Below are 72089 nucleotides of genomic sequence, written 5' to 3' on the forward strand. Positions count from 1 at the left end.
CCACTCTGACCCCCAAAACAACAACATACTGTGAGGGGAAGTTTCATGTTTCATAGGCTAAGTGAATCCAATAACACAATACCATGCATTGGCTAGTAGTCCTACGTCACCTACAACCTTACAAACAACAGGCAAGAAATTTCCAAGTTCAGGAAATAAATGACATACATTATCTAAAAGGTTAGTTACCATTGCAACTGACATGGATAACATGGCAATCATCAAAAGAGTGATATGTGCACAAATGGCCAGTCGAGGTCACCAGTGTGAGAATTAATTGAATGGTGAGGGTTATAAATGAACAAATACTTTTTCCTTTAAGAGTAGAATAGAAAGATGTATGTTGTACAGTAGTTTGTCTTTGGAACCAAGGAGGACAGATATGTTATATGTACTAAATGGTCGGCCAAGTGTCAGTTGTATGAAAAGTAAACAATTGTCAAATCCTTTGTTCTCACTATATCTGTTTTGAGTTTTGAAATCATCATCATTGCTTATTTACAAGGCGCTACAAAACTGTAGTGCTAGAAAGTCAGTATAACAAACCAGTCAAAGAAACAAATCACAAATAAAAACAATATCAGGACATATGAGGATGATTGAGACATTAAACAGAGGGTAAAGAGGATCGTGTTCATTGTATAAGTTAATTTTATCTACTGTGCATGTTCTTTTACAATGTAGGCTGACATTTAACTCCTGCACAACATGATCCAGAGAAGCTAACATGGGTTCTCTATGTTAGATAGCTCTATGATAAATTCATCTGTACTTTAATAAATTAATGTTCTAAAGGTCTCTAGTGTCTCATTTGCATAAGGCCAGGGAAAAAAGTTTAGAAGGTCATCCCTGATCCAACATATAGAAAGGCATCATAATCTCTTTTTGGAGGAACACATAAGACCTGACAAACAAGATGGCAGTTCCACCAACATAAATGAACGTATTAATGTAGCCCTGCTGTCCTTGCTGATGGTGATGAGGTTGATGATAATGTACATTTTGATCATTCTGGGACTGAAGCCGCACCTGTTGACAGTTGAGTACAGACAATAAGTTCTCAATCGTCATCAAGTATAATAAATCCATGGGAAATGTCAAAGCTACATCTATGGCCGTTAACCATAATGGCTTTTGGTAGTATTGTAGAAAAATAAAAACCAACAACAGGAAACATCCTAGACTATAGTTTCTAAATGTTCCTTTAGCAAAAAGATGACTACAGTTAATGTATGTCTTTCACTGTTCATAATACATAATTGTTGCACAATTACCAAGACACTGCAATGCATATCAGCAAGGTCAAGGAACATCTGTACCCATGTAAAAAAAAATCTAATTTTGCAAGAAATACTCACCACACATTTAAAAGGTGGAACAATTTGTCCCAACATCAGCTCATATGTGATGTTCCAACTACATGGAATTCTACAAGGGCTATGATTGAAAGAGCAGAGACGTCATCAATGACAATGTTAGGTTACATCCACAAATTGTAGGGAATTAATTTTCCACTAATTACAAATGCAACTAATTGAGTACATTTGTAATGAGGTAATCAACTTTATTAACATGGATTATTGTTGCATAGTGACATTTTACACACTCTTTTTGCTAGAGTATTGTTAGGCTCTACACATCAAGATAATGGGTTTGATCACTGCCGTGGGCTGCTTCCCTCTCCAAACCAATGATCAAGCATGAACAGGGTGATCATCATAATCATCATCATCAGCATCCTCATTATCATCATCATCATCCTCCTCCTCCTCCTCCTGAAGGTCAGATTAGTGTTTTATGAGAAACACAGATAGAGGGTGGGAAATTATCAGCCATGGCACACAGTATACTAATATGCATTAAACCTGAGAGCGTACAAAATGATCAAGAGAAGATGTGATTATCTAATATTAATCCTGCTACATCCACACTACAAGTAGCAACATGAGGACTTTATTGCCAGGTCAGGAAGGTAGTCTGTGCATTTGCATTGCCAAGAGATGCTTAGACAAAGTATTCCATGGTGCATAGAGAAAGAGAATGATAGACCAATCATAATAGCAAATGTGCTGTTAGGATTTTAGGATCTGCTTTTTTATTCTGATATTCTGCATTCTTTTGGGTCCCTGTTTGATTTCAGCTTTATACGGTATCTGTGATATCCCAGTACTGTCATACCGCACCCCTACAGTTACAGTTGTATTCAAATATCCAAACCTGATTCTCAGAGACATTTCCACTTCATGCATGCCTGCCAGGTGGTTATTCTGTAAGCCAGTGTACTTTATATTGTTGTTTCAAGCTTTGAGTTTACCTGCACTTCTGTGACATTGGCTCCTGTCATATTGTGGCTCTCCTATATTTTGTTCCATATCCGGGACAGTTTTCTATGCACCATTGTTTTCTGTGTTGCACTCTCCAACGTTTAAGGGCTCTGCTAACGTGCCATCATGTGTCTTGAACATAGTAAACTTCCTCACGATTTCACCTACTTCCAATTGTTCATTTAACACATTGGACCTGATCCCTTAAGGAACATAAACACCAATACGTGCCATATTCTGCGCAAAGATTACATTGCACATACTCAGAAAAGGCCAGTGAACCCAATTCATCTTCAAACATACAGGACACTTCCGACAGCCTGCAGTTTTAGAGGCAGAAAGGGTTAAGGATGGGGGTGTATGCATGTAGTCAATATACAGCAAGGGCGTCCAGCATCCTATTCAGGCTTTGGGCATCTCTAAAGTAAGTGTTTTTCAGTCGTACTATTTGCACCAGATAGAGGGCAAGTGTAAGTGCCTAGTATATCGATGACAGTCGCGTATGCATGCTAGAATATGTGTTTGCAATCAAGAGCAACTGTAAAAATGAACAGTAGACATTAATAACATCTCAATAAATGTATTTTCAAAGGGGGGGGACTTTTTTTTTTTAATTGTTTTTCTTTAGTGACTATATTATTAACAGATGACAATTATCGACTTTTTTCCTGTGCATTTTACTAGAACTTTATATTGTACTTATGTATTGTTCGTATCCTGTAGTGTGTATTGTCTGTCTCATTACGGCAAGTGCTGTATATGCAAAGCGTACCCACATCCACATTCAACAAGACGCGTTTCTTTAGATCCGCGTACGTGTGTATGCCTGAATTGCGTGCATTTCTTAATAAAATAATGTTTGTTTTGCGTGCCTTCATTAATCAGGTCCTCAGTGAACATGCGTGAATGACATTTACCAGACCAAAACTGCCTCCAAGGTTAGGACACAACCAATTACAACCAAATCGTAAATATGTTATTTTAAGGGGAATTTTATAGAACTTTTTTGAAAAACAGGATGAAGAGTCACCAATTCTGCAATTTATGGACACAAAATGGAGTAGTAGTTTCACCTGACTGAGATTCACTTGAAAACTTGCAAAATATATTCCACCAATGGCTAGAAAATCTTCTTTGCCCTTAGTCAAGTGTATTATGTGAACGTGTATTCAGTCCTGCTGGTGGAATAATGATAGAAAATCGCAGTTGGTTTTGACCTCAGAATGTGGAATGCTCACACTCACCAACGATAAGTCATTTTGAAAATATTTCTTGTGCAAACATATTTGTGTGGAGCTTCGGAATCGTTTCTTCTACCTCCTAGAACATCACTTCCGCTCCAACCCCTCAGTCCATCTTACAGGTCAGTCCAGAGTGAGTAACATCTAGATTGCTGTAACTGCAATCCCACAAATGGTTGTACAAAGTCAATTACCAAAAGCGGAAAGTGATTGTTCAGCTGTGTAAGTGCATGGCAGTTATATTTATTTTCAGTTAAATGATTTGGATAATATTTCTTTAAATAAACGGAATTAACTCAAAGGATGTTACTTTGAAAAATGATTTCTTGTAAGTTGTTTCTTTTAATAAATTTTTTATGTATAGCGTTTCATAATTTGCCAAAATATTTGGAATTATAAGTTTTATTGTGCACACCTTGATCTATTGTACATTATTTTTAATTCGAGTTGTCTTGTCTATGAGGATGAGACTAACCTAGGTTAGTTATTTCCAAGCTATTATTCACCTTCATGACTCCAGGAAAACATGGGTAGTTACTGAGCATGCCTTTATATATTTCCCAGCATATCTATGTAGAAACACTCACATCTTATACTAGCTGATATTCTCTCTATGCACGGTGGCTTAGTGGTTAGCACTTCTGCCTCACAGCACTGGGGTCAGGAGTTCAATTCCCGACCATGCCCTTATCTGTGTGGAGTTTGCATGTTCTCCCTGTGTCTGTGTGGGTTTCCTCCCATACTCCAAAAAAATACTAGTAGGTCAATTGGCTTGCGTGGGTTTCCTCCGGGTGCTCCGATGTCCTCCCACAATCCAAAAACATACTGGCAGGTTAATTGGCTGCTAACAAATTGACCATAGTCTGTGTTTTTGTCTGTGTATGTTAGGGAATGTAGACTGTAAACTCAATGGGGCAGGGACTGATGTGAGTGTGTTCTCTGTACAACGTTGCGGAATTAGTGGCGCTATATAAATAGATGATGATGATGATCCTCTTTAATAAATAGAGTAGACTTCCTGCCACTTAGATTTCATGACCTCATTGCTGGAAAAGCAAGAGATATTCAGACTCATCCAGTGGTCGAAGTGGGCTGGTATACGGTGGTATGCCATGCCGCCACTTCTCCTGCTGTTTTTATTGTCAAATCCTATTCACTTACATTATCCATATCACCACTTCTAAATTTCCACTTCTACTACTGGACCATCAGTACACCTGTGAATGGAGTGTGTGTATGGTTCTTCATTATGGACTACATTGAACCTAAAAAATAGGAAATTTTGGGGGGATTTTTCTTAAAACTTACTAACTACGACTAACTACTTTAGATCAAGACTTCAAGATAATGTATAGAAAGAGGGTCAGTATGTTATTTGGGGTCTAATGAAAAATATATTAAAAAGTTGAAGAGTATGTGTTTTTTAAAATTTTCTTTGTATTAATTTAGTTTTTTTTCATTGTAACTAACTATCTGGCCAACTATAGCCCCCCAGCTATTGTTAAACTACAAGTATGAACATTCTTGGAGGGAACCCTGGACATTGAATTCACCACCTGGGAAGGGGTGAGAGATGGCTGCCAGCACCATGCAGGGGGATATTAGACTGCCTTGTCTTCCACCACCAACCTACCCGTTGGTTCTAGGGGCAGTGGACAGTGTCTCTAGTACCAGGATGAGGGACTTCACTCTGCCTCATTTCCACCTCCAGCATTACGGGTGGGGGAGTCCTCTTTCAAGACCATGGGTAGTTTTTCTATTTCCCTGGCACCATTATTAGCTAGATCCATAATGCACCAGGTGGGGCCATAAAAAGCCCTCCAGCTCATGAAAATTAGAGACGTAGCACTATGGTGATGGGGCCAAATATTTTTATTTAAATTATTCTTATTTTAACTTATATTTAAAATCATTGACCAGTGCCAGCAGTTGGACAGTGGGAACATCACTTAGTAGAAGACTCTGCTTTAGTGGACTTACAAAGCAACCACTGATTTCTCGCCATTTCTTCTGCTCTTTACTGAATGCCACTCGGTTTAAGTTTACTAGTCATTACTAGACATCACTGTCCATCGCCGCTATTTGCAGGGTTGTCTTTTGTTTAGTAAACTATCTCTGCAGTAGCAATCAGAGAAGCAGTACAAACCCTAATAATACTTCGGACCTGAGTCATTAAGGAAAGTAAGGCAAAAAAAGGAGTAAATTTGATCCTGGACATACCATGTTACAATGTAAGGGGTGCAAATTAGTTTATTATTTTTGCAGATAAGTTAAATACTGGCTGTTTTTTCATGTAGCACACAAATCCTTGATAGCTTTATTTATACACTGAAATTTAAAGTTGATTTAGGACATGCCCTACCCCAACTATAAATCTGGCCCCACATTTTAAATTTACCTCCCCCTCCAATGCAACATGGTTTTGCCCAGGTGCAAAGTTACTCCTTTGCTCTCCTTAATGACTCAGGCCTGATCAAATTCAACACAATGAATTGATTTCTAAATCATTATTTACGTGAACTTAGTAAGAACTGACAACTGTTCTATGCCCCATAATATTTGTTTGGTTAAATAAAGCTTTGTTCACTATAATCCATTGCCACTTCTACACCTGCTCTGCTCCTTTAAATCCCAAGAAATGTATACACGCTATTTAATCCACATATTTATTATCAGCTAAAATATTTTGTTATATGATTGTGTACAGTAGAAAGGAAGAATAAAATATACCCGCTGGGATGCCTAGAATATGTAAAAAAAAATGTTATATTCTTTGCTATAAAAATATTTTAGGTCACACAGGGAAAAACCGGGACAGAACAAACTTAAAAGTTTAAATTTATGGTCTATGAATGTTGAAGTAGTGTAAAGAGTTACAGCAAAATAAATCTTCTCTGTGCTCTGGAAAATAGAATACACCAGAACAGTATTTTAGTCTATTCTTTCCTCTGCATAGTAGAGATTTTGTAATAGTATTATATAAGTGGTAGAGGCTAAAACATTTCAATATATATATTTCCATACGATTTTAATTTACAAACAAAATTAAATAAAACAGTAGGCAATTATTAACAAAATAATGTCCTAGTTTTGTAACTTGGAAGACAGAACAATGAAAGGAGAAATTGCAGAACTTGGATAAAAAAAATAAATGCTGTTATGTTTAGTTAATTATTATTTGTTTTTTTTTAACAGCTATTTATATAGCTCAGCACTTTACAATGTTAATATTAAAGGGAAAAGAACTAAAGCACTGAATGTATAAGAAACGTACTGAGTTTGCATCCCATTGTTCAATCTTTGTGACCTTGGATGTCACCTTGTCTACCATTGTCACAGTCAACAAATGTAGGTTGCAAGTTTAATTCAACAAGAAAAATGTGCCTTAATAGTTATGTGTGTAGTGACAAGATTACGGCCCTGTCCACAAGAGTTTTGTCTTGTTGCTTTCCAAAACCGCTGAAAGAAATAAGCAAAAATCATGTGTGGATTTAGATGAGTCCTGAATGTAATAATAAAACATATGTATTTAATTCCTTAGAAAACATTTACACTAAGACTGTCATTAACACTTAAACGGTACTTTGTCACACATCGGGGTCTTAGCCGCACTTACCACATCCACCGCTGTCATATCACAGCTACCTGGTTTGCTCCTGGGTACCTGCAGCATTCCTGTTCATCCCATCTTCATTTGTAAACAAACACATACTGCTTGTCCTGCTGCATGGGCGTGGCCATCTTGGATGCAGTCAGGTGATCATTCCAGACCAAACAGATTCAGCAGCTGTGATCACATGAACTGTGCAGCCAATAGTTGTTTGGAACACCCTATTTAAACCTGCTGCTCAGATCTGTTCATTTCCAGAACAACATTTCTCTTCTGAGGATAGTTCTTGGCTCCAGGTTCCAGTTGTTCTTGCACTGTTCCTGAGTTCTTTGCATTTACAAAGTGATCATCTTCTGTAAACATCCTGCATTACCAGCTAATCATCACTTTGCAAGTATCCTGTATTTTCAAGTGCACATCTTTCTTCAAATACCTGTAATTCCAAAGTGCATATTTTTCTACAAGTATCCTGCATTACCCGGAGTTCATCATTCTGCAAGTACTCTGCACTTCCAAGCTGAAGCTGTTCACTTTCCTGCAATATACTGCATTTATCAATACCTCACCTACCTTACCAGTGTTTATTCTGCAGTACCTGTGGCTTTACTGGTATCACCAATTCTGTTGGTTCTGGGTCTCTAGGGCTTAATTCCAGTTCCGTGTTTCTGTGTATAGGTTCCAGGTCTGTGGCTGTTGCGCAGTCCTGAGTTCGCCATTCCATGTCACAGTTCTGCGTTCAGAGTTCCTGTCTTCAGTTCAAGTTCATTCTGTCCTGAGTTTCCACGTGTATACATTCTGAGTTCTTAATAGTGGTTCCTGTCCCGTGTGCCTGGTTACATGTGCCAGGATTGAGTACCCACAAACAGCTCCAGACTATTATTATTCCGGATTTGAGTTCGAGAACTGCTTGTACTAATCAGAGTACTATAGATGAGTAAAGAGATCATCAAGGCCTCTGGGTTCCTTTTTACTCCTGCTTCAGCCAGACCCAGGAGTCCCAAATAGGATCGAGAAATATATATATTTCTATAAATATTAGCAGTTGAAGTGGAAATATAGAAGTGGTTGGATGGAAATTTTGAAGTGACGGTAAAAGTAATGGGAGTGTAAGTGAATCGGATTTCATCATCATCAACATTTATTTATATAGCGCCAGCAAGTTTGGTAGTGCTTTACAATTGGGAACAAACATTAATAAAACAATACTGGGTAATACATACAGACAGAGAGGTAAGAGAACCCTGCTCGCAAGCTTACACTCTATGGGACAATGGGAGTTTGAAACACAAGGGCATGTGCTACATCATATTGCACACTGGACCAGCTAGAATGCAAAGGTAAAAGTATTGAGTGGGCTGTGTGTGTAGCAATGCTGGTCAGAGGGTTGCTGTCTTGTGTTAGCTGTGTAGAGGGTGGGAATAGGGTAACCTAGGGAGATTAGGATGGTGTTTGAGGAATTTACAATAAAGGTAGTAGGAGAAATGGTGGTATGGCATACCACCGTATATACATCCACTTAGACCATGTATATATCACTAAAAAATCCTACAATTAAGATATTTAAGAAATTATAGCCTATATAATAAGGCAATCTAGCTATGCATACAAAGGGTTTAAAAGTCATCAGTTGGATCAGATTTTGAGTATCAAGTGCTTGTTTCAGAGGTAGGCTTCCTTATTAGAAATGCCAATTGTGGTGTTAAGTTATGAAAAATAGCTAGACACAAAATAGCCCATTTTACTAACATTGACTTTACAAAAGGTGTAAAGTTTCTACTAAGCCACAGAAACCAATTAGATTATTACTTGCTTTGTCTAACTTGTTCTAAACAGTTTAAAGCAAATTTCAAGAAATAATGCATTGTCTTCTTAATTTTGAGATTGGAATTAGAGATTTCCAACCTGATCCAACAGTTGAAGCATTACAAGACATATAGGGGGAGATTCAATTTTCTGGAATGTCTGTGAGACACTTCACGGTAGAGATTTGACAGAAATCTCGACCCCTTTTTTTCGGTGCACTCCATAGAGGTATGAGGGAAATTTAGTGGAGATTTCTACCGTAATTGCCGGCAATGTGTGTGGCGCGATGTCGGCACATCACCGGCAATTGAATATCCCCCATAATCTGCAATATCTATTGATCCACAATACCTTTCAGAATTTAACAATATCAATGTTCATAGACCTACCTGTCCAGTATAGATTTATCTACAAGGATGTAACAGCATAAATATTAGAGGACCTAAACTTCACAATCCGTATTATTCAAAAGGATTCAACATTGATATATTTCCAATAACCAATGATTCACAATATCCACAAGAATCCAACAGCATGATTGTAACAGACCTATACTCCACCATTATCCACACTATCTAAAAGGAACCAACACTTTGAGACCTATTTTCACATTGAACTCCTTGGGGTAAATGTACTAAACTGCGGGTTTGAAAAAGTGGAGAAGTTGTCTATAGCAACTAATCAGATTCTAGTTATCATTTATTTAGTACATTCTACAAAATGACAGCGAAAATCTGATTGGTTGCTATAGGTAACATCTTTACTTTTTAAAACCCGCAGTTTACTAAATATACCCCCTTGACTTGTAACCATAGATGGTCATGTCTTAATGCTTATCTGGTCAAACTTAGATTATTTTCTAAAAGTAGCTCTGTCTTCACTCTCTGATTTACACCTCTACTCTGTGATGGAGCATACTTCCTATACTAAAGAACACTGTTATGTAACTCACATTCAGTGAATCTGTTGTAAGTATTCCATGTTATTTGAACATGAGACAACGAGAACATTAAATAAACAAAAGCTAGAAAATAATAGGCTACCTGAAGCAACCATTTTAACCTTGAGGGTTATTCTTTTGTAATGGAATGTTCACAGAGAGTAGATTTCATTAAGTTATTGTTGTTTTTCGACAATCTTGTACTTTTCCATTACCTGGTTTAATAGCTGATGTTCACTGAAATGGATTTCCTTTGGATAGGTTCTAAATATTTTATAAGCTTGTTTTAATTGATGTCATGTTCAATAGTCTCTTTAAGAGGTTTATAGAGTGTATTGGCATTTTTTGCTCGGAGTCAAAAAGTTTCAGAACTTTGTCCACTATTTACGTGACCTTTTCTTACAGCTGCTTTCGCTTTCATTTATATTAGATGGAGACAAAATAAAGTGCTTCACTTCAACTGTAATAAAGACTCAACTTTTTGAAATTATTCACTGTACTTCAAACTGTTCTTCACTATTTTGTCCTGGGGAGAGAAGAAAGTTGAATGTTACAAACCATCACATAGGAGACATATTTATCAGTGCTGTAAACATAGGAGATCATGACTCAAATATATTGCGCACATTGACATGAAACAGAAGATAAAGATTGACCTTGCCAAATGAGCTTACAATCTAAGAGGTGTGGGAAACACTTAATACATAAGGCAGTGAAATAAGACTTGCAGCTGCTGGTGGGGAAAATACGTGTAGCTATTATAAAACAGCAGCATTAACAGGCGTTAATACTAAAGCAGTCATTGGTGACCAACATTTCTGTGCAGCAGTGGGGAGTCATTGGCGACACAACGAGAAACAGCAGAAGATACAAAATACATGAACCGGTCAATGTAGAAATCTGGCAACCATAACTGTACTTTATCTTAACTGAGCTTACTTCCTCTACTGTAGAGAAGGATTTTGCTTTTGTGCTACAAACCTGCACAGGTGGTTATCTATAAGATAGCTGTGTGCCTGGTGTTTCCCATTAGTATCATGGTCGCTGCTGCAAATAGAGACAGGACAGGTGTTCCCCATGTTTGGTGGCAGCTGCTATTACCAAGGAGGCAGTGGAGATCACAAAAGGAGTAACGGAGTTGGCAAAACATTTACAACAATGTTGAACTCATAGAATCCAGCAGCTGACCTGAGATGGTACTCCTGGGTTCACAAAGACCTTGAATTTTTTTTGGAAGAAATATAATTGACATATGTGAGGATACCGGGTTTAGCGTAACCTTCTGGGCTGCACAGCTGGCCTACCCGGTACCTATCCAAGGTTCAAAATCAAATAACACAAATAAGTTTATTTAACAAAATGGTGGCACAAAACAGCAACAACAGATGTAAATAATAATAACTTGCAACAAATATCACTTCAGTCTGGCATAGACAACATACAGGGTATATTAAAAACACCTCACCATTATCCTTGTTACTTTCAGGGACTGCTCCTTTAAGACTACCAGCAAATGTAGTGGCCCAAAGTAACTGTCACTCTGCTTTCGGCAGACACACAGCTCCCCAAGACCTGGAAAGGTAGATCAGGGCACGGCAGTACTCCAGTGACCAATTGTCCCTATCCTTTCAAGGGCAGAGATTAATATATCTTAATGCCAGCCTGACCTCAGCTATCACTCTTAAGTGAATGCCAATTTGCTGTCCTCTAGAGCTCTCTTTTAAACCCAGAAATGTCCTCATCGGCAATTCCAGGACCAGCCTGATTGGTCCTTTCCTTTCTTTACCTTTTCACAGGTAAACATACAGACCAAGAGATAGCAGATGAATCATTCCTGATTTAATTAGGAACAGTATTGCTATGGGAAAAGATCACCCTCCAGACACACTTCAATTTAAATACAGAATGCCTTCCTCTGTAATTAAACATAGAGCTCTGTCTGTGGATCCATTTTCTATGCTAGCACACATATATCAAAGCTAAAGGAAGAGAGGAGACCACCTGGTGTGATGTCCATTCATACAGGACTGGTGGACAATAAACCTTTTCGGCTAGACTGAAACAATGGACTAGTCTGCATGTTAATGATGCCAACTGGCAGTTACTTCAAAACAGAATATACACAAACTTAAATATGACTGACAAATATGGTCGAATCAGAGGGCTAGAAAAAGTATATGTTTGATAGTCCGCAGTCACATCATTACCTCCCAACATAATTTACCTAATTTTCCAGAGTTTATAGTCTCCTGCTTTTTCTCACAGAATTCTGCTTATCCTCGTTCTTCCCTGAGTTTGCCTTTCCTTTCCATATCAACATGGCGGGGTCGTGCCAGGATTTCCTCCACCAACAGGTATGCTTGTTTTATTCTAAACTGTCCCTCCCAAATACGACTTACTCGAGTAGAATTTGGGAGGGTCAGATACATTTTCAGTCTGTTAGCCAGGTTTGTAGGGGATGAATGGATTTGACCATCCTCCATCTAAATTGTGTCATGGCTCAGGACACTCACTATAGGCAAATGTCCATACAGAATGCAACGCACACATGTCTTCTCCACATGTCCTATGGCATGACACTATGGACATTCCACACTTATACGGAACTTGGCACACAAAACTTGAATTCCGCCTCTACCACCCCAGATGCCGCCCTCGTTCATTCAGAACTGGACCTAAAAGGGCAATAAAATCACACTCTGCTGTGCTTGAAGGGTTAATAAATACAAGCAAATTATTAGATTGAAACCCAATTGATAAGAAATTATCTATCACCTCTTCATCTGGACATCTGGATGGAACTGCTGCTTCCCACACCCACCAAAGTTTGAGGGACAACATTATGTCTCCTGGATATCGAACCTGAGGTTACTCCTAAATTTGCACTGTTCCTAGACCCAGTTCAATCTAGACCCCCTGGATCTTGCATTAGGCCTTTGTTATGTGTTCTTATTTGTACTGTGGCTGTCATTACGGCAGATTGTGGAATGGAAAATAGGAATCCAGAACAATTTATTTGTCCAGTGGCAATTATTGTAAGGGAAGGAGCTTGCACAGTCACAGTATTCAGGGGGAGTTTAAAGAGACTTTCCTTTTCACTTAAGTGTTGCAGTTTACTTTTTATTCACCAAGTCACTCTTTGATACAGGATTGATTGTGAATGGGCTTAGTGCAAGTGTGTCATTACTAGAAGACAGGACACAGGTACTGCCATAACCACACACATTGTACAATTCAGATATACTAGGTACAGGCAGAGGTGTGGTGCGAAAGACAGATTAGATATATCTTGCTGCACTAGTCTATTATTAGTTATTATATAAGGACTATTAGGCACATAGAAATAGTTGTGTTGGTTGATTAGCTGCTCCCATGTTAGCTTTTGACAACTCTTCAGGTGCTATTTGTTTTCGTAACTGTCCTGAAAAGTCAACTTTATTCGTTTGACAACCAAAATAATTTTCTTATGAAAGATCAATAGTTAAGACAATATTACACATATAGTTTCTAATCTAATTGCATTTATGTGAAGTAAAAAGGAATGTTGGTGCAAAACTGACACGATGGGAGCGGTACTAATATATGGCACTGATATGCCCAACACAGTTTAGACCGACTAAATAATGGCGATGAGGATAAAAGCGACAAGGTGGAAATATCTACTTACCGTATAATAGACTTTTAGTATATCCGTCAGTTATAATGACCCCCACAAGTTAAAAGCGACGTTCCCGAACTTCTATAGTCAGAAGTGACGTCACTTGTAATGGTCTGACTAAAAACTGCGCTTTTAAAGCGGCAATGGACGGACACACCACCTGTATAAAGTAGAGCAGGCGGTTATAGTGACTACCACCGGACACGATGTGCATGCACGCAACTTGCATCCATCTGACAGCTGCATGTGCCTTGCACATGTGGTTGGAGTGGCGAATCAGAAGAATTAATGAGCAAGTGCAGTACTTAAGGGTGTAAACATGTCCCATTGAGCTGTGTCTTATTTAGAGTTACAAAAATAAGTTTATTAGCTGTGAGATGGAAATTTGGCACCAAAACTGGGTGTAAGTTTGGGAGTTGATGATGGTGATTGTCATATCTTTGCTCCGGACACTTCTATCTGCTACATTAAAGGTTACACATATCTTAATATGCATGCAGCTCAAGATACAGATGGAAAGGCAAATGCATCTTTTGCGCAAACACAAATAGGGGATCTTTACATTTAACTCTAGATCAGGCCAATACTCAACATTTTTCATATTGAAATTACAACAATTTGGTACTAAATACCCCTTTATGGTTCTTCCTAACAGTATGTGTGGAAAAGATTCTACCGTCAGTAGGTTATTCAACGCTGTTTTAAGTTTAGAATTATATGCTGGTAATGTGCTTTTTACTTTTTTTCCACCTGTTTCCATTCCATTAACCTGTCAACCTGCCGGCTAGTTGTGTTTCCATCGGTTGGACGTTGTTTTGAAAATCTCTTTTAAATGAGTAGGAGGGATGTTGATACTTGTGCCGTACTATGTGCCATCAGTCTGTTTGTCAGACCTTGCTGGCAGATCCCTTTAGTGACAGCTAATAGGATCATAGCTACATGGCGTTTTTTTCGGTGTACTCACATCCATGGCTACCTCTACGGGTAATTATTGCTGTTCTCTTTCTATTGACTCATAAGTCACTGAAGATCCTCTTGTTGAGTAATCCATTAACTGTATGGGGTCTGAGCAACCTTCCATGCTTTGCTGCACTCATTCTGATAGCTCAGACCAGAATTGAGGTTCATGTTGTATACACTGTTGTTGTGAATTATGCTATGAAAACTGTTTAACTTGCATCTGAGATGTTGGATAAGACTCGGCTAGAGCGCATGTCCCCTTTGACAAGGGGGGATCTTTATCTATATAAATACAATTACTTTTAACTTGCTGCATCTCCTTGTTTTAACTTTAATGTCTTTGCCTTCAAAGGTAATTCCAACTTGTGTTTTTCCAACAGGGCTCCAGAAGTTCCAGGTGGCTTCCCTTACATATGCTCTATTAGGTGGGAGCGGGGACCCACAAGGTCCTGCTGCATACGCTTCTTCTTTGGACGATTCCATCTGTTTTGGTGTTGTTCCTTTTTCTGGTCCTGCAACATTTTATCTCTGCTTGTCTCCACTTTGTTTCTTTACATTTTGTTTTTCAATACTTATATTCCCTTATATTTCACTATATTAAGCAATGATTTTGTTTATTTTTCCACGCGGCCTCTAACATATGCCATATTACCTTCAGCTTATTTTTCTTCCTAATTGATCTTGCAGTTTCACATGATTTTGTTGTTCAGAAATGATTAGTCTGATTACCCCATGCAAGTACTTCAGCAGGGTCCCTGAAATGATGTGACCTTATTTGAGCAGTTTACTGGCTGATATCAGCCAGGCAACTGGATCAGTCATTGGCAATTAATTCAGAGGTACAGTCCTTCTGCAAAGCAGACTGGAATCTCGATGCTCCATCTACTTGTCCTTCAGTTTCTTGCCCACTTTGGAGGGCAGGGAACGCTTTATAGCCCATTGCTAGTTGATGAGGTAGGGAGGTGCCCCATGACTTTCTTCCAACAGCAGGCTGCAGCTGGTTCTTAAGTCTTATTTCAACCTTGACCCGTTGGCATATGGAGATGTCAGGGAGTGATGTAGTAGTTTCTCCCTTCAGGCACAGGCCATAGTCCCGGACTACTCATACCTATGAGTTCAGTGTTAATCAAAGCTGGAACAAAAGTGTTCAGACAAGGTGCGACTGTACATCAGCAAATGCCCAGGCCTCCAGGCTCTATACTGCCCTCTGGAGAGTGCTGCCCGAAGCAGGTGGCCTAAATGGTGACTACAGACATGTACAGGACATATGCTGTACAAGTAGGAGCCAAATATCATGTTTAAGAGGGCAGCCAACAATTACAAGCAGGTCGATTAAAAATAAAATGATGCTGTTTTATATTACAAGCATATGTATAAAATGTCATCTTTTGCAAACCCATTAAGCATTGTATATTTTTATATCAATACATAATATACCTTTATGTTTTAACCTATGTCTCTATACAGGCAGAGCCTAAGGAGAGATGCAGCATGTCTTAAGTAGGATTGTCAAGTCACCTATTTAAAACTGGACATATATGAGTTATACTTATTGCATGGATGCATTGCAATTAGTAGATGAATTGCGTACACACAACTCTAAGATACGTATATTTATATGCATCCAGTGCCACAAATGATGTTAGGCTCAATTAAAACAATTTAAAATAAATAAACAATTCATTCTTTAAAATATATGGAAATTAGTTTGAGCTGTCAAGTAAAACATGGCATATGTCACTATTGCTTTGATTATTAGTCTACACACTCAATGCTGAGACTACCCACGGTGCAAGCTAGACATTTAAATGCTTCCTCTTCCGAGAGACTAAGTAGATTACAAGGCAAAGGATTCTTCCAGTGCTGCTAGTTTTATTATCTAACATTTGTCACTGGTGACATGTACCAGTAAATCCTAAACTGAATGTCTTCATAGGCTCAGGAGCAAGACAAGCAAAAAGCCATAAGGAATGGAAATTAAAAGTAACTTTTTATTATTAATTTTTACAGTTCGTAATAGATTTTCGCTTTTTTTTTAAAAAAAACTTCCTTCAAAAATGCTGATGTGAGTTATCTGAAATAAAATACATTTGGATTAGTGTTTAGTGACCTACTATTTTTTTTATATGTATTTAATGGCTGCCTGGAGAGGTGATATTGAGTCTTAAGTGATGATGCTGTAGTTTAATAGTTACTTCTGAAAGTATCTTTTTGTAAACTTTGAAAATGATAATAAAAATGAATATATTTTTTTCTTTTCAAGATAGCTTTTTTTATTAGTCAATGTTATTGCATGATAAAAGTTGCCACACTCAAAATACATGATAAGCTCATAATACTATAAGCCCCTAAATAGTACAGTAAATATAGGGACAATTAATGAGCATATTACGCTTGGACTTAAAGTGCATCTGTCATTTGCTGATGAAAATACACAAATTACTAGTTCAACCCAAATTAAATCTAAATACAATTTAAAGAAGAACTAACCCCAAAAATGTAAATGCATTTTAATAAGGATAACTAACTGAAGCCACTTACCTCTTGCTTACTGTAAGAACCAGCGGGTTTCGAGAAATTATGCATTTACATTCCATGGCCTCTCCTAAAATTTTGTCACAAGCAGTTCTTCTTCTTGCTCATTATAATAGTTAGTAAGGGTCATGTATGAATCGGAAGAGTGCAAAACTGAAGTGCAGGTGCTCTTATATTCAGGCCCGGCGCTCCCATTAGGCAAGGTTAGGCAATTGCCTAGGGCGCCGGGCTCTGTAGGGCGCCATAAAATTTAAAAAAAATTAATATGGTCGTTTAAAACTGTGCGGCAGCCGCCGCACAGCTTCCGAGAAACGGGGAGGGGGGAAGGGGCTATGAATCTTGCCTGCATGAAGCTGCTCCTCTCTGCTCTATCTCCTCCCCTGAGCTTACTGACCGTCGGGCGTGACATCATCATCACGGCCCGACAGTGTCTGTGAGTAGAGGGGAGAAGACAGGGCAGAGAGGAGCAGCTTAATGCAGGTAAGATAAAGAAAGACGTGGGGAGGGGAGGGAAGCGCCAACTTTAATAGGGTACCCGCGGCGGGGGGCGCCGATTTTTAAAGGGGGGGGCGCCGATTTTCACAGTGTGCCTAGGGCGCCAAGGACCCTAGCATCGGCGCTGCTTATATTAAGTAATGAGCCTGCTTCTGCAAAAATACACTCAGCGTCCTTGATAGTTTGTTGATGTCTGGGAACGAGCATGAGAGGGAGTGGGAGAGGCACCTAGAACCTCCTTCAGAGGAAAATTTTTGGGAAACTCTCAGGACTGGCTCTAGCTCAATTGCCACCTTGATTAAGGAGAAAGCTAACAAAGTCGCTAACATCTACCTTAATATATCTCCGACTTGTTGGCAGAGTTGTGGCCAAATAGGAATGTTTATTAATACTTGGTGGGCCTAGCCAAAGGTGTCTTTGTTCTGAGAAAAAGTCAGGGTCCTCCTCTCCTTTCTTCTTCCATGTCCACACCAGAAAGACCCTAGGTCCTTTTTCCTTTACCACCTCCTCCAAGAGGCGGACAACCACTCAGCAAAGCTGACTTCTCATATCCTCACCACGGGTGGGGTACAGAAAATCGATGTCAAATACCCCAACACCATTTACCACGACATGAAGATTCCGAAGGGCTCCTTACCGACGATCAACAATGATGACTACTGTTGAAATCAACTTGAACCAATCACGAACAAATAATAAGCCAATTCCCCTTCATGACGTCATTCATCATGGCAACGGTATTATCACTGCTGTTATTCGTGTATTGTAAGTATGCGCCTATATACAAAGTAGAAGGCTTTGTAAACTGCATTGTACACAGCGATAATTCCGCAAACACATGTTATACTAATGACCTACACCCAAATTCAACAGCACAGGTAAGGTCCATGACTTGATGAATGCCGAAATACGTGCATTTTAAGGTGAATGCACGTTGCACTGAGAATAAGGCCCCTCTCTGTTCAAAGTCTCCACAAGCACATGGCAATCAGCGCTTGCAAAGCATTATGTTAGCCAACATCAACTCCTGTGACAATGTGGCTATGAAGATAATTACATTTTATGCAAATGTAATTAGGCCATTTACAAATTATATATTATTCAGGGCTGGAACATATTCCCTTTAGATGGGGAGTGAGGGGGTAATGATATTTGGGTGTTAATTAACCCTGCCCCTACAATTTTCTGTCTTTAGGTTGGTTTCTCTTTAGTATATGCCGGAGAGAAGCTTCTTTTTAACAATACACCCTTCGTTACTAAAGCATCGCCCATTCTGCCCTCCATCTACTATAAGAATTTATTAAATGTAACTTGGATTTGGTTACTATGATGGTGAATCTATGAGACAGGTCTCTATGAAATCATGCTAGTCTGCCTAGACTGTACGGTTAGCCTAAAATATATGAGTGAGAGGGCATACTGCTCCCCTTGTATGTAGTGTACTGGGCAAGGGTCTTTCTTTCACCGTTACACAGAGATTTAAGAGGGGGTGGCATTAGCCAGCTTTATAGTTCTGTGACTGATTATATTAAATGTGGTTTAAATGAGAGAAGTTAGATTTGAAATACTGCTGCTATATTTTAGAAAAAGCAAGAAATTCATTTTTTAAAAAAACTTTGTTAATTGATTTTCTGACTAGCGAAGAAACCCGGGAAATTGGCTATTAAGCATGTGTGAAACCATAACCAGCCCCATCCTCAAAGTTTTTTGATTACACATCACTCTTAACATTACATGACAAATTACATCAGTAGTAAGGACATTGATCACATAGAGCATTTTAAATATTATTATATCACTGGTCAGTAACATCATGAAACATCAGTGATTATAAAAGCAATCATAACTAAAATAATAACCCATACAAGATCATGATAACAGCCTATAGCAACCAATCAGATTCTAGTTGTCATTTATTTAGTACATTCTACAAAGTGATAGCTAGAACCTGATTGGTTGCTATAGGCAACATCTCTACTTTTTCAAACCCGCCGGAAACTCGCAGCTTGATACATGTACCCCCATGTGTAAGTTCAGTACAGTGGGGGTGTAGACGCAAGTCAACCACGCCCCTTAGAGATGTGTCCGTTTATGACTCACATGTATCTTTTAGATACAACTTGACCTCTCCCAGTGGATTGAATCATCTACTCATAAGGATGGCCACTGCCTTGATCTTGTTTTCTCTAGACTATGCTCAGTTTCTAATTTTATTAATACACCCTTCCCCCTCTCGGATCATCACCTTATCAGCTACACTCTCACCCCCACTGCTCTAAACTCTCTACTGTCTAACTCAACCAAGCCTCCTCATACTCGTAGAAATCTTAATTCTATTAATCTTCAACAATTTTCCACCTCTCTCCAACACCTTCTCTCCCCTATCTCTACATTCTCATCCCCTGAGATGGCAGTACCTCATTTTCACCTAACCTTAGCAACGGCCCTTGATCAAGTGGCTCCAGCGACACTACATACTACACGTCGACTTCGATGTCAACCGTGGCACACTAAAGCAACACGAAATCTTCAAAAACTGTCCTGTAAAGCAAAACGTCACTGGCGTAAATCTCGAAGCTCTAATGACTTCTTCACATATACTTCTGTCTACCACTCCTATTGAAATGCTCTGGACACTGCAAAACAAACATACTTTCAATCTCTTATCTATGCTCAGGCTTCTAACCCCAAACGCCTTTTCAATACATTTAATCATCTTCTCAATCCTCCCACCCCGAATCCTCCATCTACTATCAGTGCTCAGGATCTTGCTTCCTACTTCAAGGACAAGATTGACAAGATCAGACTAGAAATGGTATCCTCTTCCTCAACAAGCCATCAGCTCAATTCCTTCCCACTACCCTCTGACACCCTCTCTTCATTTGACCCCACAAATGAAGAGGAAATTTCTACGCTCTTCTTATCTTCCTACTCTACCTCCTGTCCTCTTGATCCTATTCCCTCGCAAATTGGTAGATCCCTGTCTTCTGTGCTCATTTCACCTCTAACTCAAATCTGTAATCTCTCACTCTCTACTGGCATCTTTACATCACTATACAAGCATGCAGTGATTACTCCTATTCTAAAAAAATAAAACTCCGACCCAAACTCTCTCTCAAATTAACGTCCCATCTCTCAGCTCCCTTGCCCCTCCAAGCTTCTAGAGAGACTTGCCTACACTTGCCTCACACGCTTTCTTTGCGCAAACAACCTGTTGGATCCTCTTCAGTCTGGCTTTCGTTCTCAACACTCCACAGAGACTGCGCTGACCAAGGTTGTTAATGATCTGATCACTGCTAAGACTGAACGCCATTACTCTCTCCTAATTCTCCTGGATCTCTCGGCTGCATTTGACACCGTTGACCACTCTCTTCTCATACAAACGCTGCAATCGCTAGTTCTTCAAGACACAGTTCTATCCTGGTTCTCATCCTACCTCTCTAATCGCTCTTTCACTGTTAATTTCTCTGGAGCCACCTCTGCTCCGCTTCCCCTATCAGTTGGAGTACCACAAGGCTCGGTGCTAGGTCTTCTGCTGTTCTCTATCTATACCGCTTCTCTTGGAAATCTAATAAGTTCCTTTGGCTTTCAGTATCATCTCTATGCGGATGATATCCAAATCTATCTAGCCTCTCCTGATCTCTCGACATCTGTGTTGTCCCGTGTAACCGACTGTCTTTCTGCCATATCATCTTGGATGTCCTCTCGTCAACTCAAACTTAATCTTTCTAAAACAGAGTTAATAATATTCCCACCCGCCAACAAGAGCATACCTGACATTTCTATCTCTGTTGATAACATGACCATAAATCCCACCCCACAAGCTCGCTGCCTAGGTGTAATCCTTGATTCACGCCTATCCTTTGTTCCCCACATTGACTCTATATCTAAATCATGTTACATACATCTAAAGAACATTTCCAGAATCCGCACATATCTCACACAAGACACTGCTAAAACCTTAATTCATGCACTAATCATCTCCCGCATTGACTATTGCAATTCCCTCCTTACTGGTCTTCCCAAAAACAGACTCAAACCCCTAAAATCTATTTTGCATGCTGCGGCAAGACTGATTTTCCTTGCAAATTGCTATTCCTCTGTTGAATCACTATGTATGTCTCTACACTGGCTGCCTGTCTTCTACCGAATCCAATGTAAAATACTTTTACTAACCTACAAGGCCATCAACAAAGCTGCACCAACATACATCTCCTCTCTTGTCTCAAAATATCTCCCAACTCGGCAACTTCGTTCTGCAAAAGATCTGCGTCTCTCATCCACCCTCATTACATCCTCCCATTCCCGGTTACAGGACTTTTTTCGGGCTGCACCCACTCTATGGAACTCTCTCCCTCACACAATAAGACTCTCCTCTGGTCTACAAAATTTCAAGCGTTCTCTGAAAACCTACCTATTCAGACAAGCTTATAATATTCCTCAACCACCCTCTTAACCTCATTACCTTTAGCCTGTTACACAATTTCACAGAAGACAACTACCCCCGGACCAACATTGTTGTGTGGCCAAGATGCAAAATGTATACTTAACCTCATGTGTCAATCTCCCATTGTCCCATAGATTGTAAGCTTGCGAGCAGGGCCTTCTCACCTCTTTGTCTGTTTTACCCAGTTTGTTTATTAGTTTATTACGTTTGTCCCCAATTGTAAAGCGCTACGGAATATGTTGGCGCTATATAAATAAATGATGATGATGATGATAAACTTGCTTGCTGCAATTTTTCTGACTTGATGATGATGACAGAGGCATTTATGCTCCGGACATATTTAAATGTTATATTTAAAGTTGCTCATATTTTAACATGCATGCAACTCAAAATGCAGCCGTAGAAACATAAGTGTATGGTTGCATTTTTGTGTGTACTTCAGAGATGCGTCAATCATTATCATCAACTCCAAAACTCGTACCTGGTCTATACAGGTGCAAAATGTATGTCCACCAGCTTTCAAAATCTTATAATATGATTCATCTCAAAGGGTCATATTTAACTTACTGTACTTCACCAAGATGCATCTTTACGATGTGTAAACTCTAAAGTGGACCTATGTGTCCATATCGTCTTTACATTTTAAAACTAGCTTTAGTAAGAAATTTACATCTTTTATATGTAAATACCAGTCATAGCTTGAAATTCAGCAAGATCAAACTTTACCCTCATTTGTGTGAATGAAAATGTTGTCAAGAAAACAGGCATAACATCAATGGTTTTCCTGAAACTCATTTTATCTATTTCTGGCTCTTCTTTCATTGTCTAAACATCACTAGACAGTTAAAAACTAATTGCTTTATTTATTAAATGTTGTGATAATCTAAGTGCACGATAATGCACCAGCTGTCGGTATGTAATATATTGCACAATGTTTTGCAAGGGCGACCAACTTCATTAAGGTGATTGCTGATGTAATTGTTGCTTTCTTATGGGGATGTTTTGTCATGTCAGTGATTAGTAATGTTAAAATGTTTTAAATGTTCCATGTAATGTCAACCGTGACATCATTAATCATAATATTGTGATGTAATATCATCAGAAAACCATTGAGGGTGAGGACAGTTAAGGTTCCTTGAGATTTATTTAATTTAGCTTTGGACAGAGCCTTAACTTAATTTTTTATTGTTTATAATTATTATATTGTATGTATTCCTTACAGTCCGCTCTTACAGACATGGGGGTAAATGTATTAAGCTGAGAGTTTTCCGGCGGGTTTGAAAAGTGGAGATGTTGCCTATAGCAACCAATCAGATTCTAGCTATCATTTTGTAGAATGTACTAAGTAAATGATAGCTAGAATCTGATTGGTTTTTCAAACCCGTCGGAAAACTCTCAGCTTGATACATTTACCCCCTGGAGATGACCTTTCCATGTTTGCTCCACGAAAACAAATATTTTGTTCAAACCATTTCTGGTTATTTCAAGCATTAAACCAATGTGGTTTGGTTCAGGAATTTAGAATTTAGGAAGTCATATAAGGTAGTTTATGAAGCTCACAAAATTAATGCTGTAAAACACCTTTGTTTTGTATCTGTACGCCTTCCTACAGTTTCTCTTTTAGTTTTGATCATTCTGTCTGGACATCTATGACGCAGATTAAACAAATGTAAAACCACACAGCTAATATTTGCTTATTAATACCATTTGATATTCATTGCAGACCCACTATGCTCCGGAAATTTAGAAATTCTAGTATTACTAAAAGTCTGTGTTCTTCTATGTCCTGCGCTAGCAACGCATCATTGCTGCTACTGCTGCTTCTGGTGCCCGATACCAGCTTATGAAAGGGACAAATATTTGCTGTGATAGAATAAACAAATAGGGTAATTTGGCAGGAAATCATCAAATTGGAATCAGCATGTTAATGTCTCCTTCTACTGTATATTGGCACATAATTAGAAAATTAATTATTCTGCCAAAATTTGTTTGACAAACGTAAATAAAAAAATATGTCTTGTTTAGAAGACAGGTGTATTTTCACTTTATTCTTTTGTTTTTAGTAAAGAAATATGGTTATACGCTGCATAAATCATAATTTTTAAGCTTGATTTCCCTGCATGCAGTCACAAAGGATTATGAGTGTGAACAGCTGCTTTGTTGTGAAGCAGAACTAAATTGGCATGTTGGCCCTAGGGCTCATTCACTTTAGGGTGCCGACAGGCCCGGCGCTCCCGTTAGGCAAGGTTAGGCACTTGCCTAGGGCCCCGGGCTCTGGAGGGCGCCACAGTATTCTAAAATACTTTAAAACTGTGCGGCGACCGCTGACCATACCTGTCCCGGCCGCCGCACAGCATTCAGATGGACGGGGAGGGGGGGGGAGAGGCTATTTTGTCACCACCGCCGCCTCTCTGCTCCGTCTCCTCCCCTCCACTTACTAGTGTCAGTGAGTGGAGGGGAGGAGACGGAGCAGAGAGGCGGCGGTGGTGAGACAAGGTAAGGAGAGGAGGGAGGAGGGTGGAGGCGGTGATTTTTGCGGGGGGGGGGGGGGGAGCGCCGCTTTTTTAAAAATGCCTAGGGCGCCATGGACCCTAGCACCGGCCCTGGGTGCCGATATATACTGTGCATGCAACTCTGGCACATTCACAACACAGTGCTTTTTAAGGTTATTGACCTCACTCATTCACATAGTAGTTCATGTTAAACTTCAACTGTTGCATCCATAACATTTTAGGGTTTAATGAAGTTTGCTGATGCAGATTTGCAGTAGCATAGATATCGCCAAGCCTTCTGCAGTTTCAATGCACTGTACATCTGTACATATAGGCAGGGCAGTATGACTCTACTGTATGCATAGCGCGTATCAATGCTTTCATGTGGATAAGCCCCTAGATTTCAACAGCTGTTAGTGGTCAAATCAAATGAAAAACTGTGTAATAACTAGTTGGCATTAAGAACAAATTATATCAAGAATGGGCGCTAATGCTGAATCCCAAACGCTGCCTAAGGTCTACAAAAGAAGTCACCAGCTTCTTATCAAAATCACATATAATACATAGATAGTATACCTTATAGCGCTGATTGGGTCACAAATAAATGAATGCCAGTGTCATATGGCGAATCACTGTAACACAAAACATGGAGGAAACATAGAGCAGTATAGTACAAACAGGTAAAGCATGTAAAATCCCTGGGGTCTGTGTCCCTTTATGGAGTGTCTAGATTGGCCAAATCGTTCACACCACGTGAGGAAATCCCCAAAGGTATTAAGCTTACAAGCACGTGTCTTGTACCACAGCACTTCTGATAACATCCAATGGGGAGATGGTCATATCCTCCATATTTTTCTCCAGCGATGCAATCACAATAAAAAAAAGGAATATCATAGCATAATACTGTTTTATTTGTTACAAGGACTCTTTATCAAGCCTTGATAAAGAGTCCTTGTGACTTGAAACACGTTGGATGAAGGGAGGCACTTAACAGAAAGACGGTGGAGTTACCCCTGCGCATTGTATGAGAACTTACTGGACTCGGGTAATACCCACGTTGTCGCTGTACATGCTGTATTGATTTTATTTCTGGTACGCTTATATAGCAACCCTTTTATACTCATTTATACAAATAAAACAGTATTATGCTATGATATTCCTTTTTTTTATTGTGATTGCATCGCTGGAGAAAAGTATGGAGGATATGACCATCTCCCTATTGGATGTTATCAGAAGTGCTGTGGTACAAGACACGTGCTTGTAAGCCTAATACCTTTGGGGATTTCCTCACGTGGTGTGAACGATTTGGCCTATCTAGACACTCCATAAAGGGACAAAGACCCCAGGGATTTTACATGCTTTACCTGTTTGTACCATACTGCTCTATGTTTCCTCCATGTTTTGTGTTACAGTGATTCGCCATATGACACTGGCATTCATTTATTTGTGACCCAATCAGCGCTATAAGGTATACTATCTATGTATTATAACTAGTTGGCATTAGTTAGTAATGCCATTTCAATGAAGCATCTTTTAGACAAGGGTGTATACATATTTTCCAAGAATAACGTCAAATTGAACAAAATATATACCGATCAGCCACTACATTAAAACCACCTGCCTAATATTGTGTAGATTTCCCTCGTGCCACTAAACCAGCTCTGATGTGTTAAGGCATGGACTACACACAACCTCCAACAGTGTCCTGTGGTATTTGGCTCCAAGACATTAGCAACAGATACTTTAAGTCCTGTAAGTTCCGAGGTGGGGCCTCTATGACTCAGAATTGTTTTTCCAGCACATCCCACAGATGCTCGATCGGACAGAGATCTGGGGAATTTGGAGGATAAGTCAACACCTTGAACTCTTGTCGTGTTCCTCAAACCATTCATGAACAATTTAAGCAGTGTGGCAGAGTGCATTATCCTGCTGAAAGAGGCCACTGCCATCAGGGAATACCATTACCATGAAGGAGTGTACTTGGTCTGCAACAAAGTTTGGGTTGGTGGTATGTGTCAAAGTAACATTCACATAAATACCAGGACCCAAGATTATCCAGCAGAACATTGCCCAGAGCATGACACTGCCTCCACTGACTACTTCCCATAGTGCATTCTGAGGCAATCTCTACCCCAGGTAAACGACGCACACGCTCCCAGACGTACATACGATGTAAAAGGAAATGTGATTCATTAGAACAGGCCAACTTCTTCCATTGCTTCTTGGTTCAGTTCTGGTGCTCACGTGTCCATTGTAGGCACTTTCAGCAGTAGACAGGGGTCGGCATAGGCACTCTGACCATTTGCAGCTATTCAAATCCAAACACAGAAAGCTTTTATGCACTATGTGTTCTGACACTTTTCTATGATAGCCAGCATTACATTTTTCAGCAATTACAGTACAGTAACTCTTCTGTGTATTGGACCAGATAGCCTAGTCTTATCTCCTCATCATCTTCATCATTATCTATTTATATAGCGCCACTAATTCCGCAGCGCTGTACAGAGAACTCACTCACATCAGTCCCTGCCCCATTGGGGCTTACAGTCTAAATTCCCTAACATACACACACACAGACAGACAAACACACAGACTAGGGTCAATTTTTTGTTAGCAGCCAATTAACCTACCAGTATGTTTTTGGAGTGTGGGAGGAAACTGGAGCACCCGGAGGAAACCCACACAAACACGGGGAGAACATACAAACTCCTCACAGATAAGGCCATGATCGGGAATTGAACTCATGACCCCGGTGCTGTAAGGCAGAAGTACTAACCACTTAGCCACCGTGCTTCTCATGTGCATCATTGAGCCTTCCTTGGACCACTTTTGGTAGGAACTAATCACTGCATGTTGGGAACACACCACAAAACCTGCCGTTTTGGAGATGATCTGACACAGTCGCCAAATCATCAAAATTTGGCCTAAAGTCACTCAGATCCTGACACATGCCCATTTTTACTGCTTCCAACACATCAACTTCAAGAACTTACTAGTCACTTGCTGTCTAATATATCCTTACCCTTGACAGGTGCCACTGTAATTAGATAATCAATGTTATTGACTTCACTTGTCAGTGGTTTTCATGTTATGGCTGATCATTGTATGTTATAAACAAACACGCAGCCAAACAGAACATTAGAACATTCATAGAACTAGACCAACATGCATCCAACAAGAACATTAGAATTAGCATTACACCAACATGCAGCCAATCAGAACATTAGAACATTCATAGTATTAGATAAACATGCAGCCAACCAGAACATTGGAACTAGCATTAGACCGACATGCAGCCAATCAAAGCATTAGAATATATAACATTCACAACATAAATATTTATAGACCACACTGCCTGTCACGATGGAACTAACAAACACTACTAAATCACCTATGTATGAAACAAAGTGTATACATCCAGCTTGCTTATTTATATGCCATAAATGGGTGGATTATTAGTTTAGTAACCTTGATATATATCTACAGAACATAATATTTGTCCCATATGTATTTAAATTATGTCTAAACAGATTTGAAAAAAGTTTAATTTTTCAAAGCACCTTAAATTTAAAAGCTAGATTTATTTTAACCCAGAATTTCCCAAACATCTAAGATTTGGAGGGAGGATTTTGTACTATAGTTTGTTTGTTTTTAAATGTACTTATACTAGGTATGTAGCTGTGTTCAGCAGCTAAACTTGTTGCTGTTGTTCATGACAAAAATGTCAATTTAGTAAAATAGCATGTTACATAATAAAATAGCATGTTACATAATAAACTGATCCGAGGCCCTTGGCCAGGGAATTTCGAGAAGAAATCTATTAAATCTTCACAATGATTACTCACCAACTGGTAACAGTGATAAAATAAATAATTTCCTGTCATTGATTTTGACAAGTGGACTGATTTAGATTTATAACAAATAATCACCTCTGCACGCTTACGTTTCCGTGGCTGTATTTTTAGTTGGATGTATTTTGCAACTTTAAATCTAGCATGTGTCTATGTCCAGTGTAAAGATACAGCCACATCATCATCATCAACTTGCCCATGTCAATTCCTAAAAGATGTGTCTTAAAAATATCTGTAATACAGAGGGTTGGAATAAGGCGCAAAAGGGGAGGTAATTGGATAATAGGGTTTCTGAGTATCACAACATCAATACACGTACATCAGTGTCAACAAAGAAATGATATAATAGAATAGTCCATAATCACAATAAACGTTATTAGTCCAAATGTGCAGTCTCTCTAGATCCTCTGAATAAGGTTCCAGATAATCGCTTGGTGTATCCTCACATATTCTCCCAGAATCCACCATAGATTTCATATATATGCGGGAGACAAAAAGGACAAAAAATGCCCCAATAGTGTAGTAGTTCAATATAAAATGTTTATTTTACAACGATTAAAATTCACTTACATTTAGTAAGGGTTGCAATGCATGTCAAGGTATCTTTAGTCACGCAGAGAAGTTTCTGTTCGTAAGCTGCAGCGTGGTCAGATCTCCGTAGTAACTTCCGGGTATGGTTGTCCCGGTAACCAATCTCAACACTCATTAGAACCTTACGCATTTCGTCACTGGGACTTCGTCAGGGGTAATCCAATGATGGTTGAGCAATGCCTTATATAGCGTCCTAAGTTAAACTGTTTAACTGTTACAATGCCGATGTCTGGTACAGTTTGTTCTATCTATACCTAGTGCGCTGCTGAACTGAATAATACATAATAAAATAACATAAATGGGTATATCAACTGCATTGATATCCAGTTGACATCAAGATAATGTAAAAAGTAAAATTATAAAATATTATAATAAGATGTAAAATATTAAACATAAAAATTAAAATGCAACATTTGGAATATAGTCTGTTGGTGAGTATCTGTATGCATATAAACATGCATGTGCTTGAAGTATTCTTGCATAATGAGCTATATAATGTAAAACAGAACATTGTTAGAGAAAAGAGATTAACTCGAAATCCGAGTTCAATCCCATTGGTGTCAGAGTGCTCAAATTGAAAATCCATTTGGCTTCTTCCTCGTTAAGTAGTTTATTAAAATCTCCTCCTCTCCAGGGTTTTTTAACCAGTTTAATCCCTAAAAACTTCAATCCTGATGGATCTTGATGATGTATATTTTTAAAGTTATTAGATAGATGGTGGGTTTCCAATTCGATTTTTAGATTTCTAACATGTTCGTTGATCCTTGTTTTCAGTTTCCTAAAAGTTCTACCTACATACTGTAGGCCACATGGGCAAGTAATTAGGTAAATTACTCCCACAGAGTTACATGAGATATGTTCTTTTATGCAAAAGGATTTGGATGAAGCCTGTGATGTAAATTCAACTATCCCTTTAGTTCCCTCAGGTTTCGTAATACTGCATGCTTTGCAATTAAGACAATGGGAAAAATCCATTTCTTTGTTTGGCCTCCCTTAGCCAATTGGAAGTGTTCTTCTCTGTCTTGGGTAGATGGCTTGTAACCATCTTTTGTTTAAGGTTTGGTGCCTTCCTAAATAGGATAGTCGGGTTAGTTGGGAGAACTTTGGATAGAGTTTCATCTTTTTTCAAGAGATGCCAATGCTTCTTTATAATAGTTTTAATGTCTTTCGCCGATTCTGAAAATTGAGTGATAAATGGAAGAACAGATGGTCTCCCCAAATTCATTTTTTCCTTCCTTATACTTGAGTAGATCTTCTCTATAATATATTGCATTAATGTTTAGATTATGGGACTCCACCCAAAACTGATATAATTGCAGCATGGAGCTTCTGTAAGGTGCCATTGACAATGTAAAATTGCACCTTTCAGAAAAATAACTCTATAGTAAGTCTAACTCAAGAAAGCACTGAAGGGACACACCAGACAGTAAATTGAATATATATTAGAAGACATTCTTCATGTTGTATATATGTGCATCTGTTATGTAATACACTACTTATACGTGGGGTGAGTTGTTTCATACAGTGACAACTGTCCTAGTTAATGCCACCCACTGTTTTTATGTGTACATTAAAATTTCATGAAAATCTATAAAGACAATAACAGAGCTCTACAAGATCCTTTGAAATCAGTATTGTACTGTACATACAGTTGAGATAAAATAAGATAAAAGGACAGTAAGAGACAAATTGGAGAAAAAGAATATAACAATATGCCTGTTTCTTGTTAGGGAGTGTGTGTGTGCGTGTGTGTGTGTGCGTGTGTGTGTGTATATATATATATACACACACGCACATATATAATATATATCTATATACATACACGCACACACACATATATATATATATATATTATGTGTATGTGTGTATGTATATACCTATATATATATATATATATATATATATATATATATATATATATATAGGTATATACATACACACATACACATAATATATATATATATATATATATATATATATATATATATATATATATATACACACATATATATATATATATATATATATATATATATATATATACACATATACACACATATATATACACACCAGAGCATATTGCCCCTCTAATTTATAGTAACACCCAGGTGGTGGCCCCTTCATTGGGAATTCCACCATTATCTTAAGTCGTCTTGAAGTGCTGTATAGACTTTTAGACCTGATTTGGCTGGGGAACATGCACATCTTTCCAAGTTGCAAGCAGGACATCAATTGGGGGTCTGATAATATTTACTCTACATCTGTATGAAAATTCTGTGGGGCAATAACAAATTAAAATCTTATCATAAAAAATTTGACTTGGGGTCTCTTAGCTCCTTGGTGTAAAGCTAATACATCACACAGTGACCTCTGCTTACTCTAAGACCATATTACTCAGCATATTGAAGGAGAAGGAACATGACAAGCAAAAATAAAATCTAATGAAAACGTGATCTATTAAGTAACTTGATGAAAATTCTCCAATAAACTTGTATGGTTTCCATCCCTAATCATTTGCTAAGCAAAATATTCTACGCATAATTTGTTACAGTGTCTGTTATTTACTTTCAAAAACTAATTTCTAATATAACTTTTGTTCTAAGCACATCTTAGAGAAATAGTGAATACACTGGCTTTAGAATAAATAAATTAATGTAATTATTTGAGAATGGCAGTAAATTATCAAGGCGTAATATCTTTTCAAGACAATTGTTGCCTACTTAGCTTTTCTAAACATAAAAAATGGTTCACGATGTTAATTTGCTGCGCCTGCTATACAATATATTTGGAGAGAAATTTAAGTTATTAATGCTATTCTTGATACAAATGTTCAGGGAAGAGAAGTTTATAAGTTATTTTACACTTTTAATATAGTGAATTCAATCACATGCATCATATACTGACATATTGTGGAGGTCATTTATAAAGTGCACCTTTTTCAGGTGATCCCTCTGGCTGGTTTGCTCAGCACACTAAAAAGTACACGTCTATTGTCAGCTCTTGGAAATTCCTCCACAACCTACAAGTGTGGAGAGGGAGAAAATTTGGAGCAGTTGTTTTATGCTTCATAAATTAGCTTCTGTGTGTGATTTTACATATATTTCAATTGATAGAAAATCACTTCTGCAGTGGTTGGATTTTGTGTTTAGGAGATGACAAAATATATTAAGTTGTACAAATTTAGTTAATTAGAATTGTCTAATATGTGTCACAGGACAAGCTAAGCTGGAAAATCAGAAAGTAAGGTACTCATTAGATGCACTCTGCTAGAGGGTCCATCTGACAAATGGTTAGATATTGGAAAGGGGATATATTTGCCAAAACCTAATAGCTCTAAATTTAAAAAGTTTTTATGTATGAACAGTATTCCATATAGGTGTGTTAGCCTCACATCACTACTCTGTGCTGCTGTTGATATTTGGATTGTTGGATTACTTTCCTACACATAAACATACAGGAATTGGCTGAGATTAAATACTCTGAGCTTCTGTGAACATTCTAATGCTCTGACTGGTTACAATTAGCTATAACCCCGCCCACTTTCTCACCTGCTTGTCAGTGTATATTATATTGTTGTATGACTCTAGTCAAACGCACCTAATACAATTAACGTAATACTTGTTCACTTGTGGCAGTAAAAATCGGTGCAATTGCAAGCTGACAATTGTAGTGTATATTATTATTTTCTTTATTATAAATCAAATATTATTGCACCCGTAATAAAATAATATATTAATAATACCTCCTTCAGAAAATTATATATTAATAGTGTCATTTTAATAAAAGCATAAAATTATATTTTCCCTTTAATAAAAGTATGAATTTATTTTGCCTTCTTAATAATTAAATATTGCCCCCATAATCAATAAGCCAATGGGATCTCCCGTCTGTTCTGAAAGGCCAGATAGCTGAAACGCCATGCAATCTTGTCTAACCAGATTTAAAGTGTTTTCCTTATTTCTAGGGTTTTGTGAGTGGTTTTGCAAACTGCAGCTTCTTCCATTCTTTCCATGTAAATAATAATCAGGATTGCGCTTTAAAAACTGACATTTAGAAAACTTGCGGTGTGATAAGCGGTTTGCCTTTAGTAAATATCGAAGTTTACAAACCACACATAAAACCACCCAAAAATTTGTTTTCGCAAAAAGAACCAAAAAAACAAAACAAAAAAACATTTTAGTAAATCTCTTCATTAGTAGCGAAAGAACTTAACCTGTTAAAGTCACAGGAAAAATTACTTTTTTTTATTTCATTGCAGATAAATTCTGTGCAACAAAGGACCTTAAGCTCTTTAATTGTAATAGCGTGTTTGTTACATTTGCGTGTTCAATCAAAAGAAATCTTTTATATAAGGTTTACTGTAAGAGTATTGGCATCCTTATTTATAACTTATAGAATCCCAGAGAAGCTAATATATTTATTGACTTCCCATTTTTAGAATAAATTATTAGACAATTTAACGGTGTGAATTTTAGAATCGTCAGGAGCCACTGGTAAGTCACAGCTCATGTCAAAAGTCACAGTCACAATCACAAGAACTGCAGCAGCAGCATTCACAGATACTCTTCCTTAGAACACTCCAGGAAAAATGAGTGCCAGCGGGTCTGAGAGTTCCTTTTAGAACACTATAGACATGTGACAATGTGTTGATTCACCTGTCTCTGCTTCATACATTAATATGCTGTCATACTGAGGTGTCACATTGAGGCATGCTTTTCTTTTAGCCGAAAAATCCCACGGGTTTCTATGGCTACAGGTATACCTGGCTTTTTAAAAGTTTGACTGACACAAAGTTGACGTGACTGGATAGACTTAGGCTATACACTTTGCACACTGGTAAGTACAGGAGTACTGCAGAGCTGGAATAGAAGATTGGTACGGCAGGAATGAATACCCAGAGGCACCACAGACACATAAGGTAACAATTCACCCACATGCCATTTACCTACAAATCACAGCACCCTGCCCGCCTGCTCCCATTACTGCAATTTCCAGTTCACATCAACGAGAGGAACAAATTGTCACGGTTCACAATTCATCAGACTGGATTTTTGGAGGATTCCAATCACACGGAACTGAATCGAAACATTTACTCATAAGGAATGAGGTTTTGTGAAAAAAACATGCAGTTTAAAATGTTTACAATGTGGTAGAAAGAAACAAAGCTGAATAAATTAAAATGACAAATATTTGTTTAACCCTTTCCGGCTCATTTTCACTATTTGGCATGTTGATTTCACCAGGATTACATATCTTTTCTTGACCCAAGTGAATTTTATTTTATTTTTTTATTTTTTTTGGGGGGGGGGGGGTCTTTCTTTTGGGCAATATATAGAGAATAATGAGCAAAATAAATGATCTCCATTTTACTAGCAATTTCTGCACAATTCATTCAACCCACAAAACATACCCAATATTTTATGCTGCTGCTTGTGAACATTATAGGAATACCAAACATGTGTTCTTATTAACAGTTAAACCTATGTGTGTGTAGTGTTCTAAATGGAGTATATAACTGTATCTGTGTGTGCTTACTTTTTTATTTTTATTTTTATAATGGTTTGTGTTAACATTCTATAAAATAGCTTTGGATACCAAGGGCATCCATACAGTGTTAGAAAACTTTAACACATATTCTAACACTAAAGGCAAAGGTCATATAATTTTAATGAGGAAGAGAAACTCCAAGGCGGTACGATCAGGAGGATCTGTATATATGAAATCTATAATCCCACACAGAGAGATAATGAAAGGTACTATTAAAAAAAATGAATAAATAATAAAATGTAGACAAAAGAAAGAAATGTATGAATACCTGCTCTGTACAGAAGGATAGAAATATGGAACCAGGATGGGTAAAATGCATGCAGACACTATCAAGCTAAGCAGTATGGCCTCACATCAGGTAGCGGACTGGCAACATGCGGCCGTGGGGGTGCACAGGCGGCCACATCACATGACACGTGATGCGGCCGCATCATCAATGACCCGGCCGCACCGCCTGTCATGTGATGCGACCGCCTGTGCGCTGACGCGGACACATTGGGGGCCGTGGATGCAATATTGAAGTAATATTGCATCCACAGGGGAGGGAGGGCGGCCGGCCCGAGCAGCGGTCCATCTGAGCGGCCCGGGGGACCGATGCCCCCCCTGCCCCCGGCCCAGCCCGCTCCTGCCTGACATATACAGGTAAGACAGTTACACACTACAAAAGTTTGTAGACAAGAAAAATCACAGTCTGTCCATATATGTGCAAATAAGTTGTTAATACTGGCTCAAAAAGTAGAGAATGTAGCAGTCTTAATAAACAGTTGATTAAGCCACAGCGAGAGTCAATACTTTTTATGTCCTATGGTGGATCGATGGTATTGTTGAGTGTGGATAAATTCAGATATGTCTATGTGACAGTGCAAAAAGCTGCGAGCACATTGTGGCTGAGTCATTAAGGCAAAAAAACGAGTAAATGTTCTCCGGGACAAACCATGTTTTTTTCATCTAGCACACAAATACTTGATAGCTTTATTTTTACACTGAAATTTAAAGTTGACCTAGGACATGTCCTACCCCAACTATAAATCTGTCATTTTAAATTTACCTCCCCCTCCAATACAACATGGTTTTGCTCAGGTGCAAAGTTACTCCTTTTTTTATGCTTTGCTCTCCTTAATAACTAAGGCCAATATATCCAGGGTGGGGGATCCATGAGATCACAAACCCATCGGCTGCATTTGGTCCCGAGATTACACGTGACTCCTGTACACTATATAACCCCTAGTGTCAGTGTTTAAGTTATTTACTTCTTATTAATCTGTGTCATAATACCCTGGGAGAATGAACATGATCCCATTATCATCATTTCCAACCATGTGTAAGGCAGAACCAAGTCTGCATTAAACTGGGTTCATTTGGGATGTGATAGTTGCCACTAAGGGTCCTGATTTTTGCTTATTACCCTAGAAATCACTATAGCTGTGCTATGAACAGACTGCTACTTGATGACATTGCTCGGTGGTAGTCAGTTTAACGGTACTGACTACCCTGACAAAGAAGAAGACGACAAGAGGACACCGAATGCATAGTAGAGCGACCTGAAAAAAAACCTACTTACCAGGATGCAGATGTCTTCATGGGACGACTCACTATGTTGCCGACTGTGCAAAATGACATTATCACTAGAGATGGGTGGGCTCGGTTCCCCGAGATCCGAACCCGCCCGAACTTTGCCTATCCGAGTACCGAGCCGAGCAGGCTCGGTACTCTCCCACCCGTTCGGAATCGTATTCGAGGCAAAACGTCATTGTGATCTTGGGGCTCGGTTCTCGCGATATTTGAACTGCATAAATACCAGCCTCCCCCGCAATCCATCGCCATTTGGCAGAGGGAGAGAGCAGGGTTAGGTCACAGGCTGTATTAGAGCAGGGACAGAGCAATAATTTTATACCTTATTCTTTCAATTATTATTGCAATTCTGATATCAATTCTATTAGCAATTGTTAGAGGAGGATAGAGGAGGCTTTTTTTTTTTCAATATTTTGCACTACAAGTGCTTTGTGGTGTCCCATATTCCCAAGTGTGAAACAATTATTTTTCTGGCTGCCAAAAGTCATATTTAGCAGCAGTATCTATACAATTTTTCGCAATACAAGGGCTCATTAAAATGGATTCAAAGCAGTCCACATATGAGCAGGATCAGCAAGCAGGTGCTGGCACCAGTCCTGATGGTAGTCTTCCCTGTACGTCATTTGGTAAAGCCTATGTAAAAGTACATAGTCTTTTTAAATCAGGGAAAAAAAACACACCCCAAAAAAATAAGTATCAGTATAAGTATAAGTGTAGGGTGCAATCTACCCCCAAATAGGAAAGGGACTTTGGGGCATTTCTATATCACGTACAGTCTTGAAAGGCTGCTGTTTTGGCAATTTCTCAATAAGGGTAGGGTGTCATACACAGACTAACCCCAAACTGGCTTTGTCCATTTCAATTTATATTGTACAGTCTATAACGGCTGAAATTTTAATTGGTACTACACCCGACATTGCTCTATAAACGGGAACTAAATATAGCAACAAATAAAATAAATAAAACAATATATTGTCATTTAACTTTTTCATACGTTCTTATGACCTTCCCCCTATTTATACACTGATAATCTCTTGCTGTGATGGGTGCATTATACATAAGCACTCTTTACATTTCCCAGCTCACCTCTTTGTGCAGTGAATAAATTAGCGATGTCGCGAAGCAGCAAACATATCCGTGTGTGGTAAGATTTTCCAAAGCGGACTGTGCTGGTAATATTATAAACAAACAGTATTACGCAATGAAGGATGTTGTGTTATTGTTGTACAATGTGACGTAGTAATACATAAACGGTACAAACAGTTAAATGATAACGTGCCATGTGTCATGTTGGAGTATGTTAATGCAGTTTTTGATTGGCAGTTAAATTAAAAAGTAAAGTTTTCATTTAATTCTTAAGCAGTCTCGAGGAGATAGTTTACAACACATAATGTTTGTACTCCATGACTGAACTTACTTTCTTGCGTCTAGGTTTATTTTTCTATCAGTGTGTTGCTTGCAGCCTTTTCCCATCCTTATCCAGTATGCAAGTTCCTTATTTAGATCCAGTATTTATACAGAGCCCTGGATCTAACAATGTGTATACCCAGGACAGCTTTTTAATCTCCCCTTAAAGCTTCCCGGTAAGAAGAAAATCACTCCAAAGTGTCAGCCTTGGAGCTTATAAGATGAAGCGAAGAATTTCTTTCAGTTACGTTATTTCCCAAAGACATAAATAATCTTTAGTTTTTACATGCAGGTAAGTTTGTTATTGTATTCTTCTCATTCCTGTTGCTAATAAGCGTAATGCTGAATCATAATGAGATAAGACAACGTATATCAGATATTGCATTGCAAATTTTAACTCTGAGGTGTCCTTTAAGTGGTGAGCACTATTATCACTATTATCACTATTATCACTAGTATCACTAGTATCACTAGTATCACACCTCCCTGCTAATGTCAACTTCACACCAAGGCAGTGGGGGGATTCAAATAAATTAACAACCGGTTCTCTGCTCTAATGACCATTTTAAGTGAACAAAAAGATATACCGAAAGGTAGTTTAATATTTCATGCATTTAATACTCAAATAAGAACAATAAAAGAGGTACACAAAACTAGATTATAAGAAAGATTTTGTGCCATGCTGCTTTTACCCCCCTTCACACTGTGCCATGCTGCTTTTACCCCCCTTCACACTCTGCCATGCTGCTTTTACCCCCCTTCACACTCTGCCATGCTGCTTTTACCCCCCTTCACACTGTGCCATGCTGCTTTCACCCCCCTTTACTCTGCCATGCTGCTTTTTCCCTCCTTCACACTGTGCCATGCTGCTTTTACCCCCCTTCACACTGTGCCATGCTGCTTTTGCCCCTCTTCACACTGTGCCATGCTGCTCTTGTCCCTCTTCACACTGTGCCATGCTGCTTTTGTCCCTCTTCACACTGTGCCATGCTGCTTTTACCTCCCTCTTCACACTGTGCCATGCTGCTTTTGCCCCTCTTCACAATGTGCCATGCTGCTCTTGTCCCTCTTCACACTGTGCCATGCTGCTTTTACCCCCTTCACACTGTGCCATGCTGCTTTTGCCCCTCTTCACACTGTGCCATGCTGCTCTTGTCCCTCTTCACACTGTGCCATGCTGCTTTTGCCCCTCTTCACACTGTGCCATGCTGCTCTTGTCCCTCTTCACACTGTGCCATGCTGCTTTTGCCCCTCTTCACACTGTGCCATGCTGCTTTTACCTCCCTCTTCACACTGTGCCATGCTGCTTTTGCCCCCTCTTCACACTGTGCCATGCTGCTTTTGCCCCTCTTCACACTGTGCCATACTGCTTTTGTCCCTCTTCACACTGTGCCATGCTGCTTTTGCCCCTCTTCACACTGTGCCATGCTGCTTTTGTCCCTCTTCACACTCTGCCATGCTGCTTTTGCCCCTCTTCACACTGTGCCATGCTGCTTTTGCCCCTCTTCACACTGTGCCATGCTGCTTTTGCCCCTCTTCACACTCTGCCATGCTGCTTTTGCCCCTCTTCACACTGTGCCATGCTGCTTTTGTCCCTCTTCACACTCTGCCATGCTGCTTTTGCCCCTCTTCACACTGTACCATGCTGCTTTTGCTCCCCCTGTTCCTTCACTTACCTTTTCTATTGGTTTATTTCTTCTCTTTTCTTCTCTTCTTGTCTTCTGTCTTCTTGCTTGCTGACTCCTCTCTGTGCGCTCCTCGCTGAATGTCGGGCGTGATGGCGTCTCGCTCCACATTCAGTGCGGACGGAGCAGGGAGGAGGAGTGCCGACACCACGAACAGGTGAGTATTTTTTTTGTTTAAAGGACCCTGCTCCAACCACCATCGAAGAGGGTGGACTCAGTCTGGAGCCATCGGTTGGCTGAACTGACCTGAAAATTAGGTACCGGTTCTGGCGAACCAGTGAGAACCAGCTGAATCCCACCACTACACCAGTGGATAAATGACTGAAGGAGGAAGGACAAGTAATGTCTGGTGATGTGAGATAAGTTTATTATGATGAACAAGATAGTCCAGGAAAAAATATTCTCTCTGATTTCCACTATCTTTTCAACTATAATCAGAATGCACCGAAGAGTAACTATCAATAGCAGAAGGTACTCAGTGTCTCATAGCAGTTTGTGTAGAGGACTGATGAGCAACAAATAGAATAATAAGAACTCCTAGAGGACACAGCAGGGCACGTTGGTAGTGCGTAAAGATGTAAAAGTGAGTTCACAGGAAAGAATAGCAGCAGAGAACACAGCAAATGACCAGAACGTAGAGAGTGAGGGACAGTTGATGGTCTCCATGACAACGTGTGATGTGGAATAAGAGGACTTAAGCAAAGAACAAGCGAAAAACTGGATTTCTGTTTAAATATTGAAGAAATGCAATGAAACTCCTTCCCCTATTAACGTGTACAATACAAAACCTCATATTTTAACTAGAGCGAGGCATAAAATTATACTATATGGTCCAGGATCATAAGAGCAGGGCCTAAATACATGAACAGGTCTGACATTGTATAATAAGCATGGGTTCTTCTTTGCTGGGGGAATAATTGTCCCTTCTGTGGGGTCTAAGTTAGACACACAAGTCACCAAGTCACACTAAAATGTGTGGGAATTTTTGCTTTCAAGCAACCAGATGTCCTGGCTGGCCCAGTATTTGGTAACATGACAACCCATATTATTATTATTATTATTATTATTATTACCATTCATTTATATAGCGCCACTAATTCCGCAGCGCTGTATATAGAACTCACTCACATCAGTCCCTGCCCCATTGGGGCTTACAGTCTAAATTCCCTAACATATACACACACAGACAGACAGACAAACAGAGGTAGACAGACAGAGACAGACACACACACACACACACACACACACACATAGACAGACACACAGGTCAATTTATAACCAGCCAATTAACCTAACAGTATGTTTTTGGAGTGTGGGAGGAAGGTGGGCATCCCACAAAGAATGCTAGCTAGCCCAGGCTAACTATGCAAATAACGGCTATTGAAATTGCAATGATATATCATATGGTTGATGCAATACATTTTTATATGAAATCAAGTTCCTACATCCAAGTTGCCAAACTATGTTGCAAAAAAGATTTGATTGCTTCTTAGTATTCTTCTTAATTCTGTGCTCTTCTGCTCACATTGTCTCTGTTTCATAAAAAAACTGGCGGGTTACTTGTGGTCCAAATTCAGAACACAACTCACTCGGAAGTGAATTTTCGGAACAGTCAATGGGTTTAAAAAGTGAAAGGTGTGCTCAAGGCTTAAGCAAGGGCAACCTACGAAATGCACTGAGCCACTGAAAATATCTGCCATAAAGGAGAAGATATTTTTACAGTTTAGAGTTAATAGCAGTATAGTACATAGTAGTATTGTAGTTGATATAGATTATTATTTTATTATATATATATATATATATATATATATATATATAATTATATTTATTATTTGATTATATAAATACAACTTTAAAGAAAATGCATCCTATTCATTCTACAGATACCTTATTGTAGTCTAGAACTGTTCCGATCATTTTATTGCCAGGCAACAGAGTAAAGCAAAAGACGGCTACGATAGACTAAAAAAGTTCCTTTCTAACGGTTTCTTCTCTTTTAAGTAATATTGCAAATGAGGAAGCTTGAGAGCAGTATAATTAAAAAGTTTGATTTCTAAAACAAAAAAAAAAGTCATAATGAACTTGTTCAGTGCAATGAATTTCTTTCTTTTCATCTAATAGTACAGTTTAATTATGTGCATCCTGACCTTTCAAGAGATTTTAGCAAGTGCCAATTGGCATGTGGTTCTGCTTATTGCTTCATCCAGGTCTGCTACATGGCTGCTTGTCCGAATTAATTAGTCACTAACAAAGAGGTATTTACTAGATGAAAAACAAAAGTAGAAATGGATACAGATAAACTGCGATCACCAGGCAATATGCAACTTTTATATGCTAATGAATTTAAAGTTAAGTGTTAAACGACCAATTTACTGTCCTCTGATGCATCAGTTTAATTTCTACAATGTTTCCATGCAAAATTGATTGCATCAACACATCACTTTAATGATGCTATGTTTCAACTGGGCACAATTCTTCTTTTATACTTAAAAGGGGTGTTAGTAAAATTTAGGTGGCAGCATTTATAAAGAACGTTTGTATGACAGTCTTGCTGCTACATGCTATAGAAATGACTAACAGGGATAAAGCTGAGGTTTGAAGCCTTGATTAAAATTAACTCTACATGTGATTACTCCTTCCCATTACATCTGTAGCCTAAGAGGGCGGCATCCTTGTCCTTTCCAGGATCCAGCTCGCTAAGACCGGAACTCAGTGTGGCTGGGATTTGTAGAGGAGAGGACAACATCCAGTCCAGATCTCTCTCTTAGACTATCCAGTTCAGAATTAAGCAGGTCAAGGGTTATAATGTATTTTAATTATAAATACCAGATGGTCCTTAAGTGTGAAAACACCCTTTTAAAACGGAAATGAGTAAGGAAATATTAATCCAGTGTCTACACATATGATCTGGGTGTGTTGGAAAACTTCTCAGGGTATGTGGCCAGTATGGCAGCCATCTTGAAGTCAGACATCTTGGATGCATGGGAAGGTCGTCATGTGACATATCAAACAGATGCAGAAATTTAGTAAGAAAAACTTTTTCTGCAACTGTGACTAATGGGTGGCCTATTGGGTGATGTTGGTTGAAATCATTTACTGTAGCACGTGTGCTTCATTCTCCAGATATCAAGACAATCTCAACACATTCTTCTGTTAGTGCGATTGTCACTAATGTCCCTGCCTGCAAACGAAAACTCAGCGAAAAACTCGAGAATGAATAAAGTCACATTAAAACAAAGAACACCATTGTTTTTCAAAGTTGCATCCAAGATGGCCGACTTTAAGGTGGCTGCTATACTAGCTAAACACTCTAAAAAGTTTTCCACCACACCCAGATCATATGTTTAGAGACCATGGACTACTATTTCCTTACTCATTTCCATTTTAAAAGTGTGTTTCCCACTTATGGATCACCCTGTATTAACACAGGTAATGCAATTTTAATAAATTTATTAAATGATTGATTAAATTATCAATTCAATATCTACTGCATGTCGCTAATGGAACAAGGTTTATAAAGCTTGCTCATATGTGCTTTTATTTTATTTTATTTTTTGCTAAGTCCTTAAAATTTATTTTCACATACTTCAAATTGCTTCTTTTTCCTTTACTTTTAGTCTTCTCTGTGTATACTTTCTTTAACTTTGCATAACTTAAAATGTGTTGATATTTAAAATGCAATAACGTCAGGGCTCATTTAGAGGTTATGGGAATCTTCTCGGCTGAAATAGTCCTAATGGGAATGTCAATTAACCCCTTTACCTCTGAAGCTTTTCTGAACTATGCGCTGAGCACTTTTGGGCTCATCATAGATGTATTTGATGCCTGCTGGTCAGTAGACAATAAATAATTAGGGGTAATTGACACAGCTTTGTAGGTGTCAGGGATAGGGAGATAGTTACCCCCTATCCCTGGCATTTCCCATTAACTTTAATAGACTGTGCGCTGTGGCGTTGCCATGCACGCCCAACACGTTTCTAATGAAGGAAAGATTCCTTTCCCTCCAGCAGAATCAGAAAGCCAATGAATCATGGTGGGACGTGACCTCATAGGCAAACCGAGGGGGGGGCCTCTAGTGCCTGAAAACCCCCCTACAAGCCTGAGGCAATGTATAACTAAGGTGGCTGGACCCTGCACCCGCTTCAAACAGCTCTGCTTGAAAAGGGAGAGCTGTGTGCACCTAAAAGTAGTCCACGCAGCTTTGCCCATGTATATTATGGGGATAGGAACAGTTGGAGAGCAGCCAAGCACTGTCTAATATTATAGCTACGCCCCCATGCATGCTGGTCACGCCCACTGGCGACATGGTGTGGAAACTCCCCTCTACAAATCCTGCATTTAACCCTGGACCTGTAGGCTTTATTAATCCCTTGAAGGCAGAGGACAAGTAGGACTTGCACTAGGGGGTCATGTAGACTAGAGTCCCACTCATCCTTAGCACTCAGTGGGTTATGTAATGCAAAGACATTTGCAGTTTGATATAATGTAACTGGCATACTAATTATTTTGCCTGATATGAAAGCTTAAAAATATTATTGGTACAGTGTTGAGTAATATGGTGGCGCTATATAAGTAAACAATAATAAAAAGTACTATCACCTGAAGTGGTCAAAAATCAATCGGCCAATCAGAAGCAACTGGATATGCAATAATGACTATTAGCAGCACTATCATTGCACTAGCAAGTGATACACCTCCTAAGAGGCGAATCTGTGGATGTGTCCATGTTTTTTCAAATTGAAATTCATATATTATAAGAGATAATGTGTGGTGACTTCTTCTAGAATTATAATATACAGGAACGAGTTCATTATTTCCATTAGCATTATTGGAATACCCACTGGAGTGAATGATTCCAGGTTCAACACCAGCATGAGATAGCAAGCCATTTGTTTTTATATAGGTCACAGCATTACAAGGTGACTTCTTATATTTCATAGTAGTGAATGCATTGTTTCTTATAATACTTGCGTGTAGTAGAATATAAAAAACATGCATAATAAAATATATACACAGAAAAACAGAGTGATACTAACATAGACTGCTATTGACATTCACATACTGACATTGACACAGACTAACATTGAATCTGACATTCATTCAGATAGACTGAGCTAACATTAATGATCTGCTCGGCATCAATTACAGCTTTAACTGAAGCAGATGGACAGTAAGCTGATGAGCAGATAGGAAGCCATACTACCAACATCTTCCTAAATCCCCGTACGGCTGAGATTGGAGTTGGAGAAGTGAGTAATGTTGAAGGAGGTGTTAATGTGGCAGCTGACATCAGAATTAGGGATGAGCGCGCTCGGATTTCTGAAATCCGAGCCCACCCGAACGTTGCGGATCCGAGTCGGATCCGAGACAGATCCGGGTATTGGCGCCAAATTCAAAAGTGAAACTGAGGCTCTGACTCATAATCCCGTTGTCGGATCTCGCGATACTCGGATCCTATAAATTCCCCGCTAGTCGCCGCCATCTTCACTCGGGCATTGATCAGGGTAGAGGGAGGGTGTGTTAGGTGGTCCTCTGTGCTGTTTAGTTCTGTGCTGTTTAGTTCTGTGCTGTTTAGTGCTGTGCTGTTTAGTGCTGTGCTGTGCTGTGCTGTGCTGTGTTCTGCAGTATCAGTCCAGTGGTGCTGTGTGCTGTGCTCTGTCCTTCTGAGGTCAGTGGTGCTGCTGGGTCCTGTGCTGTGTCCTGTTCAGTCCAGTGGTGCTGTGTCCTGTGCTCTGTGCTTCTAAGGGCATAGTTATTTCCCCAATATTCCCCTGTGTTTAAAAAAATAAAAAAAAGTTTTTTTTATAAAATACCAAAAACTACTTTAATATTTTTTAATTACCACAAAATTTTCACAACCAATCCTGCAGTATAAGCCCATTGGTACTGCAATATTACCAAGTTCACACATTCAGCAGTAAAAGTCCAGTGGTACTGCAATATTACAAAGTTTACACATTCTGCAGTATCAGTCCAGTGGTGCTGTGTCCTGTGCTCTGTCCTGCTGAGTTCCGTAGTGCTGCTGGGTCCTGTGCCGTGTCCTGTTCAGTCCAGTGGTGCTGTGTCCTGTGCTCTGTGCTTCTAAGGGCATAGTTATTTCCCCATTATTCCCAAGTTTGTAAAAAATAAAAAAAAAGTAAAAAAAAATAAAAAAATTAAAAAAAAAAAAAAATATATAATAATTATAACCAAATTTGCAAAACCAATCCAGCATTATAAGTCCATTGGTACTGCAATATTACCAAGTTCACACATTCAGCAGTAAAAGTCCAGTGGTACTGCAATATTACAAAGTTTACACATTCTGCAGTATCAGTCCAGTGGTGCTGTGTCCTGTGCTCTGTCCTGCTGAGTTCCGTAGTGCTGCTGGGTCCTGTGCCGTGTCCTGTTCAGTCCAGTGGTGCTGTGTCCTGTGCTCTGTGCTTCTAAGGGCATAGTTATTTCCCCATTATTCCCAAGTTTGTAAAAAATAAAAAAAAAGTAAAAAAAAATAAAAAATTAAAAAAAAAAAAAATATATATAATAATTATAACCAAATTTGCAAAACCAATCCAGCATTATAAGTCCATTGGTACTGCAATATTACCAAGTTCACACATTCAGCAGTAAAAGTCCAGTGGTACTGCAATATTACAAAGTTTACACATTCTGCAGTATCAGTCCAGTGGTGCTGTGTCCTGTGCTCTGTCCTGCTGAGTTCCGTAGTGCTGCTGGGTCCTGTGCCGTGTCCTGTTCAGTCCAGTGGTGCTGTGTCCTGTGCTCTGTGCTTCTAAGGGCATAGTTATTTCCCCATTATTCCCAAGTTTGTAAAAAATAAAAAAAAAGTAAAAAAAAATAAAAAATTTAAAAAAAAAAAAATATATATAATAATTATAACCAAATTTGCAAAACCAATCCAGCATTATAAGTCCATTGGTACTGCAATATTACCAAGTTCACACATTCTGCAGTATCTTGTGCTACATATAATGGAGACCAAAAATTTGGAGGATAAAGTAGGGAAAGATCAAGACCCACTTCCTCCTAATGCTGAAGCTGCTGCCACTAGTCATGACATAGACGATGAAATGCCATCAACGTCGTCTTCCAAGCCCGATGCCCAATCTCGTAGTACCGGGCATGTAAAATCCAAAAAGCCCAAGTTAAGAAAAAGTAGCAAAAAGAGAAACTTAAAATCATCTGAGGAGAAACGTAAAGTTGACAATATGCCATTTACGACACGGAGTGGCAAGGAACGGCTTAGGCCCTGGCCCGTGTTCATGACTAGTGGTTCAGCTTCACCCACGGATCTTAGCCCTCCTCCTCCTCCCCCCCCCTACAAAAAATTGAAGAGAGTTATGCTGTCAGCAACAAAACAGCAAACAACTCTGCCTTCTAAAGAGAAATTATCACAAATCCCCAAGGCGAGTCCAAGCGTGTTGGTGGTTGTCAAGCCTGACCTTCCCATCACTGTACGGGAAGAGGTGGCTCGGGAGGAGGCTATTGATGATGTAGCTGGCGCTGTGGAGGAACTTGATGATGAGGATGGTGATGTGGTTATTGTAAATGAGGCACCAGGGGGGGAAACAGCTGATGTCCATGGGATGAAAAAGCCCATCGTCATGCCTGGTCAGAAGACCAAAAAATGCACCTCTTCGGTCTGGAGTTATTTTTATCCAAATCCAGACAACCAATGTATGGCAATATGTAGCTTATGTAAAGCTCAAATAAGCAGGGGTAAGGATCTTGCCCACCTAGGAACATCCTCCCTTATACGTCACCTGAATAACCTTCATAGTTCAGTGGTTAGTTCAGGAACTGGGGCTAGGACCCTCATCGGTACAGGGACACCTAAATCCCGTGGTCCAGTTGGATACACACCAGCAACACCCTCCTCGTCAACTTCCTCCACAATCTCCATCAGATTCAGTCCTGCAGCCCAAGTCACCAGCCAGACTGAGTCCTCCTCAATACGGGATTCATCCGAGGAATCCTGCAGCGGTACGCCTACTACTGCCACTGCTGCTGTTGCTGCTGTTAGTCGGTCATCTTCCCAGAGGGGAAGTCGTAAGACCGCTAAGTCTTTCACCAAACAATTGACCGTCCAACAGTCGTTTGCCATGACCACCAAATACGATAGTAGTCACCCTATTGCAAAGCGTATAACTGCGGCTGTAACTGCAATGTTGGTGTTAGACGTGCGCCCGGTGTCCGCCATCAGTGGAGTGGGATTTAGAGGGTTGATGGAGGTATTGTGTCCCCGGTACCAAATCCCCTCGAGATTCCACTTCACTAGGCAGGCGATACCAAAAATGTACAGAGAAGTACGATCAAGTGTCCTCAGTGCTCTTAAAAATGCGGTTGTACCCACTGTCCACTTAACCACGGACATGTGGACAAGTGGTTCTGGGCAAACGAAGGACTATATGACTGTGACAGCCCACTGGGTAGATGCATCCCCTTCCGCAGCAACAGCAACAGCTGCATCAGTAGCAGCATCTACAAAATGGCTGCTCATGCAAAGGCAGGCAACATTGTGCATTACAGGCTTTAATAAGAGGCACAACGCTGCCAACATATTAGAGAAAATGAGGGAAATTATCTCCCAGTGGCTTACCCCACTTAGACTCTCATGGGGATTTGTGGTGTCAGACAATGCCAGTAACATTGTGCGGGCATTAAATATGGGCAATTTCCAGCACGTCCCATGTTTTGCCCACACCATTAATTTGGTGGTGCAGCATTACCTCAAGAGTGACAGGGGTGTGCAGGAGATGCTTGCGGTGGCCCGCAAAATTGCTGGACACTTTCGGCATTCAGCCAGTGCCTACCGCAGACTAGAGGCACATCAGAAAAGCTTGAACCTGCCCTGCCATCACCTCAAACAAGAGGTTGTGACGCGCTGGAACTCCACCCTCTATATGCTGCAGAGGATGGAGGAGCAGCAAAAGGCCATTCAGGCCTACACAGCCACCTACGACATAGGCAAAGGAGTGGGGATGCGCCTGAGTCAAGCGCAGTGGAGACTGATTTCCGTGTTGTGCAAGGTTCTGCAGCCATTTGAACTTGCCACACGAGAAGTCAGTTCCGACACTGCCAGCTTGAGTCAGGTCATTCCCCTGATCAGGCTGTTGCAGAAGCAGCTGGAGAAAGTGAGGGAGGAGCTGGTAAGCCATTGCGATTACAGCAAGCATGTAGCTCTTGTGGATGTAGCCCTTCGTACGCTTTGCCAGGATCCGAGGGTGGTCACTCTTTTAAAGTCAGAGGAATACATTCTGGCCACCGTGCTCGATCCTCGGTTTAAAGCGTATGTTGTGTCTCTGTTTCCGGCGGACACAAATCTACAGCGGTGCAAAGACCTGCTGGTCAGGAGATTGTCCTCTGAAGAGGACCGTGACATGCCAACAGCTCCACCCTCATTTTCTTCCACATCTATGGCTGCGAGGAAAAAGCTCAGTTTTCCCAAAAGAGGCACTGGCGGGGATGCTGATAACATCTGGTCCGGACTGAAGGACCTGCCAACCATTGCAGACATGTCTACTCTCGCTGCATTGGATGCTGTCACAATAGAAAAAATTGTGGATGATTACTTTGCTGACACCATCCAAGTAGACATGTCAGACAGTCCATATTGTTACTGGCAGGAAAAAAAGGCAGTTTGGAAGCCCCTGTACAAACTGGCTCTATTTTACCTGAGTTGTCCCCCCTCCAGTGTGTACTCGGAAAGAGTTTTTAGTGCAGCGGGGAACCTGGTCAGTGAGCGGCGAAGGAGGTTGCTTCCTCACAACGTTGAAAAAATGATGTTTATAAAAATGAATAATCAATTCCTCAATGAAGTACAGCACTGCCCTCCAGATACTACAGAGGGACCTGTGGTTGTGGAGTCCAGCGGGGACGAATTGATAATGTGTGATGAGGAGGAAGTAGACACTGTAGGGGGAGAGGAATCAGAGGTTGAGGATGAGGACGACATCTTGCCTCAGTAGAGCCTGTTTAGTCTGTACAGGGAGAGATGAATAGCTTTTTTGGTGTGGGGGCCCAAACAAACCAATCATTTCAGTCAAAGTTGTTTGGTAGGCCCTGTCGCTGAAATGATTGGTTTGTTAAAGTGTGCATGTCCTATTTCAACAGCAGACCTCTCAACTGCAGCTCATCCCTCCTCTGCGGGGATAATGTCTCCTGTGCTCTGACACGTCACTCTGTGTACTCTCAGCCTCAGGATCTGACACTACAGCTACCATGCCTCTTGTAGCAGCCCTCACTCCAGGGCCTCTTCCATGTGCAGTGTCCCCCTCTCTCTTGGGTTCACTATAGTGGCATGGAGTTCTCCCCCTCATCCAGGGCACACATTCCTTGCCCTGGCTCAGTCACCACGCTCAGACTTCCAGGCAATGCTGGGGGAGCCTGGGAGCTTCCACCCCAGGTCCCCAGCTACAACTCTCCTCTCCTGTGTCTTCTCTCTCTTTCTGACACTTGAAAGATCGTGCCTTTAAATGAAAAAGTCAGTCTTGATTGCACGACTATGTGCAAGTGCAACAGGGACATTTTTTTGGGTTTACAAAGTCAAACAGTAACACTACGACCCTGTCTGTCTGGGGTCTGTCAATGACGAATTGTCTGGAGCATGTTTTGAGGAGGTATTGTGGCCCCGGTATCAAATTGGGTACCGGGGCCACCCCACTATGCAGTCCAGATACTTGTTTGGTGGAATTCCGACACGTGGAGGGTTTTTTAATTATATTGTGGCCTCGGTACCAAATTGTGTACCGGGGCCACCACACTACGCAGTCAAGATACTTGTTTGGTGGAATTCAGACCAGTTGAGGGTTTTATTATTATATTGTGTGGACCACTCTATCTATACCACACTACAACTCTATACCACTCTATTTCCTACTTTAATTCTATTTAATTCTATTTCCTACTTTAATTCTATTACTAATTAATTACCATAAAGAGGAACCAAAAAAACCAATTTTACCAAAAGTATAATATGACTTAGACTTACAAACACTACACTTGAAAGATCGTGCCTTTAAATGAAAAAGTAAGTCTTCATTGCACGACTATGTGCAACAGGGACAGTTTTTTTCTTTACAAAGTCAACTAATAACACTTGGACCCTGTCTGTCTTTAACATACTTAATGGGATCTCAATGACGAATTGTCTGTAGCATGTTTGGAGGAGGTATTGTGGCCCCGGTATCAAGTTGGGTACCGGGGCCACCCCACTACGCAGTCCAGATACTTGTTTGGTGGAATTCTGACACGTGGAGGGTGTATTTATTTTATTGTGGCCCCGGTATCAAGTTGGGTACCGGGGCCACCCCACTACGCAGTCCAGATACTTGTTTGGTGGAATTCTGACACGTGGAGGGTGTATTTATTTTATTGTGGCCCCGGTATCAAGTTGGGTACCGGGGCCACCCCACTACGCAGTCCAGATACTTGTTTGGTGGAATTCTGACACGTGGAGGGTGTATTTATTTTATTGTGGCCCCGGTATCAAGTTGGGTACCGGGGCCACCCCACTACGCAGTCCAGATACTTGTTTGGTGGAATTCTGACACGTGGAGGGTGTATTTATTTTATTGTGGCCCCGGTACCAAATTGTGTACCGGGGCCACCACACTACGCAGTCAAGATAGATAGATGCGTATCATAGATAAAGTACATTCAGTGGTGTGGGGCAAATTGAAAAATATTCAAAATGCACTGACATTATCAAAAACAAGAGGTTGTCACATGCTAAAACTCCAACATGTATATGATGGAGAGGATGGAGGAGCAGCCGTATGTGTAGTGTAATGCAGACCTGTTGAAGGTTTTTTATATATTTTATTGTGGTGCCCAGTGCCCACTCCTCTACGCAGTCCAGGTACATTTATTGGTGCGAATCAAACAAGTTGATGGTTTTCTTATTATATATATTGTGGTGACCCACTCCTCTACGCAGTCCAGGTACATTTATTGGTGCGAATCAAACAAGTTGATGGTTTTCTTATTATATATATTGTGGTGACCCACTCCTCTACGCAGTCCAGGTACATTTATTGGTGCGATTCATAAAAGTTCAGGGTTTTTAAGATATTGTGGTGACCCACTCCTCTACGCAGTCCAGGTACATTTATTGGTGCGATTCATAAAAGTTCAGGGTTTTTAATATATTGTGGTGACCCACTCCTCTACGCAGTCCAGGTACATTTATTGGTGCGAATCAAACAAGTTGATGGTTTTCTTATTATATATATTGTGGTGACCCACTCCTCTACGCAGTCCAGGTACATTTATTGGTGCGATTCATAAAAGTTCAGGGTTTTTAAGATATTGTGGTGACCCACTCCTCTACGCAGTCCAGGTACATTTATTGGTGCGAATCAAACAAGTTGATGGTTTTCTTATTATATATATTGTGGTGACCCACTCCTCTACGCAGTCCAGGTACATTTATTGGTGCGATTCATAAAAGTTCAGGGTTTTTAATATATTGTGGTGACCCACTCCTCTACGCAGTCCAGGTACATTTATTGGTGCGAATCAAACCAGTTGATGGTTTTCTTATTATATATATTGTGGTGACCCACTCCTCTACGCAGTCCAGGTACATTTATTGGTGCGATTCATAAAAGTTCAGGGTTTTTAATATATTGTGGTGACCCACTCCTCTACGCAGTCCAGGTACATTTATTGGTGCGAATCAAACAAGTTGATGGTTTTCTTATTATATATATTGTGGTGACCCACTCCTCTACGCAGTCCAGGTACATTTATTGGTGCGATTCATAAAAGTTCAGGGTTTTTAAGATATTGTGGTGACCCACTCCTCTACGCAGTCCAGGTACATTTATTGGTGCGAATCAAACAAGTTGATGGTTTTCTTATTATATATATTGTGGTGACCCACTCCTCTACGCAGTCCAGGTACATTTATTGGTGCGATTCATAAAAGTTCAGGGTTTTTAATATATTGTGGTGACCCACTCCTCTACGCAGTCCAGGTACATTTATTGGTGCGAATCAAACCAGTTGATGGTTTTCTTATTATATATATTGTGGTGACCCACTCCTCTACGCAGTCCAGGTACATTTATTGGTGCGATTCATAAAAGTTCAGGGTTTTTAATATATTGTGGTGACCCACTCCTCTACGCAGTCCAGGTACAATTATTGGTGCGAATCATAAAAGTTCAGGGTTTTTAATATATATTGTGGTGACCCACTCCTCTACGCAGTCCAGAAAGATACCTTGTTGCAACGTTTTGGACTAATAACTATATTGTGAGGTGTTCAGAATACACTGTAAATTAGTGGAAATGCTTGTTATTGAATGTTATTGAGGTTAATAATAGCCTAGGAGTGAAAATAAGCCCAAAAACTTGATTTTTAAACTTTTTATGTTTTTTTCAAAAAAAATCCGAATCCAATACCTTAAATCCGAACCGAGACCTTTCGTCAAGTGTTTTGCGAGACAAATCCGAACCTCAAAAATAACGAAAATCCGGATCCAAAACACAAAACACGAGACCTCAAAAGTCGCCGGTGCACATCCCTAATCAGAATGTGCCAAAGATAAGTATATTTTTCACAACAAATAAAGCACCTATTCAAGTTGTTAGTGGATTATAACATGTGATGAGGTTGATAGTCATACGACACTTTATACCAGGATAGCTGACACAAGTGCAATTTTATTGTCAGGGTGATAAGGACAGAGGTTAGTTCAGCATAGAATGTGACATCTGTAGCCATTCAAAATCCCTGCGACCTTGTCTCTGTCTAGACATACATCTTCTGTCTAGTTACTGGCCAACTAACTGGCTTCGGTCACCATGCCCATAAAAAAACAAACAGTCTTTTAGTCTCCACCCAAGCACTAATTAAACAGTAAAGAAAATAATAAACTGATTATACCAATGTGGTGCACTTGTGTATCTTAGTGCATATGAAAGCCTGAGTTGGAATTTAACCCTGTCTGTAGCCTGTACCTGCAGACTCTTTGGGATTTCTCCTGTCCCAATGCAGGAGAGGTGAGGCAAATAACCCTCTTTGTCATAAACATTATAAAACATTTGTGAGAGATTTACTAAAATGTGGTTTGAGCAAAAGACAGATTTTTATGGGGTTTGATATGTGCTTTGCAAAACATTTGAATTAGTAAAGGCAGAACACACATCAAATTGCATGAATCAAAGCAGCATGGTCTCCTTGCTGGGAGAAAGAAGGAAAGAAAAGAAAAATAAAGAAAAGAAAAGAAAAGAAAGTAAAAAAAAAAGAAAAGAAAAGAAAAGAAGAGAAAAGAAAAGAAAAAAAAAGACCATTTTAAAAACCAATTTATTTTCATAAATACTTTTGTGGAAAAATGGTCTTAAGAACTTCAAGCAATGTTTACAGTGAGGTCTTAGTGACCTTTCAAAGGGTAACTCCACAAAAAACGAAACTTATTTTTGTCTAGGTTCTAGAAGGCAAATGTCTCAACCTGCGAATTTCCGACGGCTTTGAAAAGTGGAGATTTTGCCTTTAGCAACCAATCAGATTCTAGTTATCTTTTATTTAGTACATTCGGCAAAATGACTGCTAGGATCTGGTTGCTATAGGCAACATCTCCACTTTTCACATGAGCCGGAAACTTGCAGCTTGAAACATTTACCCCTAGGAGTCAAGTTATAAAATGAAGTCCAACTTACACTGGATGTACTGTTACTTGAAACCACCTGGATACCCGTTGACTTTAACAGTACCGGTAACAGAAGAAAAAAAAAGCATCATGGATCCTTTAGAGCCATCTCTAGCAGTTCCACTGTATCCAAGGTAAGTAAGACTTTGTTTTCTTAACTTTACTACTGGAACTCTATCAAAAGCTATTTTTTTGACTGTTTGTTGCAGTTGCGTGCAGCATGGTGGCTGAGTGGTTAGCACTTCTGCCTCACAGCACTGGGGTCATGAGTTCGATTCCAATCCATGGCCTTATCTGTGTGTAGATTGTGTGGGTTTTCTCCAGGTGCTTCGGTTTCCTCCCATACTCCAAAAAACATACTAGTAGGGTAATTGGTTGCTATTAAATTGACCCTAGTCTCTGTCTGTTTGTATGTTAGGGAAATTTAGGCTGTAAACTCCAATGGGGCAGGGACTGATGTGAATGAGTTCTCTGTACAGCGCTGCGTAATTAGTGGCGCTATATAAATAACCGATGATAATGAAGTGCTAAAATAGCCTCTCTCTTCCAGCTGTTAATATCTTTGTCTCTACAACCAAGGACTCTACTGGCTTCCCAGCTTCCTTACCACATCTACATTTGCTAAAAAAAAATATCTATTTTTAAGCAGGTTTAAACCACGGTGCATCACCAGCAGTTTAATGCTTCAAACCTCCATATTTATTATAGAGATGCTGAGGCTTAAATGTCAAAATTGCCAGAAACAAAATGCCATCAAAAGGCAGGGTTTTTATTAGACCTGCTTCTGATGGTCTAGATCAGGCCTGTCCAACCTGTGGCCCTCCAGGTATTGTGAAACTACAAGTCCCAGCATGCCCTTCCAGCTATCAACTGGTTGTCTACCGGCAAAGCATGCTGGGGCTTGTAGTTTCACAACACCTGAAGGGCCACAGGTTGGATAGGCCTGGTCTAGATAGCTCAAACTGCATCCTGTTTGAGCTATCTTGCCTTTCAGAACATAAGAGGAGACACCATTGGAGGCAAGTTTAAGTTATTAATTTCAAAATTGAATGTAGAATTAATTAATTCTAAATTAATTAATTAATTAGAATTAGCTTATGAAGGCAAATTACATTTTCATTATATAATATCATGAAATTATCCAACTTATGTTGGGTACTTTCCTAGGTGTCCAACTGCTATTACTAGGGATGTAGATTTAAGTCAAGTAAGATTTAACTTAAATAAAAGCATAGCAATGATCATGTTAATATTAATAGCATAGCAATGCATGTTTATATTTATGCTCAGTGTAGGACTGGCCACAAAGGGTAGACTTTGGCATGAGTTGGTCAGCTTAACATATATTGCAATATGTGGAGCTAACATTCCCTGTTTTTTATACAGAGTACGGCTTGAATAATATAAAAATTATATTTGGTGAGTGCAGAGAATGTTGTGTCTTTTTGTTTGTGCAATGTGGTCACACACTCTTGCACCAAAGCTTTTAGTTCTTTATACTCTATTATACTTTATATTTATAGTAGATCTGTTATAATGAATAATATGCTCCCTACTTTAAATTGTAACAGACATTATAAGACTCCTTTGAATTCCCACGCTGTCATGGGAAATCCCCATAGACTACAAAAAGAGCTTGCGGCTCTATTATATTCATTAGCGTCTGGCTACTTGTACACTGTACAAGCAGAAGTTTGTTCATTTGTGTTAAGGGTTTATTTTTTTCACAAGCATGTTCCGTTTTTGGAACTATGAATATGGGGGTCCCCATGACCTGAAGATCTGAACACTTCAATCAACATGGATGTTAAAATATAGGGGTCTATCTGACCCGAAGATGAGATGATTTAATGCAAGTATGGACATTTTGAAATTCAAATATTTTGGGACATGTTTGACAAGCAATTTTGGATTAAAAGCTGCTGACAAAAGAAGAAAACATCGTCTTGGTGAGTATTTGGGGTTTTATTATTTTTAATAAATTGATGTGGTATTAAAGAGGTTAAGTTATGTATTTATTGTTTTTTTATGTTTATTAAATTGGGGTCGTGTTAATCAGGGTGTTGTGGTTTTTTAACCATTTTACATTGTGGAACTACAGATCGCAGCCAGCCATGGGTGTCAGGCCATGTTGGCACTTGTGGTTCTCCAGGTGCCAGCATGACCTGGCTGCCATGGGTATGCTAGTGCTTGTAGCTATACAAGCATCAGCATGCCCACACTATTTAAGGCACCCTGGAATGGCTGGGACTTGTAGTTCCACAAAATAAAATGGGGTCCATTGTTTTTTTAAAACTTTAAGTGTCGTTATTATCTTACATCCACTGCCCAGGGGTGTTTGAAGAGCCCTAGTGCTTTCAGTACTGGCTTGGTTATTCGTAGAGGGGGAATCTAGCCCATCGCTGAACAGCCTGGTGTTGATATGTCATTATGGCAGGGGGACCCCTGCCGCATGTCGCCCTGCTAAAATGCCAATCACCGCGGTCTGGTTTCTCTTGTGCTGGTTGAGTGAAAATCGGGGGGACCCCACGCAAATTTTTCCCCGATTCTCATATAACCAGCAGTAGGCTGGCAGCACTAGGATTAATAGCTCTTGGACGGTCGGATCCCACACATTTTTTTTTAAAAAAAAACATTTATCTATTTTAAAAATTTTGACAGCCACCATACCTCCGGCTGTATAGGCAGGGCAGTGTAACAGTCATGTGTTGACTAATCTCGCAGCTAGGAAGCAGCGTGTTGTATCTAGCGACTTTTACAGCAAACTCGGGAGAGTTTGCATAATCGCAGCTTCATACATTTGAAGACTTGTATAGCTAAAGTGGCAAACAGTCAGGACTTCGATCTCTATCGATTTTTGAAATAGCAATTTTGACAGAAATACATCTCTGGTGATTTTACGTGAAATCTCAGGTTAATACATCGGCGAGTTTCAACTATCCTGAGAAAATCGTGGCTTTTTCAAAATCGGAGCTTGATACATCTACCCCCACGTGTATTAAAAGGAATAACGTGCTACCTCATGTAAAATATTATGGATATTAAAATTCCCCTTATATTTCTGTGACTTGTATAGACACCTTGTGATTTCATATGGCAAATATGACCATAGAAGTCCTTTATGAGTCTGCATTGTGCGGGATAAAATAAATATATGCTGTGTTCACATATCTTATGCAGTAAGTTTATTTGTATGGAATTATTCTCCAAGTTCAATTTTTCTGATGAAAGCATTCTAAAAAAAAAAAAAAAAGTAACAAATTTAAAATGTTTAAACTATAATCAACTTTTTTCACACTAGATGGGTAGATCCACCTAGAGGTAATATTTATTCAACATCCCTGGCATCAACAGAAACATGAGGATTCCATGCCAAAGTTCCCCACCACTCAAGACAACTCACCATCCTGCTAGGTGCTTTTGAGGAGATAGTCAAACAGCGTCTATCACAGTCATGGTTCTGTCCAATCAGAGCCTGTGTTAGAAATTAACACACCCTTCTTAATTTGAACTGCTCCCTACAACAGTGCAAGAAGCATTGTAGCGCTGGCTTTAGGGAACTCCCAGAGACAGCGGAGTTCACAGGTGAAAAACAGATGTGGATATGTAAAAAATATGTTTTCAATGGATGTTCCTTGTGTGCTCCTTCTACTATTCCATCACCCTCTGTACCTCTTGGCCTGCTTCCCTAGCCCCGTTTTCCCTGTTTTCTTAAGCTTCGCCCTACTTCTCGCTGATTCCTACCATCCCTTTCACTATCTGTCCCAGAAATAATCTGATTTGCTTTACCCTGTCACCTGTGTTAGTATATATTTTTGTTCTTTCTGTATCATGTTGTGTCTTGGTTCTCTGTTTTCTGTATATGTAATGTACGGCGCTGCGGACCCTTTTTGGAGCCTTATAAATCAAAGATAATAATAAAATAATAATGTTCCCTTTAAATCAACTTTAAAAAAGTAATTCTTCAGTTTGAGCCACCTATAAAAGTTTGTGACAGTCACTCACTCCTAGTGCTTTAGGATTATCGGTCCTTTAATTTGGCTTCTATACAAATATAATAACCATGATTCTTTTGTTGTTTGCACCTTGACTCCATTTTAAATGGCAACTATATATTATTAAAAAACCATCAACGTTGTGTACAAGTCATTTCTCTTCATTATTAATTAGAACGTTCATCTTGACTAGATTTTATAGAGTGATCAATGAATGAGATGGCTGGAGGGGGCTAATAACTTATTCAGTTTGTAATGGATACATCAAAGTTATTTTTATCACACATGGACAAGATATACAATAAAACCTGGTTACATCCCACAATATAAAGAGAAATGCTCAGGTCAACTTATAATAAGTTATTAAAATTTCCTTAGCCTCATTAGGGTATAATACAGAGAAAATTCAATATATGTTCGTCTATGTTTATAAAGCTTTAAAAATATTTGTACACAATAAAGATTGATGTTATTACTTATGGTATGATGTCATCAATGACAAATTGTGAGTAGAAATCAGCAAAATAGTTTGGCTTGGGTCAGTGGCAGATCCAGGGGGGGACTTGTTGCCAGCGGCTGCAAATTATGTGCAGGTCCATTCAGCAGTGACAGGCAGGGCCAGCGTGCTGCCCGGCCACTCTGATTGTGTTTTAAACACAATCAGAGCATCCGGGCAGCACACTGTCCCTGCCTGTCACTGCTGAACGGACCTGCACATAGTATGCAGCCGCCGGCAGCCTCAGATGTCAAAAAGGGGACGGGGCCTAAATCGCCCCCCCCCCCCCCCCCCTACATCGCCCCGGGTAGCAGTATTCTCTAGATCCGCCCCTGGCTTGGGTCAACTAGTTCATTTATTCTGGCTGGTTCGGTGGTCCTAACTCATTCCAGATTGCAGGACATTTGTTCTTTGGGGTTTATTTCAGCAATTGAATTACTCAAAATTGTACTTTAAAATTTACAATTTTAAATAGGATCCCTAAAATAAAAACCTTAAAGGCAACAACAAATAGGCTGATTTAAAGTAGGATGCAATTTTGCTTAAGAGGCAAGCAACTCAAAATATCGTGTGAACAACTTTTTTTTTTTTGCTGCCAAACAGGCTTTTTAATTTAATATTTTGATTTCCACAAAGAATAAAAAATGTGATTAGCAGTTAGATGAAACTAGAACTATGGGCTCATTATTGGAATAAGTTAACAAACCAATCAGCAAGAGCTTCTCAATTCACTGTCAGTTAATAGTGATTATCGTAGTATTTATTCTAAACAATACTTGTGTTCAATATTGGATGTTGGAGTATGCAGGGATCATAAGAAGAGCTTATTAATAAGGTCCATGGCTGAGTGCAATAAATACAATGGAGACATTAAGGAGAGCAAGTCATAAAAAAAGGAGTAACTTTGCACTTGGGCAAAACCATATTGCACTGAAGGGGGAGGTGAATGTAAAATGTGGAGACATATTTATAGTTGGGATAGGGCATGTCCTAGATCAACTTTAAATGTCAGTGTAACAATAGAGCTATAAAGTATTTATGTGCTAGATGAAAAAAACAGCGGGTATTTAACTTATGTGCAAAATAGTAAACTAATTTGTACCCCTTGCATTGTAACATGGTTTGCCCCGGAGAAAACGTACTACTTTTTTTGCCTTACTTTCCTTAATGACTCAGGCCCAATATGTCTTTGTGTAGCACACATATAGTTTTCAAAATACACAGGAACATATTTGATAGAGATGTTTTGGGAAGGGTTTGGAGGCAGTAAGATAAATAAATTCAGCGTTCCAAAGTTCCATGTATTATTAGGCATGCCATTGAGTGCCTGATCTATCAGTTTTACACTTTTAATTATATAGTTTCCTTTGTGCACATAGATGTACTTAGCATAAGCGTATTGCCTATGCACAGGCTAACACTGAAAAACAAAGTATTCATCTCTTCCAATATAGTTTAAAACCCAGTTTGCCTGCCCTCTGAAAACACTCTGTAGCCACTGTATTCAGGCCCGGCGCTCCCATTAGGCAAGGTTAGGCACTTGCCTAGGGCGCCGGGCTCTGGAGGGCGCCTGGAGGGTGCCCTCCAGAATGAAAATTACTTTAAAACTGTGCGGTGACCGCTGACCATACCTGTCACGGCCGCCGCACATCATTCAGATGCACGGGGGAGGGGGGAAGAGGCTATTGCTCACCACCGCCGCCTCTCTGCTCCGTCTCCTCCCCTCCACTCACCAGTGTCAGTAAGTGGAGGGGAGGAGACGGAGCAGAGAGGCGGCGGTGGTGAGGTAAGGAAAGACGGGGTGAGGGGGGAGGAGGGCGCCGATTGTTGCGGGGGGGGGGGGCTGGGTCGTTGATTTTGTAAAAATGCCTAGGGCGCCATGGAGGCTAGCACCGGCCCTGACTGTATTTGCACATATCAATTATATTTTTGTTCATTTGAATAGATAGCTCAGAAAACCTGAACCCCATCCATACCTGCCCAGTTGCACTCTTCATATATTCATTGTTTTTTCGGCTGCATCTTACATTTTTGCCTGTTGTTAATGATCTTCAGTGTCTTAAAAATTATGGTAATTGTATTTGTATTATAAATAACTTTATATATATATATATATATTTTTTTTTTTTTCATTTTCAATAGTGCAACTAAAAGGCTGTTGTACGTAAAAATAAGCTTCAATGGTAGGTAAAACAGACAGGTTTCAGTGTGATTAATTTTAATAAAGATTCCTTTCAAACAAATGTTCAAACATCCCAGTCTTATTATCATCGGTGATAAACAAAGACTGGTGAGTAAGCACATCATTTCCCCAGTAGACTACAAACATTTAAAAGCATTGTCAAATCAGAATTATTGCACCATTATTCTTCCTAATAGTAATATAAAATATATGGTATATAAAAGAATGCACAAAAAGAATCTTGTACTTGAACATTGATTAAAGCTATATTTTACCTTTGGTTAAATCTATAGTTTAATGGTTTAAAGCTTCATAGCTATTTAAATTATAAATGTCACATTTTAATAGATTTATATTTTCTTAATGTATAGTAAAAAATAATGCAATAGCATTTTCACATGAAACTAGTGTACAGTGCTTTATATTTTGTGCCTCAAATTCCAGGATGCTTGTGCTATTTATAAAACCAGAATGTAAATAAGCTTTTCGATTTCAACAACAGCAATTTCTAGGCATGATATTTACAGGGCAGCCTTTTGAGTCAATGATTTTTCTCGAACGGTATTCAGACTATGACAAGGAGCAGTGGGGAGGCAGAATACGAAAAGCAGACAGACTGTTTCACTGTTTTTGGGAATCATCAGTATAGGTTAGGGATGTCATGTTCAGCAAGTGAAGTACAATACAGCCAGCATTGCTGAAACAATGAAAGTGAAGTTTCAAGCAGCTAACATGCAAATAAACCACTCAATATCTGGATAACAGATGTCTAGTTACGTGTTTTGTTTGGAGGCCTTTTGAATCAATTGAATTATAAATTCAAGAAAGGCCCAGTGTAAATAATAATAATTCTTCTTCTTCTTTCTTCTTTCTTCTTCTACTAGGCTAATTTGATACTGTAAGTCCATAATATATGCACATTGACCGATATAAGTAAAACATTACACTAAAAAGTTTTGACACTTGACATAAAGACAGTCCATAGGTCCCTTTACAGTCAAAAGTTATTTAACCCCTTTTTGACTGGACAAAGTTTGCACCTTAATAACCAAAAACTTTTTTTGTGTTTTAGACTTCACTGGCTTCACCAGGGACGATTCTTTTTAATTTAGAAAATCTTATATATTAACCCAAGAAAATGACCTTAAGATGTTATTACCAAGATCTCCTGAGTATGAGTATATCACATATATGCACCTTTATCAAGATCTGACCTAGTTACAAGGTCTGGGCCAATGGTAATTTGTTTTTTTCTCAATTTGTAACTTTTTCCCTCTCAATAGATTTACTTTTTGTTTTTAACAGAGGACGCCTTGTGGAGCCACCGTATTATCCTATAGGTTTTCCTTATTTTATATACAGTTTCCAGAACCTGGAACATTTGACATTGAGAAATTAGGTTAGCTGTGCAGAATCCTTAGCAAAGGAACAATAGAAAATATGAAACGAAACAAGATAACGTAAAAGTGGTGTCTTAACAAGATGTAAAACTTTCAACTCCACTCTTTCCAAAACTTACCAGGAGGCATTGGCTTAAGGAACAGAAAGGAGGAACACCAGAAGAAATTGTAGATATTAAAGCACTTAGCTCTACATTATAGTAAAATCTTCTTCTACAAGGTGCACTACAAGTTCAAGCACCATCACTCATTTCACCTTACCTGAGCTAGGACTGGTACAATGGGAGAGAGAGAGTTTAACAGAATTTGAAATTTGGAATCGGGCCACATCACAACAGTAATATAATGCATGGTGATATAATGAGGGGGCATGGCCATGCTCTGGTTGTGGCTAGCCCTGTGCTAGGCTGCCCCTTAGCTACCTCCCCTTCCCTCCAAACATGAACACAATGCTGCAAGCACCATTAGCAGGTGCACACATTGGTTCACTGCTGCTCTGTTATGCAGAGCAATGGTAAACTGAAAAATACCTCCCAACTTTTCACAGAGGTACAGACATGTCCGCAGGTGGAATGACAGGACACAGCCCTAAAATCAGGACTCTCCCGTCAAAATCGGAACAGTTAGGAGGTATGGTATAGGGGTTAAAGCATCATTAGCAGGTGCACAACATTGGTTCATTACTGCTCTGTTATGCAGAGCAATGATAACCTGAAAATAACGCCCAACTTTTTCACAGTGGTAAAGACATGTCCGCAGGTGGGATGACAGGGGACACAGCCCTAAAATCAGCACTCTCCCGTCAAAATCGGGACAGTTAGGAGGTATGGTATAGGGGTTAAAGATGTCATAAGGGAGTAAATCTGAGGGCGAACAAAGTGTATATACCCTTAACAAATGACAGTGAGCAATGAACAGTAAAGCGCATATGTCCCATGGTTCAGGAACTGCCAAAATTCAGACATGACCTTTAAATCTTCAAGGGGAATTAAGGATTATATTTACATGGCACAAACCAAGTTGAGCACATATTAACTAACTTCTCAGAGCATCCCTCCCAAGTGAAGTTAGAAGTAGATTATATGAACAGTTAATTGGCCAAGACAGCGACTCACTGAGCAAAATTTAATGCAGACTGTTAGAATTTAATGGCAGACTGTTAGAAGCTGTAACTGGAGTCTGTTCAAAACAAACTGACTGGGCTAAAATGCATAATTGCAAACAGAACAAGGAAGAATTATCTGATTAGACAGGATAAAGACAGTTTTTGATCAACATTCAGGGATTGAAAATGCTACTAAAAATGAAAAACAAGCAGTTACAGTTTTCACAGGCAGTTACACTTTTGTTCAAGGGCTAAAGTACAGAGCCAATTATACACTATTGCATAAAATGGCAAATAAGCCACTGGTTAAACTTATCATGAAACTAAATTGATATTCATACAAATTAAAAACTTGACTACACCGGGATTGGTAAAGAGGGATTTAGAGGAAAAATGACTAGAATAGGTGCACTATATGAACAAAAGTATTTGGCCACACTTGTAAATTATTGAATTGAGGTGTTTCAATCAGACCCATTGCCAGAGGTGTAAAAAGTCAAGCACCTAGTCATGCAGTCTCCATTTGATAAAGTTGTGATACAAAATGGGTTGTTCTGAAGAGTTTAGTGACTTCAGCGTAGTACTGTGATAGGATGCCACCTTTGCATCCCTGCTGGATAATCCACAGTCAACTATAAGTGATATTATATTAGAAAGTGGAAACATTTAGGAACAACTGCAACTCAGCCACAAAGTGGAAGGGGAAGACCAGGTAAAATCACAGAGCGGGGTCAACGACTGCTAAGGAGCATGGTGCGTAAAAGTCACCAACACTCTGCTGATTCCATGGCTGAAGAGTTCTGAATTTTCACTGGCATTAATGTAAGCACAAAAACTGTGTGGCGGGAATTTAATGGAATGAGTTTCCATGGCCAAGCAGCTGCATGCAAGCCTAACATCACCAAGAACAATGCCTAGCGTCAGAAGGAGTGGTGTAAAGCACACCGACACTGGACTGTGGAGCAGGGGAAATGTGTTCTGTGGACTGATGAATCACTCTTCTCTGTTTGGCAGTCAGATGGGCAAGTTTGCCAGGAGAACATTACCGTCTGACTGCATTATGCCAATTGTGAAGTTTGGTGGAGGAGGGATAATGGTATGGGGCTGTTTTTCAGGGTTTGGGCTAGGCCCCTTATCCCCAATGAAGGGCAATCTTAATGCTTCAGCATACCAAGTCATTTTGGACAATGCTATGCTTCCAACTTTGTGTCAACAGTCTTGGGGAAGGCCCTTTTCTATCCCAGCATGACTGTGCCCCAGTGCACAAAGCAAGGACTACAAAGACATGGGTTGGTGAGTTCAGTGTGGAAAAACTTGACTGGCCCGCACAGAGCCCTGACCTCAACCATATCGAACATCTTTGGGAGGAACTGGAACGGAGATTGCGAGCCATTCCTTCTCGCCCAACAACAGAGCCTGACCTCATAAATACTCTACAGAATGAAAGGGCACAAATTCCCACAGAAACACTCCAACATCTTGTGGAAAGTCTTCCAAGAAGAGTGGAAGCTGTTATCGCTGCAAAAGGGGAACCAACTCCATATTAAAGTATATGTATTTGAATACAATGTCATTACAGTCCCTGTTGGTGTAATGGTCAATCGTCAATACTTTTGTTCATATAGTGAATAAGTAGAGGGCACTTACCACTATTTTGGACAGAAGGGTTATTGGAAATGACAATGCCCACATTTTCCTGAGTCAGGGGAGGGCTTCCAAATTTTAGCTGTGGGGGGCGGGACTTGGCTCAGCAGCCTATTAGAAACACTTTAAAGGAAAAAAATCCAGGTGGTCCAGTGACACTGCCCTAGGGAGCCCACTATGGGACTGGCCTGGGGGGCAAATGTCCCCCTGCCCTGCAGCCCACTGAGCCCTGCCCTGACCCTGCGGATAATCCTTTCTCTCAAAACCTCCTTGTATCCGAATCCTGTCCTGCTTAATAACTATACCATAACAAAAATAACATTGCTCCTATATTTTCTGTAGAGCAATCATGACCCTCTGTAGAGTATGCAGCACATGGTATTTCCACTTCACATTCTGTACTCAGATTTCAGGATTTCTCTTACTCTCCACAGCTAACACTGTAAATGCAGTTGGGATTTCAAACCAAATTGTTCTTCATCAGTTAAGACAATTCAATGTCAGATTCAATAGGCTCAATCTCTACACAGCGTGCTTTTCTTGTAAATCCTTTAGCACCTGTAAATTTGTTAGTGACAAACTAACTGTGTAAGTTGTAGAATTTATTGCTTTTCCATATGGAGATTATTTTGATGTGTCATCTGAAAATTAAGACTTGGAACTAGCTGCTATAGTTGATTCTTTAGCACAGCCTACACTTAGATGAGTATGCACTTGTACCCATCTGTATACTAGAACTTGTACATTGACAAGCTCTAGCATGCAGTAACATGTAGGGAATGTCAGTGCATGCTGGCACAATAGGTTGTCACTTTACCTGGAAGAGCCCAGCACTATTCTGCATTAAGCCTGTGCTCGCTAGGCGAGGGGGCCAGGTCCCTTTTTTGGTCCCTGGATGCTGGACAGTCTAGGATGTTAGTTACTTTAAGGAATAAGTGTACTTTTTAATTTAATTTATTTTACTATTAGAAGACAAGTGAGCCTGGCAGGGTAGCACCAACTAAATATATCTAACTGCATACTTACTGCTGTACTGAGCGCACCTGATAGACACACTGTGTGGTGAATACAGCTAAAATGATCCCAGGTAAGATGCTATTTTATAGTGTGTATAAATATTGTACCCTTTTAAATATACTACTAGTCTCCATTTTGTAATTAGAAAAGATTATGTAAATAAGTAACACTTTGGAACTCAAATTTATTGAATCCCTCCTGTAGAAATCCTGCATTTGCCCCTGGGGCACGCAAATGTCTGGTGATGTAATCATGTCTCACTTTTTATTTCACCACTCTGCATGTACCGAACCTTTTAATAAAACATCAAATGGGCAGAAGCCACTCTCCCCCCCCGCAGCTTCCACCAGTCCAGCTCTAGACAGTAGAGAAAAGGAAAATTGCAGCAAATTTTCACACAAATTGAGTTTTACAGCAGAAAAGGCCATTTGAAGAGGTGTAATATTCTGGTGATACAAACTTTGAGTTCCTCTTTGGTTTCTCAATCCACACTGTATTTGTAAATTCACATACCAAGCAAAAGTCTATGAATAGAGCTGGGACAATGTTAGTAAATTCAATTTGCTATGTGGTGTGGTTGGGGTAGGACTGGGAACATTTGAGGACAAATTGTGCCAGGAAGCCGGCAACATTTTGCCAAAATTGAACTAGTAAAACATTGAAAATATTGTGCCCAACTGCAAAATCAGGTGGGTATTCCACAGAACAGTTTTATTAGTGTCTGGGACCTGTTGCATCTCGTCAACAACAAGGTAAGTTAATTAGGGCTTTCACTGTGATATGGGAGGAAGGGTAGGCATGTCTTGTGATGAGGGAGAGGAAGTGCGAGAGAGAGGGAGAGGGAGAGAGAGGGAGGGGAGCACATACTGCGATGAGGGAGAAAGAGTGAGAGGGACGGAGAGGGAGGGAAAGGGAGGGGGAGGGAGGGTGCATGTTCTGTGATAAGGGAGAGGACGAGCAAGAGAGAGGGAGAGAGAGAGAGAGAGGGAGGGGTGCATGTACTGCGATGAGGGAGAGGGAGAGAGAGTGAGAGGGAGGGAGAGGGAGGGAGAGGGAGGGAAAGGGAGGGAGCATGTTCTGTGATAAGGGAGAGGACGAGCAAGAGAGAGAGAGAGAGAGAGAGGGAGGGGTGCATGTACTGCGATGAGGGAGAGGGAGAGAGAGGGAGGGAGAGGGACGGAGAGGGAGAGTGCATGTCCTGTGATAAGGGAGAGGACGAGCAAGAGAGAGGGAGAGGGAGAGGGAGGGTAGTATGTACTGCGATGAGGGAGAAGGAGAGTGGGTGCATGTCTTATGATAATACAGAGGAAGAGCAAGGGAGAGGGATTGGGAGAGAGAGGCAGGGGAGCATGTACTGCGATGAGTGAGAGGAAGGGAGAAGGAGGGTGGGGAGCATGTTCTGTGATGAGGGAGAGGAAGAGCTAGAGGGAGGGAGAGGGAGAGAGAGGGAGAGGGAGGGAGAGGGAGGGAGAGAAAGGGAGAGGGAGAGAGAAGGTGGGAAGCATGTACTGCGATGAGGGAGAGGAAGAGCTAGAGAGAGGGAGAGGGAGAGAGAGGGAGAGGGAGGAAGAGGAAGGGAAAGGGAGAGTGAGGATGGGAAGAATGTACTGTGATAAGGGAGAGGAAGAGCTGGAGGTAGGAAGAGGGAGGGAGAGGGTGAGAGAGGAAGGGGAGCACGTACTGCGATGAGGGAAAAGGAGGGAGAGGGAGAGAGAGGGAGAGTAAGGGTGGGTAGCATGTACTGTGATGAGGGAGATAGAGGAAGAGAGAGGGAGAGGAAGGGTTGCAGGAGAAGGAGAGGGATTGTGGGTAGTATGCACTATGATGAGGGAGAGGAAGAGTACTGTGCAGAGGGAGTGGGGCACTTACACTGATGAGGAAGTGGGGCCTGCCAGATTAATTAGTACTGGGCCCCACAGTTTCTGATGGCAGCACTGTAAGGGAAGATGTATGTATGGGAGAAAACACTTCCTTATATGTACAGGAGTAAAATAACAATCAATAAAAAAACGTATTTAAAACATAACAATTTAGTTCATGACAAATATCACGTTACCGCAATGACAACAATATTGCATGTCATAGGAACACATTAATATTAGAACAGTCATCCCTTTTGGGACTATAGAACCAATATTAAAAAAGGTCTCTCTTTTGCAGAACAGATTTAAATGATCACCACCTCTGTGTTCCAATTCAAAAGCTTTAATTCCATAATATTTTGTAAACGTTGGATCTGATTTACGGAACAGAAAAATGTGTCTGTGCAATTCATATGTAGGAGATTGTTTTTCAATAGTCATCTGTTGTCCATATATAATTCTCCTGACGGAGGTATGATTCTCCTTTTACAATATTACATGAACTTGAATAGCAAGTAAATCACAAAACTTGTGTTACATTTAATATTTCCAATAACCCTGCATTATTTTCTATTAGCAGAATATATGAAAACATTAGTGTTGTTAATTCAAAAATGGACTATATTACATGATTGACAAATACTCCAATGACTCCATTTAATTTCTCAAATGGAGCTTTCGAGTATATATAACTTGTTTGTTTCTGGAAAACCTGAAAGTAATATGGGTTTAAGGATCAGAAAATGTGTAATGTTTTAATAATGAATTCGATATTTGATTTGAAATCTTTATCAAATTCTGATGAAAGTCTCTCTTGTTATCTAGTATCTTTAATCATAAAAGGTTTTTTCTGTGGGATTCTATGCGCTGACTTTAAAGGTCTCACAATAAGTACTAATAAAAAGTATTTTTCTAAATATAGATCCCTTGAACCTATATTTAATTCCAAAAGGTTATTTTATCTGTTTTATAATTTATTTATTAATCTTTCTTAACTTAGCACCTACATATTTCACAGCACTTTACAGAGAATATTTAACTGTTCACATCAGTCCCACTCCCAGCGGAGCTCGCAATTTATATCCACTTGCATGCAAACATACACTCACAGCTTAATATAGTAAAAAGCCAATTATCCTACCAGTATGTTTTTGCAGTGTGGTGGAAAACCGATGCACCTGGATGAAACCAACGCAAACACAGGTAGAGGGATTTATACAAACCCCACACAGATAGTGTCCTGGTCAGAATCAAATCCATGGCTCCAATCCTGTGAAGCGGCAATGCTAACCACACTGTCACGGCACCTAGGTGCGGTCGATAGAAATTGGAATCGGAGTCGAAAATCTATTTGTTCCTCTGATAGAGCCCATTAAGTACTATGTGAACACTGAACATGTTTTTTTTTATAAAAGTGTATAAAGATTTTACATTACAACTTGCTAAAATGATATTCTTGTACTGTTGTGAAGAGTCAGCAAAATTAACAAAGTAATGACCTGTAATTCAGGGGATGTTTCTTTAACATCCTTGACAGTGAGAAACAGGGATGTGGCCAGAGCTGCTGTTTAACTGTTATATTTTTTTCTGTGGAAATTGAGAAGAGGTGATGGAATATGATGCTGGAAGATCTGTTCCCTTCAGCTGTGACCTGGGAGGCTTATAGAGGAGCCAAAAAATAAGGAGATACATTAAAAGACAGATATTGAGGACCAAAAGAAAGATATCTAGAGGGAGAAAAAATAGAGTGTGGGTTTCAGGGACAGACAGATGGACAACTGGAAAGAGTTCTAGGGGTAAATGTATCAAGGTTCGATTTTTTTTTTAAGCGATTTAAAATCACAGCAAATTGCTGGAGATACCTGTCGATTTGAGTCCCCAAGTCACTATACGTATTAAGTAGCGATTTTTAGTATGATCTACCAAATCGCTGTTCATCTCTCATGTTTTGTGCCAATTTCAAACTCTCCTGTGTTTAGCAAACTCGTCGGTGTTTAGCTGAAAATCGCCGTTTGCAAAGCAATACTGATTTCTGATTGGTTGAAAGTTTTACATGGCAAACCCTGGCGATTTTAGGCTAAATAAAATTATATTGCTGCCAGCCTACTGCTGGTTGCACATGAATCGGGGAAAATGTGCGTGGGATCCCCCCAATTTTCACGCAATCAGCACTAGGCATACCAGCCTGAGGTGGTTGGCATTATAGCAGGGGGACACGCGGCAGGGGTCCCCCTGCCATAACGACAAACCAACTCCTGGCTGTTCAGCGCTGGGCTGGATTCCCTAGGGAGTGGGGTCCTCAAATAAACGTGCAGGCTCCCTCTGTAGGAAGAACCAGCTTAGTGCTGAAAGCACTTGGGCTTCTCCTCAGTGGCGGATCCAGGGGGGGGCGATTGGGGCGATCTAGCAGGGGCTTGCTGCCGGCGGCTGCACATTATGTGCAGGTCCATTCAGCAGTGACAGGCAGGGCCAGCGTGCTGCCCGGCCGCTCTGTTTGTGTTTTAAACACAATCAGAGCATCCGGGCAGCACACTGTCCCTGCCTGTCACTGCTGAATGGACCTGCACATAGTATGCAGCCGCCGGCAGCCTCAGATGTCAAAAAGGGGGCGGGGCCTAAATCCCCCCCCCCCCTACATCGCCCCGGGTAGCAGTAATCTCTAAATCCGCCCCTGCTTCTCCTACATTCCTGGGCAGTGGGTGTAGGGTAATAGCGACGATAGTATGTGAAAAAAACAAACAGTCGCCATTTTTGTTTGTTTCTAATATTACAAATTATAAAAACCCATATACTACCCTATATGATGTCTTCTTCTTTTGTCAACAGCTTTCAATCCAAAATGGCTTGAAACCTATGACACTTCCATGCTATTTTAATAAATATTAAATAAATAAATATAATAATAGATTAAAGAGAGTGTGTTCTATTTTTATTGGGGTTTTATTATTTTTATTAAATCATAGTGGTTTTAATGAGGGTGTTATGGCTTTTTTAACATTTTTGCTTGTGGAACTACAGGTCGCAGCAAGGCATGAGTGTCAGGCCATGTTGGCACTTTTGGTTCTCCAAGTGCCAGCATGACCTGGCTGCCATGGGCATGCTGATGCTTGTAGTTCTACAAGCATCAGAATGCCCAGTCTGCTTTCCACAGGCAAAATATAATCTGTTTGTCTTTCCACATAATATCAACGTCACTACCCTACTCCCACCGCCCAGGGGTGTAGGAAGAGTCCTAGTGCCTTCAGTTCTTCCTAGAGGGGGGGGGCAGCGGCGCACGGAGGATTGTCGGGGGGGTTTCCCCCCGCCGACCCAAAAAAACCCCCAAAAAAACCAAAACCGAGAGAGAGCAGCAGCTCCGTTTCGCCAACGCTGTCCTATACAGCAGCCGCGGCGCTGTCTAAGAAGTGTCTGCGGCAGAGGGACCTCCTGCTATCGTGCCAACCATCCCAGCTGGTTTGCCTAGTTCTGGCTGCGTGAAAATCAGGGGGACCCCATCCAAAAAAATGTTTGTGCAACCAGCAGTAGGCTGGCAGCACTAGTGTTAATAGTGTTTGAACAGGGGGAACCCACACTTTTTTTTAAAAAAAAAACAAAACAATCATCAATTTTTAAACTTTTGACATCCATCGGGACTGTGGCTGTATAGGCAGGCAGTGTGATGGGATGTGATGTGATGTGTTTGCTAATCTCGCATTTAGAAAGCAGTGGGTTGAATTTGGCGATTTTTATTTGAAACTCGGTGGGGTTTACAAAATCGCAGCTTCATATCTTTGGAGATTTGTATAGCTAGAGTGGGGAAAAATCAGGACAGCGATTTGCTGCAATTTTTAAACCAGTGATTTTTACAATAACTCTTCTCCAGCGATTTTATATCAAATCTCAGCTTAATACATCGGCGATTTTTAACTCGCCCGAGAAAAACACGGGATATTCAAAATCCCAGCTTGATACATTTACCCCCTGGTGTGCTAGGGGTGAGATTTATGAGGTGGCTGGAAGAGAATTTAAACTAGAGGGAGTCCAAGTTAGAAGATAGTGTGTTAGATAGGTCAGCCATGAAACAAGGCTTAGTGGTTCAGTAGGAGGAATGGAAGGTGCAGCTGACAGGGAGAATCCTCCGTTACAGTTCATGATTTAAAATGGGGAGAGCCAACGTAAAGTGGATAGGTGTATGTATTACGGCAAATCTGAAGGAAACTTTCTTCCACGTTTGCCCCCAGACAGCGATTTGGCAAGGCTATCCACTGAGGGCAAGGGCAAAGGAAGAGGAGACTGAGTAGAACAAGGACACACAAGCATGGCAATGAGATTAATAATTACCAAGTAGCTTGTTGCACTGTTATCTCCCCAATTTGAGGAAGAGACTATTCTCCAATTATAGATAGAAAAGTTTGCACAACTTGGCAATGTTCTAATTGCTCACTTCAGAGATCTCAAACTCTTATGAATCGTTGTTCTTACCTCTAATTTGTAGCAATTTCCCCCATTTGCAGAACATAAGTAACAATAAAAATTTCAACATTTTTGAAAAGCTGTCCTCTGTCAATTATTTTGACCTATGTTTTGTGATTTATTTA

This window comes from Mixophyes fleayi, chromosome 2 (genome assembly GCF_038048845.1).
Source record: "Mixophyes fleayi isolate aMixFle1 chromosome 2, aMixFle1.hap1, whole genome shotgun sequence".
NCBI lineage: Eukaryota > Metazoa > Chordata > Amphibia > Anura > Limnodynastidae > Mixophyes > Mixophyes fleayi.